At 48.1% G+C, this 69,324-nt stretch overlaps 3 protein-coding genes and 1 pseudogene across 5 annotated transcripts; 3 read left to right on the forward strand and 1 right to left on the reverse strand.

Moving 5' to 3' along the window:
* Nucleotides 1–1,088: 1,088 nt before the first annotated feature.
* On the forward strand, nt 1,089–31,805 carry LSM12 (LSM12 homolog). 3 transcript variants are annotated; one of them, XM_064369611.1, is made up of 6 exons: nt 1,232–1,363; nt 3,588–3,721; nt 26,784–26,893; nt 28,222–28,317; nt 28,879–29,005; nt 30,159–30,462. In XM_064369611.1, the coding sequence occupies exons 1-6, from the start codon at nt 1,240–1,242 to the stop codon at nt 30,249–30,251; spliced, it is 684 nt and encodes a 227-aa protein (XP_064225681.1). In that variant the 5' UTR covers nt 1,232–1,239; the 3' UTR covers nt 30,252–30,462. The 3 variants fall into 3 exon arrangements, with proteins under 3 accessions (XP_012299376.1, XP_064225681.1, XP_064225679.1); XM_012443953.2 differs by lacking the exon at nt 28,222–28,317 and having other exon boundaries at nt 1,089–1,363; nt 30,159–31,805; XM_064369609.1 differs by lacking the exons at nt 28,222–28,317; nt 30,159–30,462 and adding an exon at nt 29,324–30,125 and having other exon boundaries at nt 28,879–29,009.
* A 10,130-nt stretch (nt 31,806–41,935) lies between these two features.
* Nucleotides 41,936–42,121, forward strand: LOC135271758 (small nucleolar RNA U3; annotated as a pseudogene).
* Nucleotides 42,122–46,202: 4,081 nt separating this feature from the next.
* On the forward strand, nt 46,203–49,978 carry TMEM101 (transmembrane protein 101). The gene is made up of 4 exons (XM_012443952.2): nt 46,203–46,359; nt 46,638–46,818; nt 48,016–48,162; nt 48,954–49,978. Exons 1-4 carry the CDS (start codon nt 46,223–46,225, stop codon nt 49,260–49,262), a joined length of 774 nt encoding a protein of 257 aa, XP_012299375.1. The 5' UTR covers nt 46,203–46,222; the 3' UTR covers nt 49,263–49,978.
* On the reverse strand, nt 49,951–56,195 carry NAGS (N-acetylglutamate synthase). Its single transcript, XM_021673685.2, has 7 exons — nt 55,770–56,195; nt 54,958–55,232; nt 54,629–54,842; nt 54,156–54,336; nt 53,330–53,501; nt 53,050–53,232; nt 49,951–52,391 (listed from the first exon to the last, which is right to left on the reverse strand). Exons 1-7 carry the CDS (start codon nt 56,193–56,195, stop codon nt 52,238–52,240), a joined length of 1,605 nt encoding a protein of 534 aa, XP_021529360.2. The 3' UTR covers nt 49,951–52,237.
* Between the last annotated feature and the right edge of the window lie 13,129 nt (nt 56,196–69,324).

Here is a 69,324-nt window from a genome sequence, read left to right on the forward strand (position 1 = left end):
TGCTCCTCATTCCTGTCTTTTGCCTGGCTTTCTGGGGGAGAGGGCAAAAAGGGAGAAGGGGAAGTGTCTTGATTTCATAGAATGATGGATGATAAAGGGGGAACTACTATTTATTAAAGAGCTAGTATATGCCATGCACTTATACACGTTATCACATTTAAGCCTCCTAACTTTGAGGTAGGTATTATTATCCAATATAGTATAGCAGTAAATAGCACCGTCCTTGGAAATAGGCAGACTGTTTTTGTTAGTTGTGCAAGCGTGGACAAGTTTAGTCTAAAACTTAGTTTCTGTAAAAGGAGGACATTGATTCCTACCTCAAAGGGCTGTTACATAGATGCTCAAGAAGTGACAACATAAATGCCTATGAAGATACAGGATCAGGTAATTTGCTTGCTCAAGGTCGAGTAATTTAGTAAGCTGACATGAAATTCTGATTCCGGCTTATCTAACTCCACAGCCAATGTTCTTTCTACTATCACTCTGAAGTTATAATCATCTTTTTTTTTTTTTTGAGACGGAGACTCGCTCTGTTTCCCAGGCTGGAGTGGCAGAGGAACGATCTTGGCTCACTGCAACCTCCACCTCCCAGGTTCAAGCAATCCGCCTGCCTCAGCACCCCTCGTAGCTGGGATTACAGGCACGCGCCACCACGCCCAGCTAATTTTTGTATTTTTAGTAGAGACGGGGTTTTGTCATGTTGGCCAGGCTGGTCTCGAACTCCTGACCGCTCATGATCTACACCTCCCCTTGGCCTCCCAAAGTGCTGGGATTACAGGCGTGAGCCACCGCGCCCCGCCGTTATAATCATCTTGACCAAGTTTCATTAAGTCCTCTGAGGCTCTGATCCCTCATATGCAAAATGGGGATAATATATTTAATAAAATTCATTCATTAAACTCTTGTGTTCAAGGTGTGCATATAATGGAGACTGCAGCTCCTTCCTCTTTCCCCATTTCATTCCACGTAGGTCATTTATCCTTAACTTCTAAAATAGACTCTACAAGCACTTAACCGAGGGGACGCAGCTATACAAATATTATTTTGCAGATTTCCCTTTATTTCTTCTTCTTTCCTAGTCCACCTAGGCTCCCGCCCCACCCAGCACCAGGCCACGCCCCGGCGTGTTACGGAAGCACGCTCCGTGCGTCGCGTCGCGTCGCGTCGCGGCGCTCACTGGGGGCCCGGCTTTTGCCCGCTGCTGCCGCCGCCGCCGCCGGCCGCGGCTGCACTCCCAAGATGGCGGCTCCTCCGGGCGAGTACTTCAGCGTTGGGAGCCAGGTGTCGTGCCGGACGTGCCAGGAGCAGCGGCTGCAGGGCGAGGTGGTAGCCTTCGACTACCAGTCCAAAATGCTGGCTTTAAGTATCCTTCCCTGCGTGGAGCCCGAGGCCGGGCCGGCGTGTAGGTGCCGTGGTCGGGGGGTGGGGGACGACGGCGGCGGCCGGGGCTCTCTCCGGGCCTAGGGGCGACCGGCTATCGCGGCGCCCGGGGCGCATGCGCACGGCCTTGAGCTCCCCTCCCCCTCCCGCGGGCCCTTCGGTCAGCTTTGGGGACCCTGTCTCTCCCCCCTTGCGGGAGCTGGGGCCTGACCAAGGATCGGGGGTGGAGGAGAGCATGACACGGGGATGGCTTTTCGGGGGGAACGTTATTAGGGGGGACACGGTGATTAGGAGAGTGGGTTGTAGTGGGAGGGGGCTGGTGGATTGGAGCCCGGATGGAAAGGAGGGGCGGGTAAAATGTTATGAGGAGGGGTGTGTAGGGTAAGGAACTGCTGGTAGGGCAAAGGTATGGAATTTAGTAGGGCATGTCCACTGATGGGATTTTGTCCAAGAAAGGCAGTGGGATGGTGACCAAATGGTCCTTGCCTGTTTTGGGGGAGAGTAAGCGCAGGGCAGAGTTTGTATCTGAACTGGGGATCCTGGTTTGTTTCGCTGATGAGTGTGTATGTGTGGTAGGGGGCTGTGCTGATTTTTAGGCTTCTCGGTCATTTGGAAATTGCTGTTTAGGGGATGTTTGCATTGGAAACCTGGTCCAGAGAGGGCTTGCCACGTTTTTCAGGGGCTTATGTGGGTTGGGTATGTGTGAATTACAGGTGATAGAGTGAAGTTCTCATGCTCCCTTGCTCAGTCCAGCACATGGAGTCCTTACTTTTACGGAGTAGTAGCCTCCCTTTTGAAAGTAGCAATGTTAAACTGATTGGAAAAGGTAGCCTGCTTCTTTGGGGTGGAAATAACTTCTGAATTATTCCAGGAAACTCAGTCTTGGAAACGAAACACTTCCTAGTTGGAATAAGTGTGCCACAGCTTCCCCTTTTATGTGAGCTACAGGTGGGTATATTGCAATTTTTTTTTTGAGGAGTAATTCATTATGGCTTTTTTTTTTTTTTTTTTGAGACGTCTGTCGCCAGGTTGGAGTGCAGTGGCGCCATCGCGGCTCACTGCGACCTCCGACTCCCTGGTTCAAGCGATTCTCCTGCCTCAGCCTCCTGAGTAGCTGGGATTACTGGCACGAACCACCATGTCCAGCTAATTTTTGTATTTTTTTTTTTTTTCAGTAGAGACGGAGTTTCACCATGTTGGCCAGGATGGTCTCTGTCTCCTGACCTCGTGATCCGCCCTTGTGATCCACCTGCCTCCGTCTCCCAAAGTGCTGGGATTACAGGTGTGAGCCACCGCTCCCGGCTTTTTTGTGTGTGTGTGTGTGGCGGGGCTGGACAGAGTTTTGCTGTTGTTGCTCAGGCTGGAGTGCAATGGCGCCATCTTGGCCCACCGCAACCTCTGCCTCCCGGGTTCAAGCGATTCTCTTGCCTCAGCCTCCTGAGTAGCTGGGATGACAGCCGTGAGCCACTGCGCCCTGCCATTGCATCTTTCAAAATGGAGTTTTGTACTGAGTCTGCTGCCTTTGAGTGGCAAGTATTTTAATTCATTTAACCATTGCTTGTAGATTTCTAGCTTAGGAAGATGTCCTTTGAAACTAATTACAGCAAGAATAGTTGCTTTTTTAAAAAATAAGAGGTTACACTTGGAACAAATAAGACCTTTTACATTAGTAGTTTAGTTGGAAGGGTCTTGGAACTAGGAATTACTCAATTTTTAACTGACATACAGTGGGCACTTAAATGGTTGGGGAATGAGTGTGTGAATGAATGAATGGGATTAACTGGCTGGGTCACCTTAGGTGAATTTCGTTTCCAGTGCTGTAGATTTCTCCTCTGCAAAATGGGAAAGCTCACATCTGAAAAAGTAAAAACACCGTGCAGATATAGAGAGTATTATACGAAGAACAGAAATGTCTAGCTCTTTTGTCTGGTTCATAGGTTCAAGACAAACGCATTAAATCTGCGTTATGCCACTCCATAAAACCAGTAGACAGAAGGTGACAGAATTCCTTAGGAGGCTTCCAAGGGTTTGGGCAGGAGGAAGGTGACAGGCGGGGATTTCCTGAGGTGAGCTGTGATTCTTATAAGGCCCTCTTGCTCCTGGCATGCCTTTTAAAGCCTTGTGTGAATTGTGTTTTCTGTGTCCCTTTGGGGATGTGTCAGTGCCTCTGCTTGTCCTATTTTTCCTTAATTTTTTTTTCTTACCAGAATGTCCCTCTTCCAGTGGAAAGCCCAACCATGCAGATATCTTGCTTATAAACTTACAGTATGTTTCAGAAGTGGAAATAATTAATGACCGAACAGAAACCCCTCCTCCCCTAGCTTCACTCAATGTTAGTAAGGTAAGGACTCAAGGGCGAATCTGGCTCTCTAAAATCATGGGAAAGATGAGTCTCATTGACTCTTGGTGATACACTGTTGTCTATTTTTCATTTTTTTAATTGACTTAAAATTGCTTCTTCTGATATCTTTTTAGAAAATACATGTTTAGTTTTTCTCTTTATTCATGGTTGTTGTCAGTAGATCTTAAGAAATAAGCTTAACTCTCAAAGAAGTTGAGAACTTGTTTTTGCCTTTATGAAAGAGGACTTTTTTTTTTAACTTAAAGTTTTTTTTTTGTTCTTTTTTTTTTTGAGACGGAGTTTCGCTCTTGTTACCCAGGCTGGAGTGCAATGGCGCAATCTCGGCTCACTGCAACCTCCGCCTTCTGGTTTCAAGCAATTCTCCTGCCTCAGCCTCCCGAGTAACTGGGACTACAGGCGTGCGCCACCATGCCCAGCTAATTTTTGTATTTTTTAGTAGAGACGGGGTTTCACCTTGTTGACCAGGATGGTCTCGATCTCTTGACCTCGTGATCCACCCGTGTCGGCCTCCCAAAGTGCTGGGATTATAGGTGTGAGCCATTGCCCGGCTAACTTAATCGTGGAGTACATGATGAAATTCTGGTGATGGTGGGGTTTGGGTGGTGGCATTGCCTATGAATGTCCTCAAATTGTGTGTATGTGGATGTGTGCATACGTGAATATATGCGTTTTCTGCATGAAGATCCGAAATGTTTTTCAGATTCTCAGAGGGATTCATGACCTATAAAAGTTTGAAAGCCACTGTTTTAAAGGTTCTTTTTTCTCTTTATGTTTGAATTTTGAGTTCTAACAATTACACGCTTAGCATATTTTAATCTTGCACATACAAATTGATCTCTGGGAATCCCCAAGTCACTTTTGTGTATGTGTGAACAGGGCCTTGCTTTGTTGCCCAGGTTGAACTTAAACGCCTGGGTTCAAGTGATCCTCCTGCCTCAGCCCTCTGAGTAGCTGGGATTATAGGCGTGCGCCATCATGCCTGCCCAAGTTTTTTTTTTTTTTGAGACGGAGTTTTGCTCTTTTTACCCAGGCTGGAGTGCAATGGCGCGATCTCGGCTCACCATAACCTCCACCTCCTGGGTTCAGGCAATTCTCCTGCCTCAGCCTCCTGAGTAGCTGGGATTACAGGCATGAGCCACCACGCCTGGCTACTTTTGTATTTTTAGTAGAGATGAGGTTTCTCCATGTTGGTCAGACTGGTCTTGAACTCCCTATCTCAGGTGATCTGCCCACCTCAGCGTCCCAAAGTGCTGGGATTACAGGCATGAGCCACTGTGCCCAGCCTTTATTTATTTTTGAGACAGAGTCTGTCTCTGTTGCCCAGGCCAGAGTGCAGTGGTGGGATCTCAGCTCATTGCAGGCTCTGCCTCCCGGGTTCAGGTGATTCTCATGCCTCAGCCTCTGGAGTAGCTGGAGCTACAGGTGTGTGCCCCCACACCCGGCCAATTTTTTTTTGAGATGGAGTTTCGCTCTTATACAGGCTGGAGTGCAGTGGCACAGTCTTGGCTTACTACAATCTCCGCCTCCTGGGTTCAAGCAATTCTCCTGCCTCAGCCTCTGAAGTAGCTGGGACTACAGGCGTATGCAACCACACCTGGCTAATTTTTTGCATTTTAGTAGAGACCGGGTTTCACTTTGTTTCCCAGGCTGGTCTTGAACTCCCAAGCTCAGGCAGTCTGCCTGCCTTGGCCTCCCAAAGTGCTAGGATTATAGGTGTGAGCCACTGTGCCTGGCACAATTTTTGTATTATTGGTAGAGACCAGGTTTCAGCATGCTGACCAGGCTGGTCTCGAACTCCTGACCTCAAGTAATCTGTCTGCCTCGGCCTCTCAAAGTGCTGGTATTACAGGTGTGAAGTATTATGCCAGGCCTCAACTCATTTTTTTTGACAATTCAGTTTATTTGGTCAAAATTGATGTTGAACAGTAATAACGCCCAAGCCCTGTCATAGCCTGTGCTGTCCCTTGTACTTGGAACAATTTTCCTTCCAGAATGATTGGAAGGAAAAAGCCTTACCCATCAGGACTTTGTTAAATGGCACGTCTTCCAAGAAGTCTTCTCTGATCACCTAAAGTAATAAGGTTAAAGTAATTTGCCAGCATTATTCTCTCCCATAGTACCTTGTCCTTCACAGTTAAGGTGACCATTATTTGTAGTCCAACCTGGGACATTTTTCGGAGTAAAGGAGAATGCTTTTATTTTACACTGGGATGACCGGTATAGATTAATGTGTCCTGGGCAAATTGGGACCTAAGGTTACCCTATTCATCGCTTTTTTGTAATTATATATTTGTTTACTTGTCTAGTGTCTGTCTCACTAAACTTTATTCTGCAAGAATGGGAACCACTCCTGTTTTGTTTGCTATTGAATATACAGAGCTTGCACAGAGTTTTTAGTAAATATTTGTTGGATGAATAAGTTATGCCTCCGGTTTTAGTAGCAGGTGCCTTTCATGAAGTCTTTTGAATTAGTGTGGTGGAAGTTTTTCCCTCTAGAGGAGTCTTGTAATAATGTGTATTACTTTGCCTCTCTTGGGAATGTGGTGTATTCTCTACAGTTCAGCAAAGCAAGGAAACACTTAGGCAACTGAAATAATAGAGGGTAACTGAGGCTAGTGAATGTTGTTACCTCAGATCTGGAACTCCTATCTTGTCAGATTCCAGGGAAATGCCACATATTTTTTAGTGATGGCCAGGGACAGATTTGGAAGGCTATTGAGTTTCATATGGGTGTTGTCATATACGAGATGTCCCATTCTTTGAAGCCTATAGGGTTTTGAAACCCTGGCTTAGTAATACATCTCCTACTACAGTATAGGAGGAACTCTTTGGGTGGTCTTTGATTTGCTTATGAACATTTAAAAGACTTGTGAAATAATTTATTTCTAGTATATTAAAGAATATAAACTTGCAGTATGTTCTGTAGGCTCTAAGTTATTTTGGGGTGTTTATAGGGTATGAAAAGTCTGTCAATAGACCTTTAGTAGTAAAGATCTGAAAGATGATTTTCTGAAGTTAGAAAGTTGGCTCTTGTGACCAACAAGTACCACTATTTAGAGGGGCAGGGGTTGTGTGGGTGCGACTGTTAAGTGGGAGCTGTTAAGCAATTCTTGGCTGGGTGAGGTGGTTCATGCCTGTAATCTCAGCACTTTGGGAGGCCAAGGCAAGTGGATCGCCTGAGGTCAGGAGTTCGAGACTAGCCTGACTAACATAGTGAAACTCTGTCTCTAAAAAATAAATAAATAAATAAATAAAATATATATATACACACATAGAAAGAAGCAGTTCTTTTCCTATATTTGACCTCAAATAGAAATAGCTTTTGGTAGGCCAGGCATGGTGGCTCACATCTGTAATCCCAGCACTTTGGGAGGCCGAGGCAGGCTGATCACAAGGTCAGGAGTTTGAGACCAGCTTGGCTAACATAGTGAAAACCCTTCTCTACTAAAAATACAAAAATTAGCTGGGCGTGGTGGCACACGCCTATAATCCCAACTACTCAGGAGGCTGAGGCAGGAGAATCACTTGAACCTGGGAGGCAGAGGTTGTGCCATTTCACTCCAGCCTGGGAAGCAAGAGTGAAACTCTTGTCTCAGAAAAAAAAAGAAAAGAAAACATAAAGAAATAGCTTTTGGTTAGCTTGTGGATTATCTTTGCCTTTAGGATTTTGCTTTCTGCTGGTCAGTTTTCCTATTTTAATAGCATTGTTATAAACTAGCCGATTACCCACTCTTTGAGGAAAGCAGCAGGAAGTAATAGCTTGGGGAACACCAGAAATCTTTACTTTTCTTACTGTCTGGCCTGCTTGCCAAATCTTGAAAAAGGTTTGCTGGGAAGAGGAGTCAGAAACTAAAAACTAAAATTAGGTTGGAGGGTTATCTTTGGATTTCGTTTATCCCTTCGTTTGCAGAGATGTTTATGAGTAAGCTATATTGGCTTTCCCTTGAAACCAACCTTTTAGGATGCTTTGTGATTCTCTTTGGAGATCGACTTAGAATTAGAGAGAGCCTCTTGCTGAAAACAGCTGATTTGGGCAGCTATTATAAACATGTTGCATGAATGACATGAAAAGTTCATCTCATTTTTAAGAGCATGGACTCGAGATTTTCTTAAGATGGAGGATTGTTTAAGCATGTGGAAGGAAACTAACGTATCCTGGGATGTCTGGAAGAAAATGGTTGAAGTATGTAGTGCTTCAGATGCTTGCAGTCTGGAGAAGCACTACTTGTATACTCTTAACTTTATTTTTTATTTTTATTTTTTGAGACGGAGTTTCGCTGTTGTTACCCAGGCTGGAGTGCAATGGCGCAATCTCAGCTCACTGCAACCTCCGCCTCCTGGGTTCAGGCAATTCTCCTGCCTCAGCCTCCTTATACTCTTAACTTTAGTCGAAGGTACCATCACATGTTGTCTCATCTTGCTGACATAGTAAGTGCTCTGCTTAATTAAACCTGTTGATATAAACCAGACAATTGTTTACTCTGACTTAGCAGGACATGGAAGAGAAGGGCTTTTACAGGAAATACTTAATAATAGCTCAACTAGGGAAGGTATAAACTAGCAACTTCTTGGAAATTGGCCCGTTTTGCTTTCCAATGATAGTTCACTTCAGGCTAAGCAGTTTTATTTCTATCTCCAGCAATAGCATGTAAGAGGAAGCTTAGAAGAGGACAGTAGGGTTGCAGTGGGGGAATTATTATTATTTTTTTTTTGAGACAGGGTCTTACTCTGTTGCCCAGGCTTGAGTGAAGTGGTGCTATCTTGGCTCACTGCCACCTCTACCCTGCTGGGTTCAGGCGATTCTCCTGCCTCAGCCTCCCAAGTAGTTGTGATTACAGGCGCCTGCTACCATGCTCAGCTAATTTTTTTTTTTTTTTGAGACAGAGTCTTGTTCTTTCACCAGGCTGGAGTGCAGTGGCACGATCTCGGCGATCTCGGCTCAGTGCAAGCTCCATCTCCTGGATTCAAGCGATTCCTCTGCCTCAGCCTCCTGAGTAGCTGGGACTACAGGCGCACACCACCATGCCCAGCTATTTTTTTGTATTATAGTAGAGTAGGCCACGGTTTCACCATGGCCAGGATGGTCTCGATCTCCTGACCTCATGATCCGCCCACCTTGGCCTCCCAAAGTGCTGTGATTACAAGCGTGAGCCACCGTGCCCGGCCCCCCAATTTTTTTTTACCTCATCAATGTGGTAACAAAATGATGTTGAATGAAATGACATTGTTTGATGACCTAGAGTATTTTGTCAGTGCTCCCTAGCATTGCATCTGACATTCAGTCAGAGATTGGAACTTGCCACCCAAAGACTGGGGAAAATCAGAATTATACTGGCTACCATTAATATGTAATATCTTACTATTAAAAGATGTTTTTAAGAGACCTCTGGTGATCAGAATTAACATTAATTTCCAAGGGGGTGTTACCAAGTAACATAGTTAATTGAACACTTCTCTGAGTTTTGGAGGTTAGGATGAGCAGTCACAGAACTGAAATGGCTGTGCTTTCCACCTCTGAGTCACTTAGGAAGGGATTTGTTGACACAGCCAAGTCCGATGGAGGTAATCATTTGTTTAGATGAATACATGCAGCATATCAAAATGATATCTATGTCTTAACACTTTGATGAGTTGGAGAATACTTTTCTGGAGGAGATGTTAGGGGAAAGAGGTGGTCAGCAGGAAAAGAGACAAAGCATGGAATATAGAAATACACGGGTAATACAGAGTTTGGGCATTCACCTCCCTTACCAAACCACAGACTGAGTTACTAGCTTTTTTTCTCCATTTATTACCCATTTATTCATTATTAACAAGCAGAAAGTGATCAAATGGAACCAGGAAGAAGAGATTCAAAGGGCTTATCCTTGGCTCCCAGTAATAAGTGAGTTGGCTGCCATTGAATTAAAATGGTTATCTGAAGTTAGATCTGGGAGTAGAGGGGCCTGGTAAAGCTGAGAAGATGGAAAAGTCACAAGGTTCAGTTTGTTTTTGTTTTTGAGACAGGGTCTTGCTCTGTTGCTCAGGCTGGAGCGCAATAACATGATCATAGCTCACTGCATCCTCAACCTCCCAATCTCAAGCAATCCTTCTGCCTCATCCTTCTGAGTAACTGGGGCTACAGGTGTGTGCCACCACGTCCAGCTAATTAAAAAAAAAAACTTTTTTTTTGGCTTGAGACATGGTCTCACTATATTGCCCATGCTGGTCTCAACCTCCTGGCCTCAAGTGATCCTCAAACTTCAGCCTTCCAATGTGCTGGAATTATAGGAGTGAGCTACTGTGCCCAGCCAGTGTTCACTTTTTTTTTTTTTTTTTTTTGAGATGGAGTTTTGCTCTTGTTGCCCAGGCTGGAGTACAGTGACATGATCTCAGCTCACTGCAACCTCCACTTCACAGGTTCAAGTGATTCTCTTGCCTCAGCCTCCCGAGTAGCTGGGATTACAGGCATGTGCCACCATGCCCAGTTAATTTTTTTTTTGAGACAGAGTTTTGCTCTTGTTACCCAGGCTGGAGTGCAGTGGTGCGGGGTGGGCTCGCTGCAACCTCCGCCTCTCAGGTTCAAGTGATTCTCCTGCCTCAGCCTCTGGAGTAGCTGGGATTACAGGCATGTACCACCACGCCCAGCTAATTTTGTATTTTTAGTAGAGATAGGGTTTCTCCCGTGTTGGTCAGGCTGGTCTTGAACTCCTGACCTCAGGTGATCCACCTACCTTGGCCTCCCAAAGTGCAGGGATTATAGGAGTGAGCCACTGCGCCTGGCCTAGGGTTCACTTTTAAAAGAAACTAATAGTGTTTACCTTTAGGTATCATGTCACATTGAGGGAGGAATTCATTTTTATTTTGAATTCTACCAGTTTCACAGCTAAAATTCAGTATAATCCTGTGGCTTTCTGGTGATTTGAGGGTTAAACCCAAGTATCAGTAAATCCTGGGGTTGATAACGATAATTATTGCATTGTGGGCTATGTTTATGAACCTAGTCAAAGCAGGGCTCTTGGTTGTATCTTTTTATTTATTTATATGTATTTTTGAGACAGGATCTCACTCTGTCACCCATGCTAGAGTGCAGTGGTATGATCTCTGCTCACTGCAACATCTACCTCCTGTGCTAAAGCAATTCTTGTGCCTCAACCTCTCAAGTTGCTGGGACTACAGGCATGCACTAACACGCCGGGCTAATTTTTTTTTTGTATTTTTGTTAGAGACAGGACTTCACCATGTTGCCCAAGCTGATCTCAAACTCCTGAGCTTAGATGACCCACCCTCCATGGCCTCCCAAAGTGCTAGGATTACCAGCATGAGCCGCCGCACCTGGCCCTTGGTCATATCTTGACCCTAATGTGTTGAGGTTTGCTGTAGAGTCAGAGATGGCCTGGCCAGCCTATATTTAGCTGTGTATGTTTTAGTAGGAGGTAGAAGATATATGAAAGTGGGAAGGAAAAACCACTTGTCTAGGGCAAGCAAGAATTTTTTTTGCTAGAGATAGTTTTTCTGGCTTCTAAAGGATATAACCTGTTGATTAGCTTGTTTAGAAAATGTTGCTGGCCGGGTGTGGTGGCTCACACCTGTAATCCCAGCACTTTGAGGCCAGTGGATCACAAGGTCAGGAGTTTGAGACCAGCCAGGCCAATATGGTAAAACCCCGTCTCTACTAAAAATACAAAAATTAGCCTGGTGTGGTGGTGGGCCCCTGTAGTCTCAGATACTCAGGAAGCTGAGGCAGGAGAAGCGCTTGAACCTGGGAGATGGAGGTTGCAGTGAGCCGAGATAGTGCCACTGCACTCCAGTCTGGGGGCAGAGTGAGACTCCATCTCAAAAAAAATATTGCCAAGACCACAGTCCCTGGTGAGAGTCCACTGGTAAGACTTGCACCTGGCTTTAAGCAGACAGTTATTACATCATAGAAGTGTCATGAAGACACAAGTGGGAGATGGGGAGGAAGAGCCCATCATTGCTTAGTGCCAGGGGCATGATAAATAGTGATTGGTGTCAAATGGGTCAGAACGGTGGAATAATTTATTGCCATTTTAAAAATCACTGACTTGCTGGGTATGGTGGCTTACACCTGTAGTCCCAGCAGTTTGGCAGACTGAGGTGGGTAGATGGCTTGAAGCCAAAAGGTCAAGACCAGCCTGGGCAACATAGACCCTGTCTCTACAAAAAATACAAAATTAGTCAGGAGTGGTGCATGTGCCTGTGGTCCCAGCTACTCTGGAGACTGAGGTGGGAGGATCACCTGAAACTGGAGGGGAGATCAAGGCTGCAGTGAGCTGTGATCATGCCATTACACTCCAGGCTGGCCAGCAGAGTGAGACCCTTTCTAAAAACAAAAAACAAAAAAACCCCATTGGTGTTTTGAAGTCAGATTCAATGGCATTCAAACTTTGGGGTCAACCTGACAGAATCATGATGGGGGTGCAGTGCTACAGGCTAGAACTCATGACTCAGTTCAGGTTATAGTGTATGGCAGCATGCTGACACAGTGGGGCTTTTGTTAGGCCAAAAGTTTAGTTCCCAAGGGGACCTTCTTGGCCTCATAGGACATGGAAGGGGGAGGGGGAGAACTGTTATCCTCCTGAAAAGATAAATTGCTGAGCCCAAGTGAGTCTGGCAGAGTTGTGCCATTCGTGTGTTTTTGCAACCATCTCTGTATCCAACCCCTGACGTGGATAAGCACATTAGAGTGGGTCAGTGATGGTATTTCCTCCAGTATTAAGAGAATGGTATTCTTTTTTTTTTTTAATTGCATTTTAGGTTTTGGGGTACATGTGAAGAACATGCAAGATTGTTGAAGAGAAGGGTATTCTAAGTAAAACTTTTTCTGGCAGAGACCAGGCTTGGTGTAGGGTAAGGGAACCAAACAAGTGGTAGAGTCAAATTCTAGCAATGAAATTTTTAAGACTAGCTCAGGTAAATATCAGAAACTACCCAGAGATTGAAGCAAATTCTAGCTGAGCTGGAGAATTAAAGGGTCCACACATTATGCTAAAAGTAGTGTGGAGTAAGATATAGAGAATTTGAAGAGCAGCAGTTTTTTTTTTTTTTTTTTTAGTAGAGACGGGGTTTCACCATGTTGACCAGGATGGTCTCGATCTCTTGACCTCGTGATCCACCTGCCTCGGCCTCCCAAAGTGCTGGGATTACAAGCGTGAGCCACCGCGCCCGGCCCTCTAGTTTTGGTTTTTGTTATTTTTGTGTTTTAACAGAGTCTCACTGTCGCCCAGGCTGGAGTGCAGTGGTACAATCTTGGCTCACTGCAACCTCTGCCTCCTGGGTTCAAGAATTCTCTGCCTCAGCCTCCAAAGTAGCTGGGATTACTGGCGCCCACCACCATGCCCAGCTAATTTTTGTATTTTTAGTAGAGACAAGGTTTCACCATCTTGGCCAGGCTGGTCTTGAACTCCTGACCTCGTGATCCACCCATCTCAGCCTCCCAAAGTGCTGGGATTGCAGGTGTGAGCCACCGCCCTGGCCTTTTTTTTTTTTCCTTTTTTTTCTTTTTCTTTTTGAACTTTTTCTATAAAGGGCCAAATAGTAAATCTTTTACACTGTATTGGCCATATGGTCTTGGTCACAACTACTCAGCCTTGCCTTTGTAGCAAAGCAGCCATAGATAAAGTATAAACAAATGGGCATAGCTGTTCAATAAAACTTATCTAAGACAAGTGTTTAGCTGAATTTGGGCCACAGGATGTAGTTTGCCAACCCTTGGTATAGAGTGGCAAGCATTTTACGGAAGACACTTCAGATGTGACAATGGAGGAGGGGCTTGAAAAATAAATGACAATTATTCAGAGAAACGGAAGGAAGATAGACGGAATCAAGCTGATTTGGGAGTGCTCAGTTTTGCCCATCTCTGCAATTTAGAACTTGATGCTTTTCTGTTGAGCTGAACTGGAGGTTGTTAGTTCTCAAAAAGAGGGGAAGAGACTATTAAAGAACAGTATTTATTTTTAAGACAGTGTGTAGCACTTTAAAAAGTGAGCTAGACGTGGTGGCTCACGCCTGTAATCCCAGCACTTTGGGAGGGGAGACCAAGGCTGGGTGGATCACTTGAGATCAGGAGTTTGAGATCATCCTGACCAACATGGTAAAACCCCATCTTTACTAAAAAATACAAAAATTAGCCAGGCACGGGAGTGCATGCCTGTAATCCCAGCTACTCGGGAGGCTGAGGCAGGAGAATCACTTGAACCTGGGAGTTGGAGGTTGCAGTGAGCCGAGATGGTGCTATGGCATTCTAGCCTGGGTGACAGAGCAGGACTCCTTCTCAAAAATAGCCGGGCATGGTGGCGCACGCCTGTAATCCTAGCTACTCAGGAGGCTGAGGCAGGAGAATCACTTGAACCCAGGAGACGCAGGTTGCAGTGAGCTGAGATTGTGCCATTGCACCCCAGCCTGGGCAACAAAAGCAAAACTCTGTCCCAAAAAAATAAAATAAAAAGTGAAAAAATATGAGCTTATTGGCTAAAGGAAGGTTGGATTACTGTTTATGGATTTTTCTTAAATGACTGACAAACCACCACATCTGTGCTAATAATAATAATAAAATAATAATGACGGCTAACATTTGTACCGTGCTTTACAGCTCAGGGTACTTTTTTTGTTTTTCCTAATCCTCAGAGCCATGCTGTGAGATGGCTAATTTGAGACTAATTTGAGCGTGCAATCTTAGAGATAGGCTGTTATGGTCAAATTTCAGCTTACATCCCAGCTAGTTTTCTCTTTGGCAAAACCATGTGGTAGTTCTTACAACAGTACTTCGTTTCAGTCTCAGGACTAGAAAATTATTCTCTTGGTGTCCAGGAGATTAAGTTGTCTGTTGTAGCTATTTTTTTTTTTTTTTTGAGACGGAGTTTCGCTCTTGTTACCCAGGCTGGAGTGCAATGGCACGGTCTCAGCTCACCGCAACCTCCGCCTCCTGGGTTCAGGCAATTCTCCTGCCTCAGCCTCCTGAGTAGCTGGGATTACAGGCACGCGCCACCATACCCAGCTAATTTTTTTCTATTTTTAGTAGAGACAGAGTTTCACCATGTTGACCAGGATGGTCTCGATCTCTTGACCTCATGATCCACCCACCTCAGCCTCCCAAAGTGCTGGGATTGCAGGCGTGAGCCACCATGCCCAGCAGCTCTCAATGTTTTGTGACATTATTACAAATAACAAAAACTTGACATTGGTGACAGTTTTTGTTTTAAACTAGATTGAAAGTAAAGCTTCACTTATAGTGTGTATTGACAATGATTCTGTATTATATGGTAAGATTACGATGGTTTTTACAAGAGTCCTGTAGAAACCTGGAGACTCAGGCGATCATGTGGCCCCCTGAATTTGCAGGGTGTCCTTCATAACTAAGCACTTAGCATATCTTAAGTTTCAAGTGCAGACTTGCCTGATTTATTTTATCTAGTCTTGGAGCATCACAAAATGATGGATCCAGGTAATATATTTATCCTTATTGGTTGTGCTTTCTCACACATTATCTGTTCTCTTTGAAGCATCCCTGTTAATAACCTTTAACAAAAAAGCATGTTCTTGAGTCAGGGTGAGAATGGAGCCCTTGTTGGAGGAGAGGCCCTTCACAAAAGACAGTTGTGGCTGGGCACAGTGGCTCATGCCTAGAATCCCAGCACTTTGGGAGGCCTACAGGGGTGTATCACTTGAGGTCAGGAGTTCGAGACCAGCCTGGCTAACATGGTGAAACCCTGTCTCTACTAAAAATACAAAAAAAAATTAGCCCGGCATGGTGACATACACCGGTAATCCCAGCTACTCCGGAGGCTGAGGCAGAAAAATTGCTTGAACCTGGGAGGTGGAGGTTGCAGTGAGGGGAGATTGCGCCACTGCAAGGTTCCATCTAAAAAAAAAAAAAGTTGTGTTCTGTTCTGGGGGCATTGTTTGGTAGAAATGCCAAAATGTACTGGTTAAAAAGACAGCCAGGCAAGGTGGCTTATGCTTGTAATCCCAACACTTGGGGAGGCTGGGTTGGGAAAATTGCTTAAGCCCAGGAGGTCGAGGCTGCAGTGAGCTGTGTTTGCACCACTGCACTCCAGCTTGGGCAGCAGAGTGAGACCCTGTCTCAATAAACAAAAAACAAAAAAGTCAAGTTCTTCTGCTCTAAAAAAAAAAAAAAAAAGAATTTTAGTGTTTGATTCAGTGTTTCTGTTTGTTTTTTTAAAGACAAGGTTTCACGCTGTTGTCCAGGCTAGTGTGCAGTGGTTCAGACACAGCTTGCAGCAGCCTTGATGTACTGGGCTCAGGCAGTCCTCCCACTTCAGCCTTTCAAGTAGCTGAGACTACAGGTGTATGCTGCCACACCTGGCTGATTTTTTTTTGTCGTTTGTTTTTTTTTTTTTGAGATGGAGTCTTGCTCTGTCGCCAGGCTGGAGTGCAGTGGCATAATCTCGGCTCACCACAGCCTCCGCCTCCCCAGTTCAAACAGTTCTCCTGCCTTAGCCTCCCGAGTAGCTGGAATTAGAGGCACTGCCACCACACCCAGATGATTTTTGTATTTTTAGTAGAGATAGGGTTTCAGCATGTTGGCCAGGCTGGTCTTGAACTCCTGACCTCAAGTGATCCACCTGCCTCTCAAAGTGCTGGGATTATAAGCATGAGCCACTGTGCCTGGCAGTGTCATCCTGCCCCAGCTACATACTACAGTTACATACTTAATGGTGGGAAAATAACTAAAAAGAAGAAACTAAGATGGAGTCTGTCCTGCCCAAGAAGCTAACATGAAGCCTGAACAGCTCTCAGTCTGAGAAAGAGTGAGTCAGTTTTAGCTGACAAAAAACAGGTTATCACAGACTCAGGCCATCCTCCTGCCTTGTCCTCCTAAAGAGTTAGGATTACAGGTATGAGCCACCAATCCTGGCCTGATTCAATATTTTATTTTATTTATTTATTTATTTATTTATTTTTGAGACGGAGTCTCGCTCTTGTTACCCAGTCTCGTGCAATGGCGCGATCTCGGCTCACCACAACCTCCGCCTCCTGGGTTCAAGCAATTCTCCTGCCTCAGCCTCCTGAGTAGCTGGGATTACAGGCATGCGCCACCATGCCCAACTAATTTTTTGTATTTTTAGTAGAGACGGGGTTTCACCATGTTGACCAGGATAGTCTCGATCTCTTGACCTCGTGATCCACCCTCCTCGGCCTCCCAAAGTGCTGGGATTACAGGCGTGAGCCACCGCGCCCGGCCCATTTTATTTATTTATTTTTTGAGACAGAGAGTCTCTGTTGCCCAGGCTGGAGTGCAGTGGCGTGTTCTTGGCTGACTGCAACCTCTGCCGCCCAGGTTCAAGCAATTCTCCTGCCTCAGCCTTCCAAGCAGCTGGGATTACAGGCACCTGCCACCATGCCTGGCTAATTTTTGTAGTTTATTAGTAGAGACAGAGTTTCACCATCTTGGCCAGGCTGGTCTTGAACTCCTGACCTCGTGATCCACCTGCCTCAGCCTCCCAAAATGCTGGGATTACTGGTGTGAGCCACCGCCCCTGACCTGATTGAATATTTTGATCATTGTTATTTATTTACTGTTATTTATTCTAGGACACAACTTCAGGTAGGGTAACTGTACTTTTTTAGTTCTGACTGTTGATTTGTAGGGAACAGTGTTTTTTTTTTCTTTCCCCCAAGACAGGGTCTTGCTCTGTTACCCAGGTTGGAGTATGGTGGTACAATCTCACCTCACTGCCACCTTCTCCTCCCAGGCATAAACTACCCTCCCACCTCAGCCTCCCGAGTAGCTGGGACAGCAGGAGTGTGCTACCACATTCAGCTAATTTTTAAAAATTTTTTTGTAGAGACAGGGTTTCACCATGTAGCCCAGGCTGGTCTTGGACCCCTGAGCTCAAGGTATCCACCCGCCTCTGTCTCTCAAAATGCTGGGATTATAGGTGTGAGCCACTGCACCTGGCCAGGAACAGGCACGAGCCACCATGCCTAGTGTGCCTGAACATAGTGGGCATGTGGAAATAAGATGGCCCAGCTGGTGACTGCATAACAAATACACAGAGAAGACAAACTGAGAGTGACTGAACATTTATGTTCAGGCACACTAGGCATGGTAGCTCACGCCTGTAATCCCAGCACTTTGGGAGGCTGAGGCGGGTGGATCACTTGAGGTCAGGAGTTAAGAGACCAGCTTGGCCAACATGGTGAAACCCTGTCTCTACTCAGAATATAAAAACTAGCTGGGTGTGGTGGTGCGTGCCTGTGATCCCAGCTATTCCGAAGACTGAGGTCGAAGAATCACTTGAACCGAGGAGGTGGAGGTTACAGTGAACCAAGATCACACCACTGCACTCCAGCCTGGGCAACAGAGCGAGGCTCCATCTCAAAAAAAAAAAACAAAAAAAGGAAAAAAAAGAGTTTATTCACAGGCATTCAGCTAGGGAACAGTTGACCTGGGGATGCTGATACTCGGGAGATAGATTTTTGAGAGCCTGTTTGTTGCTAGCGAAGAATGAAGGCTTTCCAAGAGCCTACCCCAGATTTGAAACATATGAAACATGCAAAGGCCCTTACAGTGACAGTTGCTCTTAGCCACTCTGGTCTGCCAGAGTGACCCCCATCAGGCTTGCAGGCGTCATAAGCAGTTCTGGGCAGCAGCTGCAGTGTTTCCTAAGCCCTCTATGAGGGCAGCTGGTTGGAAGACCCAAATACACAGAGAAGACAAACTGAGAGTGGCTCATTGGAGTCAGTAGGTCACACCCAGCAGGTTCCTCTCTGGCTTCTCTGCTTCCCTTGTGTCAGCTGTCTCAGCCTGTTAAATACTTGTAGGAGGAATCCCTCTGGATTCCCCATGGCACCTGTGCCTTCCTTGTCTGGGCATGTGGAAATGATGGCCCAGCTGGTGACTGCAGAACAAGATGAAGTGCATATTGCTTAGATTTTGTTCTTCTGGCTCCTCCCTCTTCCTTCCATGTCACTGCGTGCAGAGGTGATGTGTGCCCTTGGTGTTCATAAAATCACTCACTTGCTGGACGCAGTGGCTTCTGCCTGTAATCCCAGCACTTTGGAAGGCTGAGGAGGGAGGATTGCTGGAGGCCAGGAGTTCAAGACCAGCCTGGGCAACATAGCAAGACCCTGTATCTACAGAAATTAAAAAAAATAAAAAGCTGGGTGTGGTGGCGCATGCCTGTAGTCTCAGCTACTCAGTAGACTGAGGTGAAAAGATGGCTTGAGCCCAGGAGTTTGAGGTTGCAGTGAGCTAGGATCATGCCACTGCACTCCAGCCTTGGCAAAAGAGTGTGGCCCTGTTTTGCAGTGTCACGAGCTGAACTCACTGCAGCCTCCGTCTCCCAGGTTCAAGCGATTTTCCTGCCTCAGCCTCCTGAGTAGCTGGGTGTGCACTACCATACCTGGCTAATTTTTGTATTTTTAGTAGAGATGGGGTTTCACAGTGTTGGCCAGGCTTTTCTGAACTGGCCTCAAGTGATCCTCCTGCCTTGGCCTCCCAAAGTGCTGGGGTTACAGGCATGAGCCACCGTGCCCAGCCTAGAAGCCTTTTAATATTGATGTATTTTGGTATCAAATGCATGTACTTTTCTCCTTTGCCCACATCAAGGTGCTACATATAAAATGGGCACAGGAGCCAGGCGCGGTGGCTCAAGCCTGTAATCCCAGCACTTTGGGAGGCCGAGGCGGGTGGATCACGAGGTCAAGAGATCGAGACCATCCTGGTCAACATGGTGAAACCCCATCTCTACTAATACAAAAAATTAGCTGGGCATGGTGGCGCGTGCCTGTAATCCCAGCTACCCAGGAGGCTGAGGCAGGAGAATTGCCTGAACCCAGGAGGCGGAGGTTGCGGTGAGCCGAGATCGCGCCATTGCACTCCAGCCTGGGTAACGAGAGCAAAACTCTGTCTCAAAAAAAAAAAAAAAAAAAAAAAATGGGCACAAGAGGAAACATTGGTTAGTACACAAGGACTGACTGTTTTCACTGGGAATCATGTGGAATGAAAGGAGAGCCAGGTAAGCACAGGTTGTTATGTGCTGTGATTTCAAGTAAGCCATATGCACGTTAGTAACAAATATTTATAAGTTTATGCCTCTTGGTTTCCCTGAACCCAGTGTATTCTTAAATGTGGTGCTTTTTATTCTTTGAGGTGATAACCAGTTAGTTCTTCTAACTGACTGGTACTGAGGCCAGCAGCTAGCATGTTTGCACTGAAAATGGGTGTAGTTTGAGAGATAGTCATTGAATTGTTATGGTTACTTTTTTTTTGAGATGGAGTCTCTCTCTCTCTCGCCCAGGTTAGAGTGCAGTGGCGCAAGCTCAGCTTACTGAAACCTCCGCCTCCCGGGTTCAAGCAGTTCTCCTGCCTTAGCCTCCAACGTAGTTGGGACTACAGGAGCATGTCACCATGCCCAGCTAGTTTTTGTAGAGATGGGGTTTCGCCGTGTTGCCTAGGCTGGTCTCAAACTCCTGGGCTCAAGTGATCTGCCTGCCTTGGCCTCCCAGAGTGCTGGAATTACAGGCATGAGCCACTGCACTTGGCTTGGAAAAATTTTGTTGTTTTGCTCCATAAAGAAAATGAAAAGACGAGCCATAGAATGGGAGAAATCATTTGCAAAACATATATGTTATAGAGCAGTTGTGTCCAGAATATATAAAGAACTTTTAAAATTTGTGTGTGTGTGTATACACACCAGATAAAAAATATCTGTATTTTTAAAATACAGATACCATCTCACTATATTGTCCACATTGGTTTCAAACCCCTGGCTCAACTGTTCTGCCTTCCTCAGCCTCCCAAGATGCTAGGATTACAGGTGTGAGTGACCACGCCCAGCCAAGAAGTCTTAAAACTCAATAAGGCAGGCCAGGCACTGTCGTTTACGCCTATAATTCCAGCACTTTGGGAGGCTGAGGTGGGAGGATCACTTGAAATCAGGAGTTTGAGACCAGCCTGGGCAACAGGGAGACTCCATTGCTAGATAAAATTAAAAAAAAAAAAAAAAAGGTTGGGCAAGGTGGCTCATACCTGTAATCCCAGCACTTTGGGAGGCCAAGGTGGGCAGATCACAAGATCAGAAGTTCGAGACAAACTTGGCCAATATAGTGAAACTATGTCTTTACTAAAAAAAATACAAAAATTAGCTGGCCATGGTGGCGCACGCCCATAATCCCAGGTATTCGGGAGGCAGAGGCAGGAGAATTGCTTGAACCCGGGAGGCCGAGCTTGCAGTGAGCTGGGCGACAGAGCGAGACTTCATCTCAAAAAAAAAAAAATGGCCACGCATAGTGGTGCGTGCTTGCCTGTGGTCTCAGCTACTCAGAAGGCTGAGGTGGGAGAATTGCTTTACTCGAGGAGGTCAAGACTGCAGTGAGCCATGATTGTGCCAGAATACTCCAGCCTGGGCAATAGAGCAAGACCTATCTCAAAAAAGAAAATGATGATAATAAGACAGTCCAGACCCCAGCACTTTGGGAAGCCAAGGCAGGTGAATCGCCTGAGGTCAGGAGATTGAGACCAGCCTGGCCATGCGGTGAAACCCCAACTCTACTAAAAATTAGCTGTGCATGGTGGTGGGGGGCCTGTAGTCCCAGCTACTTGGGAGGCCGAGATAGGAGAATTGCTTGAACCTGGGAGGCGGAGGTTGCAGTGAGCCGAGATTGCACCACTGCACTCCAGTCTGGGCGATAGAGCAAGACTGTCTCAAAAAAAAAAAAAAGACAGTCCAGTTAAAAAATGGACAGAAGCTTTGAATACTGTATCAGAGAAGACACAGTAATTATAATAAGCATATAAGATACTTGATACCATTAGACATAAAGGAAGTGCAAGTGAAAACCACAGTGTGAAACTACTACACTTCTGCTAAAATGGCTAAGATCAGAAAGGCTAACAGTACCCAGTGTTGGTGAGTATGTGACAGAATTACAACTATCAAACATTACTGGTGAGAATGTAAATTATTACAACCATTTTGGGAAACAATTTGACATTTCCTTTTTTTTTTTTTTTTTAAAGGAAACTTCCCTAGCAGGAAGACAGTTACTTTAAAAGTTAAACATACACTTACCATAAATAAGACCCAGAAATTCTGTTCTTAGGTATCTACCCAACAAAAGTAAAAGCATGTCCACACATAAAGATTTTTTACTTTTAAAAAGTAAAATGAGGCCGGGCATGGTGGCTCACACCTGTAATCCAAGCACTTTGGAGGCCAAGGCAGGCGGATCACCTGAGGTCGGGAGTTCATGACCAGCCTGACCAACATGGTGAAACCCCCTCTTTATAAAAAAAAAAATAAATAAACTTAAAAAAAAAAAAGTAAAATGTTTTTACTTTTATACACACAAAGACTTGCATGTGACTGCTGCCAAAAACTGGAAACAACCGGGTGCAGTGGATCACACCTGTAATGCCAGCGCTGTAGGAGACTGAAGTGGATAGATTGTTTGAGCTCAGGAGTTCAAGACCAGCTTGGGCAACATGGTGAAACCCCATCTCTACAAAAAATACAAAAACTTAGCTGGGCATGATGGTGGGCGTCTGTGGTCCCAGCTACTTGGGAAAACTGAGGTGGGAGAATCACTTGAGCCCAGGGGGTGGAGGTTGCAGTAAGCCGAGATTGTACCATTGTATTTTGGCCTGGGTGATAGAGTGACACTCCGTTTCCCAAAAAAACCCAAAAAAACAAAACTAGAAACAATTCAGATTTTGATCAACTGTCCATCAGCTGGTGAATGAGTATATAAAAGGTAGAACTATATCCATACAGTGGAATGCTACCTAGCAATTTAAAAAACTTGATACCTGTAATCCCAGCACTTTGGGAGGCCGAGGCGGGTGGATCACCTGAGGTCGGGAGTTTGAGACCAGCCTGGTCAACATGGAGAAACCCCGTCTAGTAAAAAATACAAAAATTAGCCAGGCGTGGTGGCAGATGCCTGTAATCCCAGCTACTCAGGAGACTGAGACAGGAGAATCACTTGAACCCAGGAGGCGAAGGTTGCAGTGAGCCGAGATCGCACCATTGCACTCTAGCCTGGGCAGCAAGAGTGAAACTCCATCTCAAAAAAAAAAAAAATCTATTGATACATGAAACAAAATGGATGAACCTAAAAAAATTATGCTAAGTGAAAGAAGTCAGAGACATAAATCAACATACTGTATTGTTCCATTTATATGAAATTTCTAGTAAAGGAAAAACTATAAAAATAAGATTTTAAAAAGTAATCTTGGTGATCGTCCCAAGCCTAAAAGGCACATTTTATACTTTTTCTACTGAGGGCAGCTTTTATGGGTTCTCTTCAGTGCTTTGACAAAAACCAGAAACTTACTAACTTGGAATAATTGGGCCACTTATAGGTATATAGTCATTTGCAAAAATATGTGGGAAAATTTAGATTTGTACAGCAGCTAAATTGAGGTTAGAATGACAATTGTTTGCTTTACACAAGAAGGCATATCCATGTTCTGCATGAGTTTTTATGACCAAAAAAAGAGCAAGGTAATCTCCCTCTCTCCCCATCCCCAATTTTGAGGAAAGGAAACACTTCTAGATTCTTTCATTGCAAGCAATCTCCCCCATTGATAGGGACCCCTAATTCATGGGGTCCTCTCTAGGAGATTTTTTCCCATTTGTACAGCTTCCTGGTAAAAGTAGATCCCTGTAGCTGAGTCTAGATCCCTAAAGCATTACTGTAGATTGAGGATATTGGGGGTGAACTGGAAATACATATTCAGCTTACAGTCATTTCTGCTGACTTTTCTAAGTGTCCCCTTACATCATTTAGCATTTGGGATCTGTTTGCCTTAGAATTGAAATGGAGAATTGTCCAATCTCCTTTGTTTTTGGAGCCTTTAGGAGCCTTTACAGAAGATTGCACTTGCATAACTGGTATTTTGGCCCGGGGTTGGAGGGGGGCTGGTATATTTTGAAATCATTGTTCTATAACCAGTGTGTCATTGTTACTCAGGCTGTCTAAATAATCACTTCTGGCTGAGATTTATATCCATTTTATTTTCTCTCTGGCAAAAATTCAAAAGTGGCTCTTCTCCCAGCTTTGTTTTTTCTCCCCTCCTCTAGCTTAATTTGTCAGTTCCATTCTTAAACATTCTGCATAGATGCCTGGTTTCCTGAGCCAACTCTTCTCTCTTACTAAGTGGGGTGATATTATGTTTTTAAGCTACTATGTAGGTGACAAAGACGTTTTACTCTTTGAGTGTTCAGACTATATAGTCAACACAAGCTTTATAGAAGCAGCTTTCTCTGACCCAGCATTTGGAGATGATTTTGATTTTCAGGAATAAAAATTTTTAAAAGGGATTGAGGTTTCAAAGTGAGATCCTCCAGCCTGCTTATAAGGTAAATGTATGCCTGACCACTAGATGCTTCCCAGGAGCTCTGCCACCCTCGTTTTTCCTTCTTACCTTGAAGACTTCAGATTTTTTTTTTTTTTTTTTAATAGAGACAGAGTCCCACTATGTTGCCCAGGCTGGTCTCTAACTCCTGGGCTCAAGTGATCCTCCCACTTCAGCCTCCCAAAATGCTGGGATTACAGACGTGAGCCACAGTGCTGGCCCACTTGAGATTTTCTTAAGGCATTGTTTGGAAAGCAAGATTCAAGGAAACTCCTCCTTAGGTTGCAGTGAGCCGAGATCTCACCACTGCACGGCAGCCTGGGCCTCAGAGTGAGACTCCATCTCAAAAAAAGGAAACTCTTCCTTGTTACCAGGGTTTTTTTGGTGCTTGAGTAAGTGTTGCTTGTTGCTGCTTAAAATACATCAGCAGCAGCTCTCTTTCCATAGAAACTACATAAAAGCTACAAGCCTTTCTTGCTACAGTTGGGATTGCCACTGCTTGGAATGCTGTCAGCCTGTGCGTTTATTTGTCTGTACAGTTATAGCCTGTTGGGGCCAGAATGGCAGCCAGGCCTGAAAGATTATTTATATATTGCTGCTGTATTTGTCTCTCTCCGTGTCCTAGAGATCCTGTGAAAAGGAGCTCTGGCTTAAGATCACTGCAGAGTTCTGCCATTCTTCCCTCTCTTACCCAGGGAGGCTCAAATGACAGCATGAGCTGGCCTTCTGTGCTCACACCCGCTCCTCCTTCCTGAGACAGTCTTTGAAACTCAGGCAAGGACAAGAATACCCAGTGCCACATGGCAATTGAAGGCCTCCTTTTCTTCATAGTCAAACCTAAGCCTTAACAAAGTGCTTACTTTTATCAACAAAGAATTAGTAGACACTTGGTTTACTTCTCCTGCTATAAAACTATGCTTGGTTTATTGTTTGATGGATCAGTGTAAAAGCAGAATATAAATGTTTGAAGATTCCAAGCATCAAAGTACTTTTGGAACATGCTGTAGGTATAGTCCCCTCCCTTTTTTTTTGAGATAGAGTCTCGCTAGTTGCCCTAGATGGAGTGCAATCTCAGTTACTGCGATCTCAGCTCACTGCAACCTCCGCCTTCTGGGTTCAAGCCATTCTTCTGTCTCAGCCTCCTGAGTAGCTGGGATTACAGGCGTGTGCCACCACATCCAGATAATTTTTGTATTTTTAGTAGAGACAGGGTTTCACCTTGTTGGCCAGGGTGGTGTTGAACTCCTGACCTCAAGTGATCTGTCCACCTCAGCTTCCCAAAGTGCTGGGGTTAAAGGTGTGAGCCACCGCGCCTGGCCAGTCCCTCCTTTTATTTAAGGAATTGATGTTTGGGGGACAAACTGTGTGTTCTCGTGTGTGTTGGCGTATGTGCTGCAGCTTTGTTATATTCAGCTGTTTATGTTCATGGGTCTGAAAAGTCTCTGGATTATTTGTTGGACTTTTTCAGATGCACTGTCTGCCTTTAATTTGTTTTAACAAACCTTGTCTAGCACATTTGTTTTGTCTTACACTCAAACAAATTTGTACCTCTGGAGTCTCTAGCAACCAGTAGTGTGGGACAGGGATCAGAAATGTGCTGGAGAGGTGATAGGGATTGACAGGGTAGAATTTACTACATTGTAGTAGACTACCAGATTTTACTAGATTTTCTTTTGATCAGTTTGTGAATTGTTCCACCAGAGGGCAGTGAAGGAACAGACATGACATAGAATTCAGACCCTTTCTTTTTCTCAAAAGCAGGACAGGGTTGCCTTTAGCTGAAGTAAAGATGGACAGTGTCTATGGTTAGATTTACTTGAGTCCTGCCTCCCCTTGTGAGCACAGATAATGGTGCTGGAAAGAGTCTTTCAAGCCTCAAATTGTGGTCTGTGAAGGTGTGGTATGTATTAATTTTTAAACTGGAGGCTCTATCTAGCACAGCAGCTGATAAAAATTCTTAATTTTCTCCTTGAAACAGAAACAGAGTGTGGGTGTGTTTTTTTTTTTCAAGACAGAGTTTGGCTTCTTTGCCCAGGCTAAAGTACAGTAGCATGATTTCGGCTCACTGCAGCGTCTGCCTGCCGGGTTCAAGTGATTCTGCTGCCTTAGCCTCCTGAGTAGCTGGGGTTAATGGCGCCCACCACCATGCCCAGCTAATTTTTTTTGTATTTATAATAGAGACAGGGTTTCATCATCTTGGCCAGAGTGGTCTTAAACTCCTGACCTCGTGATTCACCTGCCTTAGCCTCCCAAAGTGTTGGGATTACAGGCGTGAGCCACTGTGCCCAGCCGGAAATGTATGTATTTTTACATCTCTGACCATCATTTGCCATCACAGTCCCCCAGCCACACACTGTATGTTAAAGTGCTCTGTTTTCTTCCTAGTGCTTATCGCCGTCTGAAATTACCTTGTTTTCAGTGTTTATAGTCTGTCTCCCCCACCCACTCAGGCTGTATCTAGCCTAGCACAGTGAATGTCTGGCACATGGTAGGTATGCAGTATGTATTAGAAGGAAGGAAGGAATGTTTTCTTGGAATAGCAGTAACTGTTTAGGTATGTTGTGGATTTTAAAAATTTGTTTCACTTTTCATTTCTGAGAAAATAGAATCTGTCCAGATCAGTCTTTCCTGGCCTCCTTTCCTCAGCTTAGGTCCTGACTGTTGGGAAGAATGAAGATGAATCCCATTCTGAGTCTCTCCTCTCTTCCACCCTAGCTTGCCAGCAAAGCACGGACGGAGAAGGAGGAGAAGCTGAGCCAGGCCTATGCAATCAGTGCTGGTGTCTCTCTAGAGGGCCAGCAGCTCTTCCAGACCATTCACAAGACGTGAGTTGGGGGATTGGAGAGGTCCTTTGTCCTGGGGTAATGCTACCTGGTTGTGCTGTCTGTTGGCAGGCTTTTGGGTGGTTGTCTTCCTAAAAGTCTACTGGGGAAGCTGGGTAGGATATTGGCAATATACCGGCATCCAGAGATGAAGGTGCTGTTGCCCGCTTTCCACACAGAAGAATAGTGTAATCATGGACAAGTTGTCTTCTCTGGTCCTCAGTTTCTTGTCTGTAAAACTTAGTTTTGGATTAGATCATCCCTAAGAATCCCTTTTAGACAAGTAGTCCATAATTTAGAACTAGTGAATTTCTTTATCTTTGATTTTGTTATTTTGTGCCTTTCTCTAAAAGCTGATGCAGTTTTTATTAAGGATAAGTTATATCTGTATCACTTTTCCCAACGTAGATTGAGATGAACACAGGGAGTTAGAGTAGGCCACCTTCTTATCACCTCTTAAAAGACATTTTGTCACAGCAGAAGTCATTTGACTCTCCACTAGCTTCCCTAGCTGCTGAAAAACTGGAACATTTGACACCTCCCTCCATCCCCCCCACTGCCTTCTGTTACCCTATTTAACCACCCTGGGTCTGGTGCACAGATGACAGCTGGCATCAGAGCTGTTTGAGGCCATGGTGTGAGTATCTGAACATTTACAGGTATGTGAAGGAACTCTCAGTTGCATCAGCTGCCCTGGGGCTCCCCAAGCATGAACTGGAATGGGTTTTCCCAGTCTGGGAAGTGCCCAACTGTCTGATAATTGAGAGGAGCCAGTCTGAGAAGCCGCTCTCATTGTGGGAGATAAGGGTCAGAGAATACAGTAAGATGGGGAGTTTGTTTTCTTTTTTTTTTCTTTTTGAGATGGAGTCATGCTCTGTCGCCAGGCTGGAGTGCAGAGGTGCGATACCGGCTCACTGCAGCCTCTGCCTTCTGGGTTCAAGCGATTCTCCTGCCTCAGTAGCTAGGACTATAGGCATGCACCACCACACCCAGCTAATTTTTGTATTTTTAGTAGAGACAGGGTTTTACTATGTTGGCCAGGATGGTTGTCTTGATCTCTTGACTGTGTGATCCGCCCCCCGTTGGCCTCCCAGAGTGCTGGGATTACAGGCATGAACCACCACGCCTGGCGTCTCTATTTTTTTTTTTTTTTTTTTTGAGACAGGGTCTCATTTTAATATCGCCCCAGCGGGAGTGCAGTGGCACAATTTTAACTTAATGCAGCCTTGATCTCCCCAGGCTCCAGTGATTCTCCTACCTCAGCCTCTGGAGTAACTGGGAGTACAGGCACATGCCACTGCTACCAGCTAATTGTTTGTATGTATTTTTAGTAGAGATGGGTTTTTGCCATGTTGCCCAGACTGGTCTCGAACTCCTGGACTCAAGCAGTCTACCTGCCTTGGCCTCCCAAAGTGCTGGGATTTCAGGTGTGAGCCACCGCACCCAGCCTGTTCTCCTGTCTTTCTAAAGGTGGTATTTCTCCCTAGGCCAATTGTTAGCAAACTATACCAGCAGGCCAGATCTGCTCATCCGTTTACTTATTGTCCATGGCTACTTTTGGACAACTATGGCAGAGTTGAAGTTGAGTGCTAGTTGTAACAGAGATGATATGGCCGGCAAAGCCTAAAATATGTGCTAAGAGACCCTTGAGAGAAAAAGTTTGCCAGCCTCTGCCCTAGACTGCTATCTTAGTTTGGTTTCTTGAGGCTGCCATCACATTTTTATGACTTTTCAGGTCTCTGATGCTTCAGAGTGACAATTTCTGTGCTCTCCCAAGAATAAATGTGCATGAGTTTCATTGGTTTTCTAGCCAGTGGCACCCAAGGAATATTTCTTGGCTACTCTGTGGGCTGCTGGCGTCTAGTTGTTGGCTTAATGGTGAGCTGAGAACTTGGGATCATCCTTCTGGAGTTATTTATTCATCAGACAGGAGATGTGGGATGCCCCCAAGAGGAGGTTACATTTCGCCTGCTGTCTTCTCCTTCCAGCATTAAAGACTGTAAATGGCAAGAAAAAAACATCGTAGTCATGGAAGAAGTTGTTATTACACCCCCATATCAAGTGGAAAACTGTAAAGGCAAAGAGGGAAGTGCACTGAGCCATGTACGCAAAATAGTAAGTAAAGGAGCCTTGAAACTTTAGGGGAGAGAGGATGGTTCTTCGGGCCTTAAGTCTTTAGCACCAGAGCAGGACACTGTGCTAGTCTGTGCCTCCCCTTGCAGCCCTGTCTGGTCTCCCTGACTTTCCTGTACTGTGGGGCTATGCCGCTGTGGCTTGGACACTCCTGTGGGAAAGGAACCATGGGGTGGTGTGGAATGAAGTGAGTGGTTGACCCAATGTCCTTTGCTGGCTTTTTAGAATTAGCAAGGCCATTCCATGGTATTGGGCCTGAGCAGTTTCTCTCTTCCCATATTGGGTTTTTCTTTTTTAGAGACAGAATCGCTCTGTTACCCAGGCTGGAGTACAGTGGTGCAATCTCAGCTCACTGCAACCTCCACCTCCAGGGTTCAGGCAATTCTCCTGCCTCAGCCTTCCGAGTACCTGGGACTACAGGCGTGCACCACCACACCCAGCTAATTATTGTATTTTTAGTAGAGATGGGGTTTCACCATGTTGGCCAGGCTGGTCTCAAACTCCTGTCCTGAAATGATCCGCCCACCTTGGCCTCCCAAAGGGCTGGGATTGCAGGCGTGACCCACTGTGCCTGGCCCCATACTGAGTTTTTCTTAGCTGCAGGCATCCTTCTAGAAAGATCTGGTTGGTATAAATCAGTTGCCATTGGTGTCTCTGACCCTACATATATCACTGGACTTTAGATTGAGGTATACCATTTGTGAAAACAAACTTCCAAAACACTCCTGCTTTTTTTTTCTCTGAGGAACATTGAGAAACCAACATTGTAGATGTAGGAAGTGTGGTAAGACTGTAATTCCCCCACCAGCTTTTTTCATTCTGCACTTGTGTGTAGAAGAGAGGAGGAGTTTAGGTCATGATAATCTCCTCTCATTTTATCGTTTAGTTTGTGTATTCACCCCCTTCTAGCCAATCTTAGTGGAAACTGCAAAAAATGTGGCTGAAGCAGGAGACCCTGGCCTACCTTGTGGTTGGAAAGGCCAGTAGACAGCAAGGACAGAGGTGCCTGGCTAGTGCATAGGCAGGACAGCCAGGGCGGGGCTGTTGAAACCTCAGTTGGATTGTTTGAGACCTTTCCGTTTGGACCTTTCTTGCCCATCTCCTTTACTGACCTTGGTTGCTTGGTCTTTTTCAGGTTGAAAAACATTTTAGAGACGTGGAAAGCCAAAAGATACTGCAACGTTCACAAGCCCAGCAACCACAGAAGGAGGCTGCCCTGTCATCCTGAGTCCGTACACATGGAGGACTCTTCCAGCATCCAGCCAAGGAGGCGATGGTGGTGGCTTCAGCGGAGGCAGGCCGGGGGAGGGAAGGGATCCTATATGTCCTGTTGGCTCTTGTTAACAAAGGGTCAGCATTTCCAAATCTTAGACTTGAACAAACAAAACACCCAACAAAAAAGAACAAGAGAATAATTTAAAAGTTGAATCATTACTTGACTAACAGACTTCGGTCCACCATGTCCTTTTCACAGCCCCCTTCTGGAACAGTCACCTTGTTAATTTTATTTTTGAAAATTCCTTTCCCACTCTGCCCTTCTGACTTTCCTTTCCTAGTCTGTTCCTGCCATTCTGTTTTTATAAGTGGCTACTCTTGCCTTCTGAATGATTGAAAGAAACTTTTACATCTTCCAAAATAAAAATAACAAGCTGACTGTGATTCTTAAGTTGAGACCAGAGCAGCAAAGGTCTCACTTTAAATTTTTCTTTGTTTTCTTTTTCTTTTTTTTTTTTTTTTTTTTTGCACAGGGCATGGCTTGAATTAGTTTTATTTTTCTTAACTTTAAATATATATATGAAAATATATATTAAAATGTTCTCTAAATATTTTCTGCTTCTTGCAGGTCTCTTTTTACTAGATCATGGCTATTCTTCCCACCTCATCCCTCTGAAAATAAAAATGTATTGCCCTCCCCACCATCCATAGCCAGGCCACTAACTTGACTTGGTGCAAGAGATTCTTGCTGTGAACTTTGTAGAGCCAGTGTGTGCAGTAGAATTTGGCTTTGAGGGTTCCTGATGGCTTTTTAGTCTTTAACTGTGTGTGTACCAGTCTCACATTTGGCCCAAACCTCAGGATTCTCCCTCCGCCTGTCTTACTTCATGGTACTAGAACTTCCTCGTCACTCTCTCCACATGAGAGAGTCAGCTGCCCTTTCTCCTGTGCCTCTGCATGGCACATCTCAGCTCCTCTTATTTGAGGGATAGTTTTCTTTGATAAGAAACCTGGAGTCCATCTACTCTGACCTCTCTTTAAATCTGTATCCAGAGCCACTAGCCCAAGAAAAAGCTCGGGTGACCTGTAGTTTCTCTTCTCCTGCTGTCTTCTTGCTCTTATGCCCCACCCCAACTCCCCTTAAATTTTACAAGCTTATGATAGTTTGTATGTGCTCAGCCAATGAGCAGAAAACCTGGAAATAATTTCTGGACTTTAGCCCACCAGTTTGTCTGGTTGACTAACCTGCTGAGAGCTAAAATTGGCATCCATTGCCCCATGCCTTCAGGCAGTCTCATGGGGCAGAGTATGCCAACATCCGAATATCAGGCACTGAGTGGGATGTGGGTGATGCTCACATGACTGGCTAGAGCTTTGGGGGTGGGGTGGGGGTTAACTACTATTTTTTTGGCCATGATCTCTTTCCCCTTCCTTTTTTTTTTAATTAAATAAATGGATCAAAATTAAATAATTCAAGCCCTGCCTTCAAAATGAATTTTTTTTTTTTTTTTTTTTTTTTTAGTATTATTTAGCAAAAACAATAAAACCCAAATTTTTTTAACCATCACTTGTCTCAGGTTTGTGCGTCCTTTAGAGGCCCTGGGGAGAGGATCCAAGGTACCCAAAGAGGGTATGTCTGTCTAGTTTGACCTTTTCCTTTAGAGTTTCTTCCTACTATTTACCCTCTCTTTTCACCCTCCAAGGACTCATGCAGAAATACAATGTAGGGTGTAATTTAAGACGGGGGTCCAGAGTTTGGAGTGGTCTATAGGTGGAGTATGGGGAAAAGGCTTAGTCACATACATAGAACCATTTGTTATAGGACTGTTTGGAAGCACAGATAGAGAGCTGAGAAGTAAACATTCAGATCCACCTGCCATTGGTCAGAACTTGATTTAAAGAACTGAGTCTTTGATTTAGCCTGCATGGGAATGTAGACTTAGAGAAGATGTGAGAGGGAGAAGAGACGAGACCTTGCAATATCTAGAAAGCCTAAGAGGTACAATGAAAAGCTTGGAGGTGATTAATTAGTGGGGAACAGTAAACCTGGGAGGAAGCTCTTCATCATGTGTCCCACATCTTACTGTCCTTCCCCTTTAGTCTCAATTCTGTAAATGGGGGGAAGTGAGTACCAACTGCATTTGGCAGGAAGCACTTTTGACTCCTTAGTTGTAGTTGCTAAAATGATGTGGGGGAACTTCAAGCAGGTCAAGAGGTGGAATTAGTATGGTTGGAAAGGCAGGCAGTGAGGTATAGAAGAAATAACTAAAGGCTTTGATACCTTAATTCCTCATGTTGTTACTGGGTAAGTCACTTCACCTTTCTGAGCCTTAAATTTCCCAACTGTAAATGTGGAAGTAATATCCCTCTCCTAGGATTGATATGAAGGGTTAATAAGATATTTGGGTTAATAAGATATTTTAAAAGCCTAATACTATGCTGGGTGTGGTGGCTCATACCTGTAATCCGAGGACTTTGGGAGGCCAAGGCAAGTGGATCACAAGGTCAGGAGTTCAAGACCAACCTGGCCAAGATGGTGAAACCTTGTCTCCACTAGAAATAAAAAAAAATTAGCCGGGCATGGTGACAGGTGCCTGTAATCTCAGCTACTTGGGAGGCTGAGACAGAGAATTGCTTAAACCCAAGAGGTGGAGGTTGCAGTGAGCCAAGATTGTGCCACTGTACTCCAGCCTGAGTGACAGAGCAAGAATCTGTCTCAAAAAAAAAAAAAAAAGCCTAATACTTAGAAAGTGCTCTGTAAATGTTAGTATAAATGTTAGCTTGATCCTTGGATGGTTAAATCTGGAGGTGAGATTGGAGTAAATGATTTCCAGAAGATCCGTGTTTGTTTTAGAAGCCTTAATTTAGGCCAGGTGCAGTGACTCACGCCCATAGTCCCAGCACTTTGCAAGGCCAAGGCAGGAGTTCAAGACCATTCTGGGCAATAGTGAGGCCCCTGTCTCTACAAAAAACGAAAAATAAAAAAATTAGCCAGGTGCGATGGTACATGCCTGTAGTCCCAGTTACTTGGGATTCTGACGTGGGAGTATCACTTGAGCCAGGGAGGTTGAGGCTGCAGTGAGCTGTGATTGAACCACTGCACTCCAGCCTGGTGACAGCAAGATGCTGTCTCTTAAAAAAAAAAAAAAAGGCTTTGTTTAGATGGCATTTTAAGGGAGGTTAATATGTAAAATACCTGGGCAGATCTGGGGTAGGGGGTCTCAGAGCTCTGCCCTCTGTCTCATAAATCTTACCCCTTACCCTTCCTTGAAGTACCTGAGGAATGCTTTTGAAAACTAATCATTTTAGGCTGGGCGCCGTGGCTCACACCTGTAATCCTAGCACTTTTGGGAGGCCAAGGCAGTTGGATCATGAGGTCAGGAGTTCAAGATCAGCCTGGCCAATATGGTGAAACCCTGTCTCTACTAAAAAAATGGAAAAATTAGCTGGGCGTGGTGGCATGCACCTGTAGTCCCAGCTACTCGGGAGACTGAGGCAGGAGAATCGCTGGAACCCAGGAGAATCGCTGGAACCCAGGAAGCAGAGGTTGCAGTGAGCTGAGATCGTGCCACTGCACTCCAGGTTGGCAACAGAGCAAGATTCAAAGAAAGAAAAAGAAAACTACTTATTTTTCAGAAAGAGAATGAGTTCGTCTGAGGCCAAGTGACTTGTCTGGAGTGCCCCACCTGCCTGTGGTAGCAGAGCTGGAACAAAGCCCTAGGCTTTATCCACTCATGGGCTCCTAATGCAGTGGGACTTCCCAAACTGATGGCATGTGTACCGCTCACTTTCGTTTGCCAGAATCAGGCTGGCGCACAGGAGACTAGCGAAAATGGCAGAAATTGCCACTTAGATTGAAAGGACATTGAACTGTGGAGGAGCGTGGTGCAGAGAGCTTACATCTGTGATGCACCATGGACAGGTAGTTTTGCAGTGTCTCCTTGGCTTTATTTTGGGGTGTACTCCTCCCTCCCCAAATATACACACATACACCTCTACACCAGCACCTGATTATCTCACCACCACCATGCACACGCCTTTGGAGTTACTGCCTTTTTTTTTTTTTTTTTTTTTAAGAGGCAGGGTTTCACCATGTTGGCTGGCTAGGATGGTCTTGATCTCCTGACCTCGTGATCTGCCCACCTCGGCCTCCCAAAGTGTTGGGATTATAGGCGTGAGCCACTGCACCTGGCCTGGAGTTACTGCTGTTTAGACTATCCAATTATTGTGGTATAAACAGCCTTACCACAGTGAGTTGATATTGAATTGTGCCATTGAAGCCTGAGCAGCTCATTGCTGATTTCTGTTTGGTGTTTTGAAAATCTGAAAATTGCTCAAGCACTTTAATATGAGTGGCTCTGGCTAATGAGCCACTGATTGAGGAGGGTAAAGGCTCCTTGACATATTTGAAGCTAAGAATATGTGTCTTAAAATCTGTTCTCCTGTGAGACACTGGTAAAGGAAATAGAGGCATTTCGGTCATACACAGATCAAGTTTGCTGTCCTGCTTGGTATGGTGGCTACAACCTGGAGGGTACTGTGGTGAGAATGTATAGCGCTGGAAGCTGAAATGTACAGGGTGAGTGGTGAGGACAGTGGGAGTGTGGGAGGGAGGTGGTTGCCTGGTTGGAGGATGTTAGATTTACATGGTAGGTTTGCTTTCCTATCACTGCTGGAGGCCATCAGTGCCATAGAATTCCCCTTTAAGAAACTTGGAATCATCTGCATGTATTGCCTAAATTTTAGGAGTTTAACATTATCAGATAACAGTATGAAGTACCTGAAAAAGATGCATTTGGGCTGCCATCCACTGGTGATACACTGTGCTGCTGTAATAGTTTCAAAACGAATTTGTTCTTTTATGTTATCAAAACCTGACACAACCAAGCATGGTGTCTCACGCCTGTAATCCCAGCACTTTGGGAGGCCAAGGTGGGCAGATCATGAGGTCAGGAGTTTGAAACCAGCCTGGCCAACATGGTGAAACCCTATCTCTACTAAAAATACAAAAATCAGCTGGGCGTGGTGGCATGTGCCTGTAATCCCACCTACTCAGGAGTCTGAGGCAGGAGAATCACCTGAACCCGGGAGGTGGAGGTTGCAGTGGGTCCAGATAGGGCCATTGCACTCCAGCCTGGGGGATAGGACGACACTGTCTCAACAACAAAAAAAGAAAAGTGATCCAGGAGTAGGTTTTGAGGAAAACTTGGAGTTCAAGTTTGGAAAGAGGACAAAGGATCAGTAAAGGATACAGGGGTACAGGGGAAGAAAGAGGGATGTACCTGGTTCTAGACTGGGAAGCAGCAGGAATCTGCCTCGGGTTTCTCTAGAGCAGACTCTGGCAGCTGGGACTAAGTCTGGTCAGATTGCAGTCACCCTTCCTATCTGGCCTGTCTCCCATTTTCCTATAATTTCCAATTTTGTTGAAAAGTCTAAATTGGAACTAAGTTTCTTAATTGGCGGGGTAAGGTGAGGCTAAGGTATATTTTCAGTGACTTACCAACTCATCTCTCCTTTTTCTTTGGTCCTCTGGTGTGGACTCCTGCAGTGTTAGACAAGAAATTCTTACAGGTCCTTCATGAAGGGACCAGCAAGTGGTGGCTTCTTTTTGTAATGTGGCCCCTTTTATTCTGGTCTGTCTCCTAGCTTAAAGGTGTTGCTGCCCAGGCGCGGTGGCACATGCCTGTAATCCCGACACTTTGGGAGGTCAAGGCGGGTGGATCACCTGAGGTCTACCAGCCTGACCAACATGGAGAAACCCCTTCTCTACTAAAAATACAAAATTAGCTGGGTGTGATGGTGCATGCCTGTAATCCCAGCTACTCGGGTGGCTGAGGCAGGAGAATCGCTTGAACCCAGGAGGTGGAGGTTGCAGTGAGTTGAGATCGTGCCATTGCACTCCGGCCTGGGCAATAGGAGCGAAACAGTCTCAAAAAAAAAAGAAAAAGTTGTTGCTTATGCTTACTGGGGGGAAGGGGCATATATCTCTAGAGAGAATATTTATAGATAGCCACTGAGATGTGGTTTCAGCTGAAATCTGAAGAACAAGGTGCCAGCCAAGAATGTTCAGATGGAACAGCAAGTGTAAAGTCAGGTTGACAAGAGCTTGGGATGTTCAGGAACTGATAGAAGACAGGCGGCTGGAGCCTGCTGAGCAGGACTGTAGAGAAGTGGGTGGGGCCAGATAGTACAGGACCTTACAGTTATCCTAGAGACTGGGTTCTTTGGCACCATGGGCAGTCATGGGGCTTGGTTTGGTGTCAGACGGTGGCAGCAGAAGCAAGGAGGCTGCTGGGTTAGGGGTCGGTGCAGCAGTCTAGGCGGGAGACGGTGGTGGCAGAGAATTAAGTTTGAGAGCCGACAGGCCTTGATGCACCGAATGTGAGGGGAAGGATGTGAGGGGCGGAGAGGAACCAAGGATGCCTTCTAGGTAGATGGCAAACAGTAGGGGAGGAAGAAGTTTGTGGAAGAATCTGGAATTTTTGTATTGCCATTTTGTGTTGCCCAGGAAACACTGAAGAGCAGATGGCAAATGGGCAGCTGGATAACAAGCCTGGGCTTAGAGAAGCGTGGGATGGAGCTAGACATTCAGTGACTGTCATCTGTGAACTCTGAGAAGACAAGAGGTTGGGATCCCTGACCAAAGTGGATAGATTTGCTTCAGATAGGAGGGGCCCTTCTTCCCTGACACGGCAGTTGGAGGTGAATGTAGATTTGTCAGGGAGGTGAGGGAAGTGACTTCCTTTCTGGTGGCCCAGTTAACCTGAAAGGGGAATAGGGTTGGCCCAGTTAACCTGAAAGGGGAATAGGGTAAGACTGTTGAGTGCCCTTTAGAGATGCATGCTCATCAATTTTGGGGGTAACCAGGTACCCATTGTGTGCCTCTGCCAATCATGTCGAGTGACCTTAGTGCAGACACAGAGGAGGTGAATAGTGGGTACAGACAGAGTGAGAGATGTGTCAGGTCTGTACTGTGGAGGGAGAGGGGAGTTGAGCTGAGGATATTCATGAAAGAGAGTGAGTATAATAATGATTTGACTGGGCACAGTGACTCACGCCTGTAATCCCAGCACTTTGGGAGGCTGAGATGGGTGGATCCTGAGGTCAAGAGATCAAGACCATCCTGGCCAACGTGGTGAAATGCTGTCTCTACTAAAAATACGAAAATTAGGCCAGGCGCAGTGGCTCACACCTGTAATCCAAGCACTTTGGGAGGCCAAGGCGGGTAGATCACAAGATCAGGAGATCGAGACCATCCTGGCTAATATGGTGAAACCCTGTCTCTACTAAAAATACAAAAAGTTAGCCAGGTGTGGTGGTGTGTGCCTGTAGTCCCAGCTACTCTGGAAGCTGAGGCAAGAGAATTGCTTGAACCTGGAAAGCAGAGGCTGCAGTGAGCTGAGATCGTGCCACTGTACTCCAGCCTGGGTGACAGAGTGAGACTCTGTCTCAAAAAATATATATATATAAAAAACACAAAAATTAGCTGGGTGTGGTGGTGGGTGCCTGTAGTCCCAGCTACTCAGGAGGCTGAGGCAGGAGAATTGCTTGAATACGGGAGGCAGAGGTTGCAGTGAGCTGAGATCGCGCCACTGCACTCCAGCCTGGGTGACAGAGTGAGACCCTTCACTCCTGCAAATGTGTACTGTCATCACATACACTTCAGTTTTGTTCAAATGAGCCTTTTCTGAAAGTGTCCTGCTGTTGCCCTTATGTACTGGCTCCAGGCAGGACATGTAGCCATATAACTCAGCAGTCAGTGTGTCAACAGTGCAAACAGGATGCTTCCTGTGCTGAGGCTGGTATCAGAAGCTTAGAATAGATTTCCTAGCACTTGATAATGCCAGGGATCTTAGAGTTCATCCCGTATAGTCAAGCCTCCCACTTTACATATCCCCTCTAGAGCGTCCTCAGCAGATTGCCTCTATTTGAACTTTGATTGATGGGGCACTTGTTACTCAAGGAGGCAACATGTGGCAGCTGTCTGTGCCCTGCTTGTCCTCCAGTAGCGGCTCACCGTTAGAGCCAAGGCTAATAATGCTCAGGTGTCCTACACGGTAGTCCCTGCTCTTTCAGGCTTTGTTTGTTTGTTTTTGCTGGCAGCCCCTATATCGGCAGATGTGACTGAGAGCTATCTTCTCCATTCAGATGGCTTTTGAAGGATGCTTTCCTAGTTTTTTTTTTTTTTTTGAGACGGAGTTTCGCTCTTGTTACCCAGGCTGGAGTGCAATGGCGCGATCTCGGCTCACCGCAACCTCCGCCTCCTGGGTTCAGGCAATTCTCCTGCCTCAGCCTCCTGAGTAGCTGGGATTACAGGCACGCGCCACTATGCCCAGCTAATTTTTTGTATTTTTAGTAGAGACGGGGTTTCACCATGTTGACCAGGATGGTCTCGATCTCTTGACCTCGTGATCCGCCCGCCTCGGCCTCCCAAAGTGCTGGGATTACAGGCGTGAGCCACCACGCCTGGCCGCTTTCCTAGTTCTTAAGTGTGGCCTCAGCACTGGACATGGTTTGGTAGCACACTGGGACCTTCCATGCAGCCATTTAATTTACTGCGATGCCGGACACTACAGCGAGTTGCTTCTTCTGGCAGATACATAACACTGTTGACTCAGTTTGATGTGATCAGCAAAATCTGCCCAGACTTCTTCACAGAAGTAGCTATTATGCCAAGTCTTCTCCAGCTCATGTAAGTAGATTTTAAATTCCTAAATACGGAATTTGACATTTATTGTTATTAAATTTTTTTTTTTTTTGAGATGGAGTCTGTCACCCAGGCTGGAGCGCAGTGGTGCGATTTCTCAGCTCACTGCCACCTCCTGAGTTCAAGTGATTCTCCTGCCTCAGCCTCACAGGTAGCTGAGATTACAGGCATGCGCCACCATGCCTGGCTTATTTTTGTATTTTTTTAGTAGAGATGGGATTTTGCCATGTTTTCCAAGCTGGTCTTGAACCCCTGACTTCATGTGATCTGCCCTCCTTGGCCTCCCAAAGTGCTAGGATTACAGGTGTGAGCCACTGCACCTGGCCTGCTATTAACTATTTTTAGCCAACAATTTTAACCTATTAAGAGCTTTAAAAAATCTTGATTCCATAACCCAGTATACTAGTTGTCCATCCCAATGTTGTGTTACTTTTAATTTTGATAAACTGTCTTCTGTGTTTTCATCTTATCCAAAGAGATACCCTGAGAGATTTTAATAACATCTGATGTGTATGATCGACATCTGGTAGCCTTATCAAAAAGGGAAATAAAGTTGTCTGATTACCTGGGCATGGTGGTGCATACCTGTAACCCCAGCTACCTGGGAGGCTGAGGCAGGAGAATCACTTGAACCTGGGAAGCAGAGGCTGAAGCGAGCCAAGATCGCGTCATTGCACTCCAACCTAGGCAACAAGAGTGAAACTCCATCTCAAAAAACAAAAAGAAAATAAAGTTGTTTGAGTAAAACTTATTTTTAGTCAACTCATGTGGGCACCTAGTGGTCCCCATGTTTTAGGAAATTGCTCAGACATGACATGTTCAATAAGCCCATTTTGAGTTTTGTGAACTGTTGTACTTATTTATGTGACTTGAAAATTGGAAATTTTGCTGAGCTCGAGGCTCTAGCAACCTTCTGTTGGTAATGTTTTCTTAAAGATTATTGACAGTGATTTCTCAAGTTTTTTCCAGTATAATTTGCTTGAACCAGATCACTTGAAGTAATTCTGAGGGGCTTGAGATTAGCCAGAGGCTCAGACTCCCACCCTAGGTTGGTGATAGTTCTGCTACTCTTCTCCTTCTGGGGATAATCTATGTTATTCATCCCTTTGCTCTTGTCTAGTAGACCTTGACTTTTTTTTTTTTTAAGACAGGGTCTCCCTTTGTCACCCAGGCTGGAGTGCTGTGGTGTGATCACGGCTTACCACAGCCTCAACCTCCTGGGCTCAAGCAGTCCTTCCACCTCAGCTTCCCGAGTAGCTGGGACTACAGGGATGTGCCACCACGCCCAGATAATTTTTGGTATTTTTTTCTAGAGGGGGGGTTTCACCATGTTGCTCAGAAGTTCAAGACCAGCCTGGGCGACATAGTGAGACCTCGTTTCTACAAAAAATTTATTATTATCTGTTTTGAGACAGAGTCTTGCTCTGTCACCCAGGCTGGAGTGTAGTGACACAATCTCAGCTCACTGCAACCTCCACTTCCCGGGTTCAAACAATTCTCCTCAGCCTCCCAAGTAGCTGGGACTATAGGTAGGCATGCACCACAATGCCCAGCTATTTTTTTGTATTTTTAGAGACAGTGTTTCACCATGTTGCCCAGGCTGGTCTCGAACTCCTGACCTCAGGTGATCTGTCCACCTTGGCCTCCCAGAGTGCTGGGATTATAGGCGTGAGCCACCACAGTTGGCCAAGCATGACTGGATTCTGTCAGGCCTGAGTTCTGTCAGATTTTACCTCTGCCCCTAACTAGCAGTATGACTTGGAAACTTAACTAACTTTGTCAAGCATTGGTTTCCTCGTGTAAAATCACAGTCCCTGGCTGGGTGCAGTGGTTCATGCCTGTAAATCCCAGCACTTCGGGAGGCTGAGGCGGGAGGATCGCATGAGTCCAGGAGTTCGAGACCAGCCAGGGCAACACAGTGAAACCCTGTCTCTACAAAAAAACACAAAAACTAGCTGGGCTTGGTGGCACATACTTGTAGTCCCAGCTATTCAGGAGGCTCAGGTGGGAGGATCACCTGAGCCTGGGAAGTTGAGGCTGCGGTGGCCCGTGACCGCACCACTGCATTTCAGCATAGGCGACAGAGTGAGAGCCTATCTCAAAAAAAAGAATTCCTTTCCTCAGTTGAGGATTAAATGAAGCTTTTAATGAGACCTTCCGTGTGGCCGTTACTGTTCTCTTCAGCATTCACTGGGCAGGGCTAGTGAGCACACTGGGAATCCTGGACAGGAGGTTTTGGCTCCTAGGGCAAGGCAGAGGTACTAGGCACAAATACTGTGTTCGAGGAGAAGCTGAGCTTCCCTCAAATGCTAGCATGAAGTGTTTTGACCTTTGGCCTAGTGAGAAGAAAAAGCATTCCCTTCCTTTGTGCCCATACAACACCTGGGTGAATTACAGATGATGGCATATTTCTTAGGCAGGCAGTATAGAATGAAGGAGACACCTGACTCCTTCCCAAACTGAGGCAGGGCCCCAAGGGGCCTCAAGCTGCCATTCCGACAGTAGAGAGCAGGCTGTGGGTTTCCAGAAGGAAGTGAGGAAAGAGGTTGGGGGCAGGCCCTGCTCCCCTGGATGCAAGGCCATAAGGCTGAGGATTTCCTAAGCCTGTCCCACTTGCTCACCCTTGGGGCTGTGGCTTCCCTAAGAGCTAGACCTGCTGCTGCTCTTGAGGGTGGAACTCTGGCAGGAGGCCGGGCAGGCTGGAACTAGAGCCTGGATTCTTTCCACTGCCATTCCTGGGCTGGGACTGCACTCAGGTGCACTCAGGTGCACTCGGGTGCAGGTGTTGCCAGGAACACAGGTGAGTGCATTGGACTTCACGGCCTGAGGCCCTATCTTCAGTGGCCAGACTGGGCCAGGATCTAGTTGCTGCTCTGACCTCTGGCAGAATAGGAGCTCCACAAATGTTGGCTGCATGAAAGCAGGTGCGTGCATGTTTGGGGGCAGCAGAAGGCAGAGTTTCTCCTGGGACCCTCTAGAAAGTCAGTGAGAAGCCTGTACTCTCAGGGATCATTGCTGTAGTTACGAGATAAGCGTGCAGAGCACTGGTAACTATGAAGAGGCGAAGTCTCCTGAGCATGACTCTGGCTGTTGACGTTGCTTTGCTACAGCCGCAGTGTGCCATTGGTGATCTGCTCCTGTTGCTTTGGGAAAGTACGAGGGAGAGAACAGAGAGTGGGGGTGAAATCAGTGAGCTGCTGTGGGTGGGAGTAAGGAGGTGCAGAGGATTACAGGCCATCTTCCCTGATGGTTCTTCATCCCAGCAGGAAGAACAGAACGAGAGGTGGTTAGGGGACTGGGAAGCCGAATGCTGGGGTCTCAGGTTAAAGAGGGCTCTTGCCAGAAGCTTAGGTAACACTTAAAATCATGGGGGATGCAGGCAGGGTGTCTTTGAGACAATGTTTGGGCACCCAGCACATGGTGAGACCCCTGAATGGTGTCTACTTGTGTCTCTCCCCTAGCATCACCATGCTTGCCAGGGTCCCAGGTGGAGGAGTGAGGCCTGAAGGTCTCAGCAGCCATGAGTGCCTGATGCCATCCTCACTCCAGCCCTTCATGGAGCAAGGACAGGGTGGGTGTGGCCACTCCTCCCTCACAATGGCTATAGTCATAGTGGTGGCATCGGTCTTTCTCAGGAGTCTGGTGGCAGCGTGCCCAATACCATGCACCTGCCCGACCTCAGGCAGTGTGGTGGACTGTGGGGGCCTCCACCTGCTCTGTCTCCCTTCCAGGCTGCCTGATGGAATCTGGCTCCTGGAGCTGAGCCACAATAACCTCAGCCATCTGCCGGTTGGCGCCTTCCAGGGCCTCCGGGGACTGCGGGTGTTGCTGCTTTCTCACAATATCCTGCGGGATCTGTCTGGTGGGGCCTTAGGGGGCCTGAGGTTCCTGGAGCAGCTGGACCTCAGCCACAACCAGCTGGCCCATCTACCCCCAGACTTCTCAGCTACCCTGGGCTCTCTGCTCCGCCTGGACCTCTCTCACAACCTGCTCACTTCCCTGGACCCCAGCAGCCTGTGGCGCCTGGGGAGCCTGGAGCAGCTTGACCAGAGCCACAACCAGCTGGCTGAACTGGCCGCAGGGGTCTTTGGGGGCCTCTTCTGCCTATGCTGGCTCTCGCTGGCTGGGAACCAGCTGAAGCGGGTGGAGGGGGCTGCACTGGCCACTATGCCAGCCTTGGAAGTCCTCTCTCTGGCTGGGAATGACATCAGTGAGCTGGCGGCCAAGGCGTTTGCAACCTTAGGGGCGCTGGGCCTTCTCTCTCTTGTGGGCAACTGACTGCAGCACCTGGAGTTCAGGGCAGTGGCAGGTATCCGGACAGCAGGCATGTGGCTGCTGTTGGCCAGCAACCCCTGGACATGTGACTGTGACCTGCATCGAGCCTTCGGAAAGCTGGGTCACCTGCAGCACCTGCATGTGGCAGACCTGGGCAACCTGACTTGCGCTGGGCCCGAAAGGCTGTCTGGGGCGGCGCTGAGTGGTGTGGAGGCCCAGCTTTGCCTGGCGGAGACTGCCACTGTGTTGGGCATCACAGGCAGCGTGCTGCTCACCGTGGCTGTGGCTGTGCCAATGGCAGAGCGCAAGCGCAGGCAGGGCCCGGAAGAAGCTGGGGAGCTGGGGGGCTCTCTGGAGAGGTGAGGGGTGCCGCAGAGCAAGGTCAAGGCACCTAGAGGAGGGAGAGCAGAGGCAGGTGTGAGAGAGGAAAAGGGAAATTCCTCAGAAGTCTGTGGAGCTCAGGTGGAGCTCACAGGTATGGAGGAAAAATTAAATATGAAATTTGAACTCAATTGAACGTGGACACAAACAATGGTCACCAAGTCCCGGAACGGGCTGTGTGAGCTCCTTGAGGCGCTCATCAGCGCTGTTTCGGAGAAATCTCTATTTCAATCTATTCCTATACATTAGTTATTGAAAAACAATAGACAATCACAGAAACAAGTTGACCTTTTTGTGTTCCTTGAGCCCATTCACGAAGGGCCCTCGTGACTGGGCTTCATGCTAAACAACTCGTTACAAAAAGAGCCAGGGTCCCAGACTGCGTGGAGGCTTCATGAGCCCTCTCCTGCCTGTGCACGGACGAGTGGCCGACTCTGGAGCCCAGGCTGTTGCTTCCCAGTCTGGTGGTGAATCCTCCACAGTCTGGTGAATGCAAATATCTTTTTCCTTCTCCCGTTCCCATTGCAGTTTGTTTATTATATTAATTTGCTTATCATATCATTTGTTTATTATATCTGCATTGCTATTTATGTGGGATAAAGCTTATTTTCCCTTAAAAGTATTGTGTGTGTGTGCCTTTTCTTCTTCCCTCAAGCGTCTTCTGCACAGAACACCAGGCAGGGGTGGGAGGAACTGGGGGTGGTGGGGGGGGCCACAGAGACAAATGGCTGTGTTCATGTCTCAGGGTCCAGGCCACCCACCCATCTCCCTCTTCTGACCTGATAGGATGCCAGTATCTGTCCCAACCCTAGAAACGAGGATTTTGCCCCAAGTTTTTCCCTTCTCAGTATCCCTCTGGGAAAGAGGAAAGAGCAGGAAAAGATAGAGAGGGACTTCAGTCCAGAGAAATTGGGGCACAGTGGGTACCAAGGCAAGCTGCCGCAATCCTAATCTATCTTCTTCTCACACAAGTCCCTGGCCTCTGCTGCTGGAGACTGGTTGGAAATAATAGCTTGCTAAGGTTATGATGGGAGGGTGGGGTGTTGTGCCTGTAGGGGCAGCCCAGGCAGACTCCTAGGACTATTTTATGGACTATTGTACACAGTCCTGGTTCTGGTCTTCCTCAACACTTTAGGGCTGTACACCATGGCCATTTGAAACGGAGAGGTGAAGAGACTGGAAAAAGAAAATCAATTGGAAAGTTGATTCTGTACTATGTGCCTGTATCGTGGTAAAAGAAATTTGTTTTGTGTGGTTGTCACTGGTAGGCAGAGATAGACAAAATTACTTTTTTTTTTTTTTTTGAGATGGAGTCTCACTCTCTAGCCCAGGCTGGAATGCAGTGGCACAATCTCGGCTCACTACAACCTCCATCTCCCAGGTTAAAGTGATACTCCTGCCTCAGCCTCCTGAGTAGCTGGGATTACAGGAGCATCTGTAAACAGCAAGCAGAAACCCAGGCACCGTGTTTGTCCTTATGGAGCTCACAATCTAGTAGGGGGAGATTGTCAATACAATAATCACAGATACATTGGCTGGGTGTGGTGACTCATGCCTGTAATCCTGGCACTTTGGGAGGCTGAGGCGGGTGGATCAATTGAGGTCAGGAGTTCCAGACCAGCCTGGCCAACATGGTGAAACCCCATGTCCACTAAAAATAAAAATTGGCAGGGTGTGGTGGTGGGTGCCTGTAATCCCAGCTACTTGGGAGGCTGAGGCAGAAGAATTGCTTGAACCCGGGAGGTGGAGGCTGTAGTGAGCCAAGATTGCACCACTGTACTCCAGCCTGGGTGACAGAGTGAGACCCTGTCTTAAAAAAAAGTCACAAATACATAATTGCCACCATGCAAAGGAAGGCAGCTGATGTTATGAGAACATATAACTGGGTGGGGGTGGGAGAAGGGGCTGAGAACACATTGGAAGGGAATGTGGAGACCCCTTGGATGTCCACTGCAATTAAACTGACAAAAAATGACAATCTGGGCTACAGTGGGAACATGGCAGCTGGAGAAAATGGACTGACTTGAGATGTCCCAGATGTTCAGATCTCCCTTTTCTCTCAGGGACCAGGCAAAAGGCAAAGCCCAAAGAGGTGACTTTGAGCCAGGAGGCCCCTTACTTTGAACTTAAAAACGGGGATTTCCTCTGGTGCGTATGTGTACCATTTATTGAACCGCTACTATGTGCTAGGACCAACCTGTCACATTTAAAGTTCACAACTCTGAGGCAGGTGTCATTATCCTCATTTCATGATGAATCTCACCAAGTTTAGGTGATGTGCCCAAAATCACACAGGGTTGGAATTAGTATTAGGCCCCTGATCGGGCGGCATTCAAAGACCAGTTTGCACTACGGTCCAAGACTTCTGCTATCCTGAGCCCACGGTTCCTTCCTCTAGTCTAGTTTTCAGTTTTGCAGGGACAAAGATGGGCCCTGAAGCCTCCATGAGCAGACAAGAAGGCTGGACTTCGCAACTAGAACACCTTAGTTCCGGAACTAGAGAGCGACACCATTGTTTCTGGGAGGAAAAAGAAGAAAAAGCGCTTAACCCGGAAGTTGCGTGTCCCCCCCGCGCCGGTCTCCTTGACGGGTGAGGCCGCAGATGACTGCCCTTTCCCAAGATGGCGTCAAAGATAGGTTCGAGACGGTGGATGTTGCAGCTGATCATGCAGTTGGGTTCGGTGCTGCTCACACGCTGCCCCTTTTGGGGCTGCTTCAGCCAGCTCATGCTGTACGCTGAGAGGGCTGAGGCACGCCGGTGAGCAGGCCTACGCAGCCGCTAAACGCGGCGGGGGGCGGCGATGTGGGCAAGAAATTGGGGGCTAGAAGTCGGGACCCTTGGACTGGGAGGAATTGGGACCTCTTTGGGAGGGGTTCTGGTCCGTGTGTCGGGCCAAATCTGGTAGGGCGGTCCTGGCCATGAGAGGGGACTTCGGTTTGGGGGAGCAGTGGAGCCTGTGGGAACTCAGAGAGTGTCAAGGTTCTTCCCCCACCGCTTCATTCTGTCTTCGTTGCTTCCCTACTCCTGGCTCGCAGGAAGCCCGACATCCCAGTGCCTTACCTGTATTTCGACATGGGGGCGGCCGTGCTGTGCGCTAGTTTCATGTCCTTTGGCGTGAAGCGGCGCTGGTTCGCGCTGGGGGCCGCACTCCAATTGGCCATTAGCACCTACGCCGCCTACATCGGGGGCTACGTCCACTACGGGGACTGGCTGAAGGTGAGCTCCTCGGCTTCCCTCTGGGTGATGGGGAATCAGAGGCCGGTGCACAAGGCTTTTGGTTTGCGATAAATGGTGCTAGCCAGGTGCACAGTGTGACGCCTGGGAGGTTCGAAACTCTAGGCTTATGGAGATTACAGAGCGCAGAAATGGATCTTAGAGACCACACAGACTTCCCCTTCACAGTGTGGAAACTGAGGTCCAGAGATAGGAAACAGACTTTCCCAACCACAGTTAGGATACTGGTGGGACCAGAACCCCGGTCACCTGGTTCCCAGAAACTTTTAAACTGTTAGTTTAATAATTTCAGACTCAGGGGGTAAAAGGGACCCTGGAGAGAGTACCTAGTTTTCATAAAGTCATTTTATGACAATGTAATTAATCCTGGTGTAGCATTTAAGCCAGACCCTGTGCCAGGCACTGCAGGCTTGGAGATAAGGTTGGACAAAGGCACTGTCCTCGAGGAAGAGACTGTCAGACCCTTAGAAGAGGCAGATGTGTGAACAGCTACAGGACAACAAGATCAATGGTTTTGTTTTTGTGGGACAGATCCCATACTGTGTAGAATAAAGGACACCAATATTAGGGTCTACAGATCTGAGAGTGGGAAAGGGAGAAACACATTGCTTCTGGGTTCTGCCACTTACTTTCTGTAGGACCTGGCAGTTTTCTTTTGTTGTTTTGTTTTTTGAGACAGAGTCTCTCTCTGTCCCTCAGGCTGGAGTGCAATGGCATGATCTCGGCTCACTGCAACCTCCACCTCCTGGGTTCAACTGATTCTCCTGCCTCACTCTCCCCAGTAGCTGGGATTACAGGCATGCACCACCACACCTGGCTAATTTTTGTATTTTTAGTAGAGACAGGGTTTCCTCATGTTGGCCAGGCTGGTCTTGAACTCCTGACCTCAGGGTAATCTATCTACCTCAGCCTCCCAAAGTGTTGGGATTACAGGCATGAGCCACCATGCCCAGCCAGATGTGACAGTTTTCTTAACCCTCTGGGCCTCAGTTTCTACTTCTATAAAAAACGAAAAAGAATTATCTGTCTCTGTTGCACCTGCCCACCAAGCTCGGAAATGTAAGAAGATTCATCAGATGGAATGGGATGTGTAGGGATGGGCAGTTTTACACTCTGGGAAGCCAGGAGAGATGTGGCGGCTGCAGTGTTCTTGACTGGGGTCCCCTTGCCCTGGCCTAGGTCCGTATGTACTCGCGCACAGTTGCCATCATCGGCGGCTTTCTTGTGTTGGCCAGCGGCGCTGGGGAGCTATACCGCCGGAAACCTCGCAGCCGCTCCCTGCAGTCCACCGGCCAGGTGTTCCTGGGCATCTATCTCATCTGTGTGGTATGTTGGGGGACTGCTGGTTGGAGATACTGGCTGGGAGTGAAATGTGAGTCCAGGCCTGGCAGAACCCCAGGAAGGTAGACACAGAATGAGGCCTGTGTGCAGTTCCTGGTGGCCTGGCTCCCGGGAATTGCCCTGGCCAGCTTCTAGGCCTCAGGGGCCTCCAAGTGCCTGTTGAGAGGCCCTTCTTCCAACAGTGTTGCCATCAGGTAGATTGGTTATTAAATCCCAACCTTGAGAGCCAGGAGAACAAGATGGGGTGATTCTCTCATGGCTTCAGCCCCCAAAGGACTGGAAGGGAGGGGATAAAGGAGATTTGGTGGGGTCAGGCCCCAGCTGGGACTGGGTAGCTCTAGGTTAGTCACGTAATGGTTCTCCCTGATGGTAGCTCTAGGGTAGCCACTTATGGTTCTCCCTGGTGCTAGGGGAGGCCAGTGTGGATGGGGACATGGACAGGCCCCAGGCCACTTGGTCTCATCTTAGTTACCAGGTATATCTCAAGTATAGCTCTCTGTGTGGGCTCCCATTTTCAGAGGCAGGAGCTCCAGTCTGACTGTGGAAATATACTTCCTTCATAGCCCCTAGGGTGAGGGGAGACATAGGCCCTAGTCTCCTGGGGCTCCATGGTCTGAGGGGGAGACAAAGGCCCTACTTTCAGAGGGTCCTCAGTCTGAGAAGGGAGTCAGAAGCCCTTCTGCAGGGGCTTATATACAGGTGCCATCTCCAAGGTGGGTCTCCCCAGACAGGCTTCCAAGCCTGTTGGAGAGTCTCAGAGGATGGTATGTCTCCAGGCCTACTCACTGCAGCACAGCAAAGAGGACCGGCTGGCGTATCTGAACCATCTCCCAGGAGGGGAGCTCATGATCCAGCTGTTCTTCGTGCTGTATGGCGTCCTGGCCCTGGCCTTCCTGTCAGGCTACTACGTGACCCTCGCTGCCCAGATCCTGGCTGTACTGCTGCCCCCAGTCATGCTGCTCATTGATGGCAATGTTGCTTACTGGCACAACACGCGGCGAGTTGAGTTCTGGAACCAGATGAAGCTCCTTGGAGAGAGCGTGGGCATCTTCGGAACTGCTGTCATCCTGGCCACTGATGGCTGAGTTTTATGGCAAGAGGCTGAGATGGGCACAGGGAGCCACTGAGGTGACCCTGCCTTCTTCCTTGCTGGCCCAGTTGCTGTTTATTTATGCTTTTTGGTCTGTTTGATCTTTTGCCTTTTTAAAGTTGTTTTTTTCTTTTTTGCATTAAGAGGCAGCTGGTTTGTCCAAATTTCTGGGCTCAGCGCTTGGGAGGGTAGGAGCCCTGGCATCATTGCCTCACAGGTTTTTTTCCTGTTTGTTAGAGCTGAGGCCAGCTGCCCCCTGGATACCCTGTCCCTGAGAAGGGAGTATGGCAGGGCTGGGATGCGGGTCCTGAAAGTGGGAGACAGAAGGAAGATGGAGATCAGAAGTGAGCAAATGTGAAAAATTCCTCTTTGAACCTGGCAGATCCAGCTGGGCTCTGCAGTGCTGTTCAGAGACGTGAGTGTGTGCTGACACAGTGGTTCAGGCCCAGGAGGGGAAAGGGGCTGAGCACTACAGAAGTCACATGGGTTCTCAGGGTATGCCAGAGGCAGAAACAGTACCAGCTGTTGCTCACCTTGAGAGCAGAGCAGGCCCTGGTCTGCTCGGAGCTGTGCAGGGGTGGAGCAGGCAGCGCCAGCCTTGCCCCTCCTGTTGCCTCTGTTTCTAGCTCCATGGTTGGCCTGGTGGGGTTGGAGTTCCCTCCCAAACACCAGACCACACAGTCTTCCAAAAATAAACATTTTATATAGACATTTGGTTTTGCTTTGCTTTTCTGTTCTCCCCAACAGGGCACTTTGCCACTGGCTGGGACTGATCTTGGGTTTCTCAAAAGACCACATCTGGTTAAGCCTCACCTTGGTCCTCCCGTGATCTTTCCCCTATTCTAAGATTTCCCACAGTTCTTTGGCTCTTTTTTTTTTTTTTTTTTTTTAATTTTTTACTTCTTTGTTCTTTGTTTTTTAGAGACGAGGTCTCACTTTGTTGCCCAGGCTGGTTTCAGACTCCTTGGCTCAAGCGATTCTCCAGCCTCAGCCTCCCTAAGTGCTGGGACTACAGGCATGAGCCACCATTCCCAATGGCTCTCTTTTTCAAGAATCTCAAAATCCTCACTGTACTGTATGCTTTTGATCTCTCAACTCAATTCCTCTTGTAGCTTGTCTTTTTCTTCCCATTTGGACCTGGTTCTTGTGAAGACATCCTTGCTGAGAGCAGTTAGAGGGAGAACTGTTTTTTTTTGAGACGGAGTTTCGCTCTTGTCACCCAGGCTGGAGTGCAATGGTAGGATCTTGGCTCACTGCAACCTCTGCCTCCCAGGTTCAAGCATGTCTCCTGCCTCACCCTCCCAAGCAGCTGGGATTACAGGCATGTGTCACCACGCCTGGCTAATTTTGTATTTTTAGTAGAGATAGAGTTTCTTCATGTTGGTCAGGCTGGTCTCGAACTCCCGACCTCAGGTGATCTTTCTGCCTCGGCCTCCCAAAATGCTGGGATGACAGGCATGAGCCACCACACCCGGCTGAGGGAGAAAACTGTTAAGTGTCCACTGTGAATTGGAATATTTTACATTTTACACATGAAGGAAATGGAGGCTCAGAGAGGGTAAGCAGCTTGCCTCAAGCCACAGAGCAAATCCAGCCCACAGAGCTGGATTCCAGGTCAAGTCTGTCAAATGACCAAGCCCAGATATGTACTCAGTGTGACCCATCTCCTGAGGGGAGACAGAGGCTGCTCTATCCCAGCCCCTCCTGTGCCATGATGGTCTCTCTGTTGACCTCCTTTCTAGTCTATGTGCGTCTGCCAGAAAGTCACCCCAGCAGCAGCCAGTATGGCGCCTGGCACATCATGGAGCTTCAAAAAATGCCAACGAAACCCCTGGGTTTTTTATTTCTGTCCAGCTGGTCCTGTAGAGACTGGACACAACCTCTAGTAGGGCCTAAGGGAAAACGTCCAAGTTTGAGCTTTTAAGCAAAAGCCATCTTGTAGCGTCTCTGGGCTCTTGTAGGTAAAAGGTGTGCCACTAATGTCTGGGCCTGGCTCAGCCCAGCCTGGAAAGGGAGCTGTGGGTGGAGCACCCACAGGGAAGGGGAGCTGGGGCTGCTGTGGCCTGGTCTGTGGAAGGGAGGATGCTTCCTAACCTCTGGGCGGGGGATGGTGGCAGTGTTCATCCTAGGAGTCCTCTACTCCCTCCAGGAGTCCCCTGGTTGCCCAGCCCTCAAGATCTTCCTCCCAGCCTGTGATCCTAGTACTTTAGGAGGCCGAAGAGGGAGGACTGCTTGAGCCCAGGAGTTTGAGACCAGACTTGGTAACATAGTGAGACCTCATCTCTACCAAAAAAAAAAGCCAGGTGTGGTGGTGTGTGCCTGTGGTACCAGCTACTAAGGAGGCTGATGTGGGAGGTTTGCTTGAGCCTGAGGTTGAGGCTGCAGTGAGTTGTGATGGCACCACTACTCCAGCCTTGGTAACAGAGCAAGACCATGTCTTTAAAAAAAAAAAATCTTGCTCCCACGGGGTCACTTCTAATTTTCTTTCAAGTGTGAGCTGACTCTCAGACAAGTATTTAGATTTTAATGAAGGCCTCCTGAAAAACTGCAAAACCCAAAGGAATTTAAATGAATGGCAGAATATCAGGCAGATGGGGTAATATCTTGGGTAAGGGAGCCTCAAAACAGCACAGAGGCACAGAAACTAGCTCACCCTTAGGGTTAGTCCTGAGTAGATCCCTGGAAGGCACCCTCCCCTCCTCTAATCCCCAGGTTGAAAATCAAAGGCAAGTTGGTTGTGGCTTTGGAGTGAGTTGAGTTGGGGTCCTAGACTGGCCCCTCTCTTTCCTGTGCTTGTCCCACTTCAGTGCCTCCTCTGGGCAGAGCCGGGGCTACTTTCTCCTGTGCAGATCACTCAGCCAGCAAGCCCCATCCAGCCTGTGGCTGGCTTCCTGGGGTCACTCATCCCCAGCAGGCATGGCTTTTGGTCCACCCTGGCTGTTCCAGGGCCTGTAGGGTCCATGGTGAGGGTCAGCTCCCAGGGTCAGAAGCTGGCTTGCAAAAGGAGTCTGGCAGCCCCTTGGCGTGGTTGACCAACTCATAGGAGTCCCGGATATCAGCCAGGCCAAACCAGAAGAAGATCCACTGCTTGTTGGAGAAGCTGCCATCACTGTGTTTGAAGTACCTGGGTGGGGGGAGGTGATGCAGCAGTTTTTAGGGCAAGGCCAGTGCTCATTACTCACTGGTTCTGTATTCAAAGAACATTGAGGACCTACTGCATGCTGGGCACCCAGCTAGGTCCTGCTGTGTGTTATCTCATTTTCTTCTTGCAGCAGAGGCCTAAGCCTGGCATTGTGATGCTCAGCTCACAGAGAAGCAGCTAAGGCTGAGAGAAGTTAGGTACCTTGCCAGGTGCACAGTTAGGAAGGGAGCAGTGCCTTGCTCTCCACACTGCCTCAACTATGCAGCAAAGAGGAGGGTTCTTGCTCACTTCCTAGTGCCCACAGAGCAGTGTGCAGGGGTGAGGGGGCAGTTACTGAAGGAGAGAGAGAAGGGGTGTTCCACTGGAGGTGCCTCGGGCCTCCAATAGAGCCTGAGGGTTAGGATTCCTCAGGGCCCTGGGAGAGGTGGGCTCTGTGGGGGTCAGGAGGTGTCACTTGCTTCCAGGAAAGGAGTGTGACGTGTGCTCTAACTCTGGCTTTCTGTGTGGTCTGCCCCTAGGAGGTAGTGAAAGGGAGACCAGTGGAAGAAGAGGAAGCTCAGCCTCCTTGGCACGCTTGGCAAGGGCTGGAGAGGAGAGGGAAGTCGGAGCCCAGCCCGGAGCTGGGAGTGGTGGGACCTACCAGGGATTGATGGGGTTGGTGACCCGGGAGCGCCAGAAAAGCGTCTGCAGGTCCCGCTGCAGGCACTCCCACAACATCTGACCGGAGCCTTGGCCCTGGCGGCTGGAGCTCACCACAAATTTGTCCAGGTACGGGGTGCCCCCGAGGACGGGCTCCATGGTCAGAATGGCGGCGGCGTTGTACCTGACCCAGCGGGAGAGCGGCAGGCTGGGACCTCTCCCTGGTCCGAAGCTGGCCGACTGCCCCCCGAGACCCTGCCCTCTGGGGTCCGCAGGCTCACCCCTCGGAGACGTAGATGGAGTGCAGCCGCGGGCGCAGCGAGGCCAGGTAGTCGTCCCTGAGCTTCTTGCCGAAGCTGGCGTTGATCAGGTTCACTAGACGGCCCTGGTCCAGGTTGTCCAGGCTGCGCACCCGTAGTGTCCGCTCGGCGTTCTTGAACAAGGTCCCGGACCCTGGAGGAGGATGAGGAGGGGCTAGTCTGGCAGGAGAGCCGTCTGCGCAGCCTGGTGGGGGCTGCAGGTAGGGCAGGGGCTGGTGGAGCAATTTCCGTCTTTGGGAGACCTCCACAGTGAAATGTTATCAGTGGTCTGCATAGATTTATCTGTGATTTTATTTTTTCTCTTTTCTTTTCTTTTCTTCATGTGAGCTGTAGCTTTGTTGTATATCTGTGATTTTAATTCAAGGAGATGTATTTCCCAGGCAGAGATTGTGCCCCTAGGTCCTCCGGCCGCCTGGAGCCCCACCCACTTCCTTTAGTCCCGCCTCTCTCCTCGAAGTCGGTCTCCCGCCGCTTACCTCTCCCACCAACCTAAGCCCCACCCATCTCTCACGGTTGAGCCCCCTCGTGGCCCCGCCCCTCGTGGCCCCGCCCACTGGGCACCTCCCTCTTCCTCTCGTCCCGCCCATTCCTATAATAACTTCTGAGTTCGTCTGCTGGAGTCTCCTCTCTCACCTTTCCCGGGTTTCGGCCGCAGCTGGAGCCATTGCTGTGATCGCCCTCTACGGCTCCTGGACAGGAGGAGAAGCCGCTCCTCCTGCCCTCAGACACGCAGGCCAGGCCATTGCTCACTCCCGGGACCAGCCCCCCGCCCGCCCGCCGCCCTCACCCTTGTTGCTGAAGAGCTCGGTGAGCAGCGTGCTGGCGGCGGTGATGACGGCCGAGGAGTGGTGGGGCAGGCGGCTGAGCACGTCCACAATGAGCCGCATCTGCTGCCGTTCTTTTGTGCTCACCCACTCGGCGTTGCTCACCAGGTCCAGGTCAGCGGGCAGGTTCACGTTACTCAGGACCTGTGTCCGGAGCCAGCGGCTGAGCCCGCGGCCCACGGCCGGCACGGACTGCGCCCCTGCCCCACGGACCTCTCTTCTCTCTGACTCCTTTATCCTTTCTTCCGCCCGGAGTCCTTGGCCGGGGAGGGCGCAGATCTGGGCACCCGGGGCTGACCCCCTCCCCTATACTCCCTTAGGCTTTTCTACCCACCCGGCTTGCTAGTGAATCTGCGGCCTATCGGGGAGAGGTGCGAGGGGCGCAAGGGAAGGCCGGGATCGTCGGGGCGGGGTTGGGGGAAAGAAAGGGCCTCACCTTGTGACTGCTGTCGCGCAGGCCGCCTGTGTTATTGAGGAAGATGATCTTGGTGGGCCGCAGCGCCTTGGCCAGCGACGCGGTCACCTCCAGGGAGTCGAGAAGCACAGAGCGGCGCGCGGCCGTCTCCCCAATGGGGCACAGGATGGGGATGCTGCCCGACTCCAGGCACCACTGCAGCAAGTCTGTCTCCACCGAGACAATGCCGCCGTAGCTGTGGGCCAGACGTGGTGCTCGAGAGGGCCCCGTCCAGGCCTGCCGAGCGTGGCAGGGTGGGCGGAGTAGCGCGCTCTGAGGACGCCTGGGCGGGCGGGGTGGGGGTCACTAACCTGGCATGGGGAGCCGGCTCGGCAGCGCCTAGCACAGACCCGCCGCCAAAAAAAGGCACGGCAGTGGCTGCGTTGTGCCGAAGCGCGTCCACCAGCACCTTGCAGCTCTCGGCCAGCTGCGCCTTGGCCTCCCAGAAGGAAAGACAGCCCGAGGGCGCCGTGGGGGCGGGCAGCCCCAGGACCACCAGCGGCTTCATGTCCATGCGCTGCAAGAAGGCCAGGGCGAAGGCCAGATTGGATACGGCCCGCCGGCACTTGAGCACCTCCTCGTCCACCTGTGGAGGAGTGGGAGTTCAGGGAGCGTGACACAGCCCTGAGCCGCTGGCTCCGATGCAGGGCCGTCTCGGTGACCCTACCCTTTCAGGAGCTCTCAGGACCCACTGCTGGCCACCGGTGCCCACCTGCTTCGCCCTTTGTCCCATTGTGTCTTGCCACTCCCTTATCTCACTCTGGGGTACCTCCCGCCCTGCTCCCTGCGACCTTGGACTCTGGGACACCTTTGGGGGAGGGGCAAAGCAGGCGGCTCCTGTCCAGGCCCTTCTGAACCCCTAACGGCGCCGGTGTTGGGGGCCTTATTCAGGGCATCACACCTGGCAGGTGGGGGCCCCCAGGCTCCTCACTCGGTCTGGGCGCGAGGCTTCCGGAGGAGCTTACGGGCTCGCCCATTCCCGGCGGTGCTGGTCTGGGCTCTGCCGGGCTCCTTCCAGCTTCCGCTGCGCAGAGCCCGCAGCCTCTCCTGCCATGCCTGAGGACAGGTGGCCACACAGCCCCATCCCCTCGCTGTGTCACGGCCCACGCCGGGCTCCGCTCACCTCGATGACGGCGAAGGGCTTGTCCGCGGAGTGGTGGCAGGTCTGGAACTGCGTGAGCCAGTGGCGCGCTTCCCCCGGGCTGGCCCCGCACTGGTTCAGGAAGGCCTGGATGTCCCGCTGCACCAGCGAGCGGCCCCGAGGAGATTCAGGGGGCTCGTGGGGCACCGGGGCCGTGGGAGTCGGCACCCACGACGGCTTCTCAGCGGCAGGCGTCTGGGAGACGTCTTCCGTGCCCGCGGACTCCTCTGGCGGGGGCTGGGCCTGCGCCCAGGCGGTGCTGAGCCGGCGTTCAGGGCTGGTGCCCCTCGCTGCCCGCCGCCGCGCGCCGCAGCTCAGCCTCCGGGCGCCCCCAGTGCCTCCCGGGCTGCGCAGCCTCGGGGCCACAGCAGCTGCCCGCAGAACCGCGGTCGTCAGCGCCGTAGCCATGACGACAACCAACTCTTGCCCCCCAAGAGTGGCAGTCTGTCTGGAGCGTCTGGCACTGGGGGGCTCTTAACTTGCCATTGGGCGGGGCTGGACCCGGCCGGGGCGGGGTCCTGACAGGGGACCAGGAGTCGCCTCTGGCTGCGTTTGAGGAGGGTCAGGCCATGAGTCAGGGGGCGGGGCCACCAGGCTTCCCCGCCCCTGGAGGAACTGAACCCACTATCGAGGGTCAGGGGTCGATATTAAATGTGGCGGGTCGTCTTTGATCTCCTGCCAAGGTAGGTTCCAGGGGCAGCTTTGGGAGTCTGCAGGGCCTTGGGTGATTGGCATTCTGACGAGGGAAGAAGGGACCGCAGGTGGCTTTGAGCACAGGGCTGGGCAGGGGGTTGGATGGAGGGAGCTGGCAAGAGTAGAAGGGGAAGGGCGGTGTGCTGGCTTGCTGGAGGGCATGGATGCCTCTGCCCTGTTGCCTGAGCTCAAAGAGGATCCTAATGAATGACCATGAGGTTACCAGGGTTTGAAACTCCAGTCACTGGGTACCAGCTTGAGAAATTCTGTTATGTCCTCAAAACACCCCCCAAAACTTCTAATACTTTAGTGTTAAGGTTTTTCTTTATCAAATATCACCTCTGGTAAAAATAAAATAAGAGTTTTTCATTTTATTTTTTGAGATGGGGGTCACTCTGTTGCTCAGGCTGGAGTGCAGTGGCACAATCATAGATCACTGCAGCCTCCACCTCCCGGGTTCAAGTGATCCTCTGCCTCAGCCTCCTGAGTAGCTGGGACCACAAATGCACACCACTATCCCAGCTAATTAAAAAAAAATTTTTTTTTTTTGGTAGAAATGAGTTTTCACCATGTTGCTCAGGCTGTTCTCAAACTCCTGAGCTCAAGCAGTCTTCCCACTTCTGCCTCCCAAGGTGCTGGGATTACAGGTGTGAACTACCTCACTTGACTTCTTTAAACTTTTTAAACTTGAAATTTATCCATATTAGGTCTGTAACTAGGCCAGTTTCATTTGCCATAGCAGAAGGCCTTAAGAATCAAGTGAGGAGGAGGGTGGATCATTTGAGGTCAGAAGTTCATGACCAGCCTGGCTAACATGGTGAAACCTCGTCTCTACTAAAAATACAAAAATTAGCCAAGCAGTAGTGGCATGTGCTTGTAATCCCAGCTACTCAGGAGACTGAGGCCAGAGAATCACTTGAGCTTGGGAGGAGGAGGTTGCAGTGAACCAAGATTGAGCCACTGCACTCCAGTCTGGGTGACAGAGTGAGACCCTGTCTCAAAAAAAAAAAAAAAAAAAAAAAGGTGAAGAAAGAATCAAGTGAGAAGAAAACAATGTTATTACATTCCAGCTGCATAGCTTGCTTGCTTTCTTGGTAACACAGAAGGTTAGCAGGTGCCATGTGTTAAAGATACTCTAGCACCAAGCAAGGCCTTCTTTGTGGTAGAGAAATAGCTAACACATGTGGAATACTGGGCACTATGCAAGCACTTCACAAATAGTAACTCATTTAATCCAGTGACTCCAGGATAGAGTCAGGATAGATTATTATTATTCCCATTTTACAGATGAGAAAATGAAAGTAGAGAAATATGTGAGGGTCAAGGTCATTCAGCTCACAAGCCATGGAGCTGGTCTAGGAAGCATAGCAGTTCTACTCCAGCTCCACACTCTTAAGCAAGTTTTGGAAAGGACTTGAAAGGCTTGAAAACATTTACAGGATATGATTCAATGTTACTTCATACTGTGTCCATGTGCTGGGCACTGTCTGCTGCACGCATCCTGCCCTTGGGGACACTCTGATCCAGTTGGACCCTCTGTGGTTATAGAGGGGGAAAGAGGACCGACCCTCTGTTGTTGTAGAGGGGAAGTGACCTGGCCAAGGTCACACAGCTCGTCAGTGGCACAGCTAGACCCTAAGCACCCTGAGTTCCCATCCCCGTTCCTCCCTCCCTTGGCATGTGGTTTTGTGCTCCCCATGCTGGAGTCCTGACTCCTGGGGCTCTGCTTTATTGAGGAGCAGGGCTTGGGCTGCTTCCCTCCTGAGGATTCTCCATGGGAGGCCGAGTGAGAGCGCTCACCCATTTCTGGAATCTTCCCCGAAGTCCCCCACCCTTCCAATACACTGTCCCAGGTGGAAGACTCCCTAGTGAAAGGAGGGACTGACATATGACCTCCTAATTGACTTGTATCTTTTCCCACTTAGAAATCTTGGGTTCCAAGGCAAAGAATGAAGAAGGGAATGGAGGGGCTGCACCCCCTACCATGTGGGGCCAGCTCCAGGGCCTTCTTTCTCTTCCCTCTTTACTCTCAGGCCCCATCACACACACACTTCTCAGAATCCAGCAGAGGAGGAGGGCTTAGCCCCTGAGAGCATAATAGTTTTCCTTTCCAAACTCCCGCAACCCAGATGTGCTTCCCTTTCCTAGGCTGCAAGGCCACCCCCGCTGACCCCTTTCCACTCAGAATTCCTCCTTCTTGCCTCTGTCCTCTTTGACTCAGACTAGGGCTCCCTGAGGGCAAGGCTGGTATCTCCCTCTGACTGGGGGCTTCCTGGGGGCCCACCCACTTTGGTCCCTGTGGACTGAATCAGCTCCATTGCCCTGAGCCTGTGAGGCAGACATGGGCTGGGAAGCTGCTTCGGACTCCTTTGGGCTTCATCCCAGAGGGCCGTGTCCCCAGGCAGCCAATGGCGCCCAGGGATAGCAGAGTAGATGATTAACTCCAGGCCTATTGACCCTGGGGCCACTGTGTCCCCTCCACCTCCCCTCTGGTTGGGGAATTGGCCCTGCTTTCCGGGGGAGAAGTGTGGGTGTCTGGGGTCAGCACTCCTATGCAGCCCCTCCCCTCTGAGTTGAAGGCCTGCAGGATCATTGTTGCTGTGTGGGTTCTGCTCACATTTTTTCTTCCTCTAAAACTGACTGATAGATTGTTGGAGCAGATCCTGCCTGTCTCACCAGGCTTGGGTCTTGGAGATCCTGGGATCAGATACACAGCTTCCACTCAGAAGGGTCCTGGGAACTCAGCGAAGGAGCCAGGTTTAAGCCCAAGGCTTTCTTTCCTTCCCATACAGCCCTTCTTGGCTGCAACTCAGCCCAGCAAGGCACGAATGGTACCGGAATCGGCCAGATTGAGGGGCTGTGGTTGACATTGACAGTATCATGTCACAGCTCCTGAGAGGAGGCACACACATATATGCACAGTACACAAATATAGAGCCCCATAGCCTTGAAATGCAAACAGATGCACAGTGTGTAGACACACGGGTGTACAGAGAGACACAGACACAAACTTGGAGACCCACACTACCATAGTCACACAGACACATCTGCACATAGAGGGATGCCCGTGTGTATGCATACAGGTGTACAGTGGTACACAGATCCACTCAAACACGTTTGCCCATGGAATTGTGCATTCACATAGGCTGGGCGCTGTGGCTTATACCTGTAGTCCCAGAACTTTGGGAGGCCAAGGTGGGTGGATCACTTGAGGTCAGGAGTTTGAGACCAGCCTGGCCAACATAGCAAAACCCCATCTCTGCTAAAAAAAAAAAAAAATACAAAAATTAGCTGGGTGTGGTGGCTAGTGCCTCTCAGCTACTCGGGAGGCTGAACCTGGGAGGCGGAGGTTTTGGTGAGCCAAGATTGCGCCGCTGCACTCCAGCCCGGGTGACAGAGTGAGACTCCACCTCAAAAAAAAAAAAAAGTGCACACTTACAGAGGCATTCTCAGCGACTATGTCATACAGGAACACATGGACAGAGACGTGGAAAGACACCTGGAACACACAAAAACACACCCAGCTGTGGCCATTGACAGCTACAGGATACTTTGACACACCCAGAGTAGCACAGACCTCCTGACAGTGCCATCTGCACCTATCTACAAAAGCACACAGATACACCCAGGCCCAACCAAAGGTAGACGCGCGGCAGTCCTGCTCATGTGACAGAAACCCTGATCAAATCCACCTTCTGTCTATTCTATGCCTGCACCACACAGCTGAACATGTGTGATAGCTAGAGAAAGACATACAGCCAGGCGCGGTGGCTTATGCCTATAATCTCAGCACTTTGGGAGGCTGAGGCGGGCAGATCACCTGAGGTCAGGAGTTCGAGACCAGCCTGACCAATATGGTGAAACTCTGTCTTTAAAAAAAAAAAAATGAAAGAAAGACATACAACCTCGACACCTGGTCTCACTTTGCATTTACGACCACAAGCTGGTGTGTGCCTGTAGTCTCAGCTACTCAGGAGGTGAAGGTGGGAAGATCGCTTGAGCCTGGGAGGTTGAGACTGCAGTAAGCTATGACCACACCACTGCACTCTAGCCTGGGCAACAGAATGAGGCCCTGTCTCAAAAAAAAAAAGAAAAAAAAAGAAAAGGGAAGCTCTTGAAAACACAGGCACCCATGTCTCTACTCTCCACCTGTTAGTGTAGATGGACAGCCCAGGCGTCATCTAAAGCCAGTTCATGCCCTGGTGCAGAGACCCCATCCCCTCCTTCCTCCTGAGGATTGCTCCAGAAAGTCTCCCGTCTGCTGCTCCACCATCAACATTCCCACCAGTGCATAAACACAGTTATTCTCCATCCTAACAAAACTTCTGACTTCATCTCCCCCGAGCTCCCAACCCCACTCCGGGATCAAGTAACTGCTGCCCCAGTTCTTTGCTCCTACTTCAAAATTCCTGGAAAAAGTGAACAAAGTTGCCATCTCCAGATCTTCCCTCCCATTCTCCTTTAGGTGCAATCCACTCAGACCATTACCCCCACCCCTACCAGGGTCACTGTCAAGGTCACCAGTGACCACTGCATTGCTAAACCCAGGGTCAATTCTCAGCTCTTCTCCCCCTAGGCCTATTGGCCACCTTTGCCTCCCTCCTCCTCGATACCTGCTTCACCTGGCTTTGGGCTGCTCCCCCTCACACTCCCTTCCCGTTCCTCCTCTTTCTCCTGCTCTCTTCCTAATGGAGAGCCACAGGGCTTAGGCCTTGGTCCTTTTCTCTACTTTCTCTCTCTAGGGATCCTGTGTAGCTTTATGACTTAAATACCATCTCTAAGCTGATGACTCTCATGTTTTCAATTTCAGCCCATACCATTCTTCTGAACTCCAGATCTGTGTCTCTAATTACTGGACCCCTTGGACCTATTAATATAATAGGCATGTAGTAGGCACCTCACATTCCAGGCATCTAAATCAGAGCTCCATTCCCCCATGCTGCGGCCAAATCTACTTTACTCACATCTTCCCATCTCAGTTGATGGTAACTCAGTTTCCTGTTTTCTTAGAGCCAAAAATCTATAATCAGCTGGGCATAGTGACTCATGACTGTAATTTTGGCTACTCGGGAGGCTGAGGGAGGAGGATCTCTTGAGCCAGGGAGGTTGAGGCTGCAATGAGCTATGAATACACCACTGTACTCCAGCCTGGACAACACGGTGAAACCCTGTTTCCTAAAAAAAACAACCTGTGGGTCCAGGCACGGTGCCTCATGCCTGTAATCCCAGCACTTTGGGAGGCCGAGGTGGGCGGATCACCTGAGGTCGGGAGTTTGAGACCAGTCTGGCCAACATGGTGAAACCCCGTTTCCACTAAAAATACAAAAATCTGGATGTGGTGGTGGGTGCCTGTAATCCCAGCTACTTGGGAGGCTGAGGCAGGAGAATGACTTGAACCTGGGAGATGGAGGTTGCAGTAAGCCAAGATCTTGCCACTGCACTCCATCCTGTGTGACAGAGTAAAACTCCATCTCAAAAGAAAAAAACAAAAAAACCCAATCTATGGTCATTCTTGATTATTTTTTTCATACCCTATGTCCAATTAGTCAGTATATATTCTACTAATAAAATATATCCAGTATGCAATGTCTTGGATATATTGGATGCCACCCGGAGTTGAAGAAATAGCTTCCTAAATGGCCTTCTTGCTTCCATATCTGCCTCCTAGAGTCTATTCTCAACACAGCTGCCTCAATGATGTTTTGAAAGGTGAGTCCCATGGACCATTCCTCTGTTCTCATCTCTCATGGGTTCCATCTCATTGAGAGAAAAAGCCGAAGTCCTTGTGGTTGCCAAGTACTTGTCTGACCTTATCTCCTACTGCCCCTGCCCCACCAGCCAGCTCACTCCTCACCAGCCGTGAGGACCTCTTCACGTTCCTTAAGCGTGTCAGGTATAATTGCTTTTGCTGGCTGTGTCCTCTACTTGGGACATTTTCTGCAGGTGTCCCCATGTAACCTCCATCAGGATTTGCTCAAGTGTCATCACCCTGTTTAAAACTGGAGCACCCTCACCCCAGTGCTGTCCTTGTATCCCACCCCACTCTTTCCTTGTCTTTTCTACAGCATGATCGCCTTTTTTTTTTTTCTTTTTGAGATGGAGTTTTGCTCTTGTCACCCAGGCTGGAGTGCAATGGCATGATCTCAGCTCACTGCAACCTCTGCTTCTGGGGTTCAAGTGATTCTCCTGACTCAGCCTCCTGAGCAGCTGCGATTATAGTGCCTGCCACCATGCCTAGCTAATGTTTATACCTTTAGTAGAGATGGAGTTTCACCATGTTGGCCAGGCTGGTCTTAAAACTCCTAACCTCAGGGGATCCACCCACCTCCACCTCCCAAAGTGCTGGAATTACAGGCGTGAGCCACCACACCTGGCCACAATCACCTTTTAACACACACACACATACATGTGCATATTTATCATGCCTGTGGTTGTTCCAATTACTCTGCTGCATTAAAATTACCCCAAGGCCAGGCACAGTGACTCATGTCTGTAATCCCAGCACTTTGGGAGGTCAAGGCGGGCAGACCACCTGAGGTCGGAAGTTAAAGACAATCTCCATCTCAAAAAAATAAAAAATAAAAAATTAGCCCGGGTGCAGTGGCTCACACCTGTAATCTCGGCACTTTGGGAGGCTGAGGCAGGCACATTGCTTGAGCTCAGGAATTATTTGAGATCAGCCTGGGCAAAAATTAGCTGGGCATGTGGTGTGTGCCTGTAGTTCCAGCTACTGAGGTGGCTGAGATGGAAGGATGGCTTAAGCCCAGGAAGTGGAGGTTGCAGTGAACTGAGATTGAGCCACTGCACTCCAGTCTGCACAACAGAGCAAGACCCTGTCTCAAAAACAAGCAAAACAAAACAAAAACAAAACCAACAAAAACAAACAAAAAACCCAGCAAAAAGGAAGAAATAAAAATAAAAAATTAGGCTGGGCGTGGTGGCTCACGCCTGTAATCCAAGCACTTTGGAGGCCAAGGCGGGCAGATCACCTGAGGTTGGGAGTTCAAGACCAGCCTGACCAACATGGTGAAACCCCGTCTTTAAAAAAATAAAAAAAAATAGCCGGGCGCGGTGGCTCACGCCTGTAATCCCAGCACTTTGGGAGGCTGAGGCGGGTGGATCACGAGGTCAAGAGATTGAGACCATCCTGGTCAACATGGTGAAACCCCGTCTCTACTAAGAATACAAAAAATTAGCTGAGTATGGTGGCGCGTGCCTGTAATCCCAGCTACTCAGGAGGCTGAGGCAGGAGAATTGCCTGAACCCAGGAGGCGGAGGTTGCGGTGAGCTGAGATCGCGCCATTGCACTCCAGCCTGGGTAACAAGAGCGAAACTCTGTCTCAAAATAAATAAATAAATAAATAAAATTTAAAAAAAGAAAAAAAAAATAAATAAAAAATTAGCCAGGTATGGTGGTGCACACTTGTGGTCCCAGCTACTTGGGAGGCTGAGGTGGGAGGATCATCTGAACCTGGGAGGTGGAGGTTGCAGTGGGCTGAGATTGCACCATTGCACTCCAGCCTGCATGACAGAGTGAGACCCTATCCATCTCAAAAAAGAAAAAAAATTACCCCAAAACCCTCTGTCTTGAAAGAACCATTTTATTTGCTCATAGATGCTGTTCGTGGGGAATTCAGGAAGGGCTTGCCTGGTGATTCTAGATCAGAGTTTCTCATGTGGTTGCAGTCAGATGATGGCTGGAGCTGGGACAGCAAGGGCGGGGCCTGGGGCAGCTGGGGCTGGACAGGCCCCATCCTGTGGGTTATAAGTGTGTCACAAGCCCATCAGACTCAAAGGAAGGGGTCATGGACTGCATTTCTTTTTATACATATATATAAATTTTTTCTTTCTTTTTTTGTAGAGATGGGGTTTTGCTTTGTTGCCCAGGCTTGTCTTGAACTCCTGAGCTCAAGTGATCCACCTGCCTTGGCCTCCCAAATTGCTGGGATTACAGATGTGAGCCACTGTTGCAGTGTGCATTTCGTTTCTCTTTTCTTTTCTTGTCTTTTCATTAAGACAGAGTCTCACTCTGTCACCCAGGCTGGAGTGCAGTGGCTGCATCTCAGTTCACTGCAACCTCCGCCTCCTGGGTTCAAGGGATCCTCTTAACTCAGCCTCCCAGGTAGCTGTGACAACAGGCGCCTGCCACCATGCCTGGCTAATTTTCATATTTTTAGTAGAGACTGTGTTTCACAGTGTTGGCCAGGCTGGTCTTGAACTCCTGACCTCAAGTGATCCACCCACCCCAGCCTCCCAAAGCACTGGGATTACAGGCACGAGCCACTGCTCCCGGCCCCGCCTGCATTTCTTGATGGGAGGTGTCCGGGTCTCCTTGTGGAAAGGCATGTGGGATGGGAGGTATTGTTATAACCATCTGTGAAAAATACAATTTACCATGCTTGTTTTTTTGTTTTTAAACCATAATTGTTTATAGTATGTCTTCCTCACTCCTGGCCTCCAACTAGAATATGGCAGCACTCCACAAGGGTAGATATCATTGTTCTGCTCATTGATCTATCTCCTATCTCAAACTTCTAGAATAGTGACTGGCATACAAGTGCCGGGCTCCCTAGGGGTTGATTAAAAAAAAATTTATTGGGAGAGAGATCCAAGATGGCTGATGATTAGCAGCTCGGGCACGTACCTCCCAGTGAAAGCGCAAAGAACGAGAGGACGCCACACTTTCAGACGAATATTAGTTGCTCATGGACCAGGAGATTCCCAGTGGAGGAGCACCACGGGTCGCCAGGGCGACTCTTGTGGCCGGCGTGGCGGTTTTGCTGGTGCCTTAGCACGCCAGTTCTTGGTGCAGAGTCCGGAGATTCCCGGGCAGAAAAACACCATCAATCTTAACACCGCTGTTTTGGCCGGCTCAGTGGATTGCTCAGATTTCGGCACAGGGAATCAACAAGTTGGACGTCAGAGACCCAGTTAGAAAGTCGGTAATTATAAAGACGACAGACGGACAAATATATAATGAAGGGAAGAAACCAGCGTAAAAAGGTAGAGAATACTCAAAATCAGAATGCCTCTCCCTCTACAGGGGATTGCAATTCCTCATCAGTAACGGAACAAGGCTTAATAGATTACACGGGTGTTCCAATAACAGAAGCAGGTTTCCAAACGTGGGTGATAAGAAACTTCTGTGAATTAAAAGAACTTATTCTAACCCAATGCAAAGAAACTAAGAACCTTGAAAAAAGGTTTGACGAAATGTTAATGAGAATGGACAATTTAGAGAAGAATATAAGTGAATTGATGGAGCTGAAAAACACAACACGAGAACTTCGCGAAACATGCACAAGTTTAAACAGTCGAATTGATCAAGCAGAAGGAAGGATATCAGAAGTCGAGGACCAGCTCAGTGAAATGAAACGAGAAGACAAGAATGCAGAAAAAAGGATGAAAAGGAATGAGCAAAGTCTCCAGGAAATATGGGACTATGTGAAAAGACCTAATTTACGTTTGATAGGTGTACCTGAATGTGATGAAGAGAATGAATCCAAGTTGGAAAATACTCTTCAGGATATCATTCAGGAAAATTTTCCCAACCTGGCAAGGCAGGGTAATATTCAACTCCAGGTAATACAGAGAACACCACAAAGATATTCTTCAAGAAGACCAACCCCAAGGCACATAATCGCCAGATTTATTAGGGTTGAAATGAAGGAGAAAATACTAAGGGCAGCCAGAGAGAAAGGTCAGGTTACCCATAAAGGGAAACCTATCAGACTTACAGCAGATCTCTCAGCAGAAACCCTACAAGCCAGAAAAGAGTGGGGACCAATATTTAACATCCTTAAAGAAAAGAACTTTCAACCCAGAATTTCCTATCCAGCCAAACTAAGCTTTATGAGCGAAGGAAAAATTAAATCTTTTGCGAACAAACAAGTACTTAGAGAGTTCACCACCACCAGGCCTGCTTTACAAGAGCTTCTGAAAGAAGCACTATACATATAAAGGAACAACCAATATCAGCCTTTCCAAAAATATATCAAAAAGCAAAGAACTTTAACACAATAAAAAATTTACATCAACTAATGGGCAAAACAGTCAGCTAGCATCAAACACCGGTATTAAACTTATATATATTTTAATTGGATAAAAAGCCAAAACCCATCGGTATGCTGCATCCGGGCCCATCTTACATGCAACAATACACAAAGACTCAGAGAGAAGGAGGAAGATTTACCAATCAAACAGAGAGTAAAAATAAACTAATAAACAAAAAGCAGGAGATGCAATTCTCACCTCTGATAAAGTAGACTTTAAAGCAACAAAGATCAAAAGAGGTGAGGAATGACATTACATAATGGCAAAAGGATCAATGCAACAAGAAGAGCTAACGATTCTATAGATCAACGACATAGAAAATTCACAAGGATATTCAGAACTTGAACTCGGACCCGGAACAAGTAAACTTAATAAACATTTATAGAACTCTCCACTTCAAATACACAAAACATACATTACCACCTCACACCTATTCCAAAGGTGACTATATAATTGGAAGTAAATCACTCCTCAGTAATCGCATAGCATTTCATAGGTTTAAATTAAATATTGGTTGACTGTTTGTTTGTTATCTTCTTCCCTTATTCCTTCCTGACTACATCATTAAGTATAATTATCAGTATAAAAGAGGTTTTCAATACCCATTACTAAATTGCATTCTAGCCTGGGCAAGAAAGCAATACTTCCATTCTCTCTCCCTCTTTCTTTTCCTTCTCCCTCCTCCCCATTCTCTCTCTCTCTTTCTCTTCCTCTTTCCTCCTTCCTATTCTCTCTCTTTCTCTAAAAAAAAAAAGAAAAAAAAAAAAAATTTATTGATCGGGCGAGGTGGCTCACGTCTGTAATCTCAGCACATTGGGATGCCGAGGTGGGCAGATCATCTGAGGTCGGGAGTTCAAGACCAGCCTGACCAACATGGAGAAACCCCATCTCTATTAAAATACAAAATTAGCCAGGCGTGGTGGCGCACACATGTAATCCCAGCAACTCGGGAGGCTAAAGCAGGATAATTGCTTAAACCTGGGAGGTGGAGGTTGTGTTGAGCTGAGATCCCACCATTGCACTCCAGCCTGGGCAACAAGAGCGAAACTCCATCTCAAAAAAAAAAAAAATATATTGAATGAATAAAGAGAGAACAGAAGTCTGGGTGCAGTGGCTCATGCTTGTAATTCCAGCACTGGGAGGCTGAGGTGGTAGGACAGCTTGAGCCCAGAAGTTGGAGACCAGCCTGGTTAACAAAGGGAGACCCTATCTCTACCAAAAAAAGAAAAAAAAAAAAAGTGGGCATAGTGGTGTGCGCTCGTAGTCCCAGCTATGTGGGAGGCTGAGGTGAGAGAATTGCTTGAACCTGGGATGTGGAGGTTGCAGTAAGCTGAGATCGTGCCACTGCACTCCAGCCTGGGTGACAGAGTGAGACGCCATCTCAAACAAAACAAAGCAAAACAAAAAAAACAAAACAAAACAAAATAAATGAAACAATAAAACGGTTAACTAATGTAAATTTCATATGGTTCTACTTAATATTTGCATGTCCCAAGGTAAGGTTAACGTGTGGATAGGAGATTGTGGGGTGCAGTGAGCCATGATTGCACCACTCAACTCCAGCTTGAGGGACAGAGCAAGACCCTGTCTCAAAAAAAAAAAAAAGAAAAAAAGAAAAAAAAGAATTTCAGTTCCAAGTAGTCCATGAGCTTCTTGTCCAGCAGGGGGCTTTCTATTCTCTGCCACTTTCTCTCTGGGCTCCCTGGGGGTTGGTTAAAAGGAAGAGATTTTCAGCTGTTTAAGAGGGATGTTCTAGCCCGGCCAACACAGAGAAATCCTGTCACTACCAAAAATGCAAGAAAATTAGTCAGGCATGGTGATGCACACCTATGGTCCCAGCTACTTGGAAGGCTGAGGTGAGAAGATCGCTTGAGACTGGGAGGCAGAGATTGCAGTGGGCTGGAGATCACACCACTGTACTCCAGCAAGGGTGATAGGAGTGAGACCCTGTCTAAAAAAAAAAAAAAAAAAAAAGAGCTCAGAGAGGTAGGAGTAGGAGGTGGGAGTCCCACCAGGAGACACTCAGAATCCATGAGTGGAGGTGGTTCAAGAAGGGTGGGGCAGCCCCTATCCCCCACCCATGTAAATGCCTCAGAGACAGAGAAGGCCAATTGGGCTTGCTTCACTCATCAGTGACTTCTCCCTTTGGGTGGGGTGGTGGAGGTAGGGTGGCAGGGACCAGATGGCAGGGGCAGGGGAGGGGCCTGGGATGAGACCATGGCAGGGAACTCCTGGAGAAATTGTGGCTGGTGAAGAAGCAAAGTGTGGGCCATAGCATTATGCGGGAGCTGGTTAGAAATGCAGGATCTGGGGCCCAGGCTAAGCCTACTGAATCAGAATCCACATTTTAATGAGATCCCCAGGGTATATGCATTACAGTCTGAGAAGTAGTGGGACAGAGAGAGGTGCTGGTTTCTAGAGATGGGGAGAGGTGGGCTTTCCATATGGGGATGCTCACCTGATAAGCTGGAGGCAGAGGGAGCAGGGGAGAGGGACACTGGAGGTTCTGGGGCGGAGCTGTTAAATTGTGGAGTGTTGTGTGTGAATGCTTATGGCTGTTCGGGGCTGGGGTGTCATGTGCGTAGTGTAGTGGCAGGTGGTGTTTCCATGTCCTGTGGCTGACGTCTCCTGGAGGGCTTTCTGCCTGTGTGTTCCTTGCAGGAGAGAGGAGTGTGTAGAGGTATTGCGTGTCTGTGCATGTGTGAGTGAGTTGTGGGGTAGGGTTCATGTGTATCTTTGGTATTTTGTGTGTGTGTGTTAAAAATGGTCAACTTGGCTGGGTGTGTTGGCT

This window comes from Aotus nancymaae, unplaced genomic scaffold (genome assembly GCF_030222135.1).
Source record: "Aotus nancymaae isolate 86718 unplaced genomic scaffold, 86718_ANA_hifiasm-v0.15.2.pri h1tg000089l, whole genome shotgun sequence".
In the NCBI taxonomy this organism is placed as follows: domain Eukaryota; kingdom Metazoa; phylum Chordata; class Mammalia; order Primates; family Aotidae; genus Aotus; species Aotus nancymaae.

Excerpts from the sequence above, each read along its gene's own strand:
- NAGS (XM_021673685.2), bottom strand. The coding sequence starts at position 56,195 with ATGGCTACGGCGCTGACGACCGCGGTTCTGCGGGCAGCTGCTGTGGCC. Across the intron at positions 54,337-54,628 it reads TGCGCGACAGCAGTCACAAG|GTCCTGAGTAACGTGAACCT; the intron begins GTGAGGCCCTTT and ends CTCCGGACACAG. Across the intron at positions 52,392-53,049 it reads ACCAACCCCATCAATCCCTG|GTACTTCAAACACAGTGATG; the intron begins GTAGGTCCCACC and ends CCCCCCACCCAG.
- TMEM101 (XM_012443952.2), top strand. The coding sequence starts at position 46,223 with ATGGCGTCAAAGATAGGTTCGAGACGGTGGATGTTGCAGCTGATCATG. Across the intron at positions 46,819-48,015 it reads ACTACGGGGACTGGCTGAAG|GTCCGTATGTACTCGCGCAC; the intron begins GTGAGCTCCTCG and ends GCCCTGGCCTAG. Across the intron at positions 48,163-48,953 it reads GCATCTATCTCATCTGTGTG|GCCTACTCACTGCAGCACAG; the intron begins GTATGTTGGGGG and ends GTATGTCTCCAG.
- LSM12 (XM_064369609.1), top strand. The coding sequence starts at position 1,240 with ATGGCGGCTCCTCCGGGCGAGTACTTCAGCGTTGGGAGCCAGGTGTCG. Across the intron at positions 3,722-26,783 it reads CTTCACTCAATGTTAGTAAG|CTTGCCAGCAAAGCACGGAC; the intron begins GTAAGGACTCAA and ends CTTCCACCCTAG. Across the intron at positions 29,010-29,323 it reads CCATGTACGCAAAATAGTAA|ACAGAATCGCTCTGTTACCC; the intron begins GTAAAGGAGCCT and ends TCTTTTTTAGAG.